We start from the raw sequence: 72089 nt of genomic DNA, 5'->3' as shown, positions 1-72089 counted from the left end.
GATATATGAGAGGTTTAAGCTGGGGAGGCGTCCGGGTGAGGAGTTATGTTTCATCGCTGTGTACGATATGTTATCGTTCATTCATTTTTGATCTCGCTGACATTGTGCGTTTATTTTGTAGCGGATATGCCTAACAAGCCCGCTAGCAAGAGTGAAGCTCTATATGCTGAAGTTGATACTGATGTCATTATCAGGGAGTTGTTACAAGAGTCGGAGACGGCGATGCGATGTAACATCAAGCTGCCCGACAAGAATGTGCATGTGACCGATCATAGGGTGAACATGCAGCTGCCCGATGAAGTATACTTGAGGTTCCCTGATAGCGTGCTGGAGTACCTCAACCAGCGAGCCGAGGAGGAGGGCATGTGTCTCAAGGTCACCAAGGCCAGGGTGTCGACGAGGTAGTGCCTTCGCGGGAGTAGGAGGATGAGCCGGGTCGACATTCCCAAGTACTCACTGGTGAGCACCAGTCCCCTGAGATCCAGGATGGTGCACGGCAGTCCCCCCGAGTCTCGACGGGAGGGGTGGCACGTGCTGCCTCGAATGTACAATCACAGCCGGAGGTCGAAGTGGAGATTTCTGTTGAGGAGTTGTTGGAGGAAGCTAAACGTCATCAGAGCGATACCAGTGCTAGGGCTCGCTTGGTAAAAGATGTTGTGTTGGAGCAGTTGGAGGCTATTTTTGGTGACGACGTTCGTGGTCCAGTGTCGCGAGAAGTGATTACTATTGACAGCAGGGAAGCTGAGGTGACTAGCCAAGCCATTAGTAGGGTGATTGGTTCCTGAAGCTCAACAGGAGGTTGGAGAAGGCGATGCCAGGGTACTCAAGTTGCCGAGACGGAGACCCAGGTCCAGGCTGGTGAGGTGGATGGGACCTGAGTAAGGAGACTTCCGCTCGGTCTGACAAAGCTGGGTCGAGGAAGAGGGCTGCTTCGCAGCTTCATCTTAGGAGTCCCCCGGTGGGTGTTAGTGTCGATACTTGCGGAGGCAAGAAGTCTCAGATTGATGGTGTAGGGCGATCGAGATCTACAAGTGGGGGCTCTTGGGGTTCTCGCGACAAGGTTGCTGGGGGTCTTGCGCGCACTCTTGGGGAGATTGGGATCACAGATGGTGCCGTTCTACACATGGTTGTTGATTTGCGCAATTGCCATCGTGATCGCAACCATGTGAATACTAAGGATCCTCGCCTTGGGTATCGGGAGGCCCAAGAGAGATTGATGAGGGTACGTGTTACGTTTTGCCTGCATTCTGTTTCATGTGTTACTGTTCAAATTTTTTTTTTTTTGAATGTTCTGATTGTTTGGCGTGCGATGTTGGCTATAAACATGAATTATCAAGCCTCCGTTGAGTTGCTTGCACATTTTGATCGGGAGATCGCCCGACTGCAGGGGGAGCTGAATGCCGAGAGGGAGCAGGCATGCGAGCTTCAGGATGCGTTGGATCGGGCCAAGTAGAGCGCGAGGAGATGAGGCAGGCAATTGACGATGGGATTGTGAGTAGGATGGAATTGGAGCGATCGCTCGCAGTGGAGGAGTCTCGTTGTCGGGAGGCTGAGGTTGTCGTTGCCTACAGAGGGAGTCAAATATGGACCTGACAGGTAAGTTGTAGTGGGACGAAGTTGGTTTGAAGGTCTTGGAGGAGGTCAGGACTCTGGTTGGCGTTGCTGAGGAGCGTCTGCTAGAGTTGGAGAGGCAGGTCCAGGAGCGCGATGCAGAATTGGAACTTCTTGGTGTAGCTTTGGAGAGTTTGTCTCCTTATCCTGATCACGTTGTGGAATTGGAGGGCTAGGTTGGTACTTTGCAAGGAGAAGTTAACCGCCTGAAGGTCATTGAGCGCCAAGCTAGCAAGAGGGAGGCAGAGCTGGAATGATTGAGGAAGGAGTTGGGTGAGCAGTAGAATCGGGCTAGTGCCTTTGCTAATGAGTGCGTTCGACTGCGTGCTGCTACTGAGACACATTTTGACAAGCTCAAGAAGGCCAAGAGAGATGGTGCGGCAAAGGCGGTGGATCACTATCTTCTCATTGTACTTTTTGCTTTGCTAGTGATAGGCTAATTGACGTGTAAATGCTTTGGATTTTGTTGAGACATTGACAGATTGGCCTTCCTTTTGGAATGTCCGTTTTGCTTTGGAAATATGAAAAGTTTATTGGGAACAAACATTTCTTTGGGCGATAGTCCCCCGTGCGTTGAATGTATTTATTGCTTTGTCGATTTGGTGCGTTGTCATTATTGCAGGTCATTAAGGCAGTGTCACTGTTGGTCATCTGGGGGCGGTTTATGGTGGTGGCCTTCCTCTATAAATAGGTAGAGTAAGGGAGGGGTTGGATCACATTTTCAACATGGCATTCTCCTTGTTTTTCATTATGCTTCTGCTCATGAAATCCTTTCTTCCATTTGTCAGTTTGCTTTTCCAGAATTCTGGGCTTTATAGCTTAATCTCATACCTAGGTTATAGCTTTATAGCCTAATCTCAGGCGGTCTTGGAGGCGTCACCACTTGGGAAATTGAGCAGTCAGCGCTCCTACGGAACTGAGTCTCTGTCCAAGTGAGAGACCTAAGGGCACCAATTGCTGGTGGTGAGGCGGGGTACAACGACGGAGATCAGGTGGCTATAGGGCAAAGAGTGGCACTGCCCCCAGTGTCAGTGATCTTCTTCTAGAGCTTCTCATATTCCAAAGAATCAGACTTGGTCGGAGGGGTAATGAAGAAAGGCGCATGTATCGCATTCTTTTTACTGGGATGTATATCGCGTTTGTATGCTAGGATGAATATCACATTTGTAAGATAGTATGTGTATCGCATTTTTATGGAGTGTATATGACAAGACCCACCCCAAATTCCACCCTGGAATCCGAAGTGGCCCTGCAGGATCCACCTTTAAAGGAGATTTACCAAAAATTTCGGCATAACCTCCCTTAAAAATGGTTAACCCAAAAACCTGCGGAAAATCACAATTCACTTCTAATTATCCAACCACAACTCCTGGAGCCACCCTGCTCCCAAATTCGAACAATCCATCCCAAAGCTAATAACATCATACATAATCTCCAAAAGGTACAAGTTACTACAATCACCAAAGTTAGGCCATAGGCCTCAAATATAATCATACAAGTTTGGGTCACATATCCCTTAGTAATCAGAGAATTCTAGGAATATAAATAGACAAGGAATACAGTAGGTTAACCAGGTAACCTACAGGATGTGATGGCGGAAGCAGGTGCGGTCACTATGGCTCACACTCGTACACCGAGCAGCAATATTGCAATATGGGCATTTGAAACCGAAGGGCCCAGGGAAAAGTATATAAAAACGTTAGCATGAGTGGACAAAAATAAATAATTGAAAGGAAAAAAAGATTTTATACTTTTCCACATTTATATCAATAAAACTCATGATGCATGCAATACTTAAGAAAACCACGAGAAACCCGCTCAAGAAAAACCGACTAGCCCCGCTAGTCAAGAACAACAACAAAAGGATATGGGAAAAAGAGTTCACCATACGGGAATGGAGCCCCTCAGGCTCAACCTACCCTCAACTGCCACTCACACATAGATTGTGCGAGGAGGAGAACTAATAACCTCAACTACCACTCACACATAGTTTATGTGAGGAGGAGAACATTACCTCGACTACCACCCACGTGAGGAGGAGAAAGCTACCTCAACTGCCACTCACAAACACAAAGTAAGTGAGGAGGAGACTTAACCGCATGACCCGCGTATGGTGAGGAAGAAGATCGTCGAAAGCCAATAAATCTGTATAGTTTCCCCCCCCCATATCTCACGAAATAAGAATCCAAGTATATAAAGACGTGACCCCGCACGCCAAGATCATCTCCAGTTCCAATATAAATAGGGTATAAATAAGTATAAGGTTTTGCTTCCTCGAATTCTTATTTCGTAAATCTCATAATAAGCTCAATTAGCCGAATATAAATATAAAATAAATAGTATAAATTCTGAATCCGCATAAATCAAAATCCTCAAATCGAGCATAATGAAACTTAATTCAAAAGTTCAAACCAATAAATCAATCAATAAACCAAACCAAAATAAAATGCTCGATAATTAAGTTGATAAATCAATAAACTCAAAACTTGTGGAATTTAATTTGCATGCATCATTTAAAATCAAAGGTCCACTCACAATATGCGGTCAATCCTGACGTCGCTCGTGATTTTCCTCGTATGGAGACTCCTCTCGTCCTGTACGAATAACATTCATAAATATATATAATCCACAGGACGGAATTTTAACTTTACGATACTTATAATTGGAAATTCAAAACATCCCCCTTCCTAAAATCCGACTCCTCAACTCTCTACAACATCCATCCTTAATACTCCAACATTAATCTTTCATTGATGTAATATCTAAAGTGAATCCGGAAGGAATTCGGCGATCGAATTCGCGAAAATCAATAATTAAACAATTAAACTCAATTTGTAATTCCTCCGATTTCCACCAAACTTCATGCATTACATTCTACAATCATTATAGGGTATATGGGATTAAAACTACACTTAAATCTCAGCTCTACGCGCCACCACGCGCCGGCGACCACTACCTCCGATGACCACCAAATTCCGGCACTAGCATCTACACAACAGGCCTAACAATTTTCCCAACTACAACATAATCCAATTTTACCTCGAAGTGGTCGAATCAAACCGGTGAAGGAAAGCCCCGAAGCCTCAAGAACCCTAGAAATGAGAAATCATCAATTCATCCTCTACAATGCAAATTGGAACGAACTACCTTAGGGGAAATGATCTCCATCAAAAACCGAACCTTCGATGCTAACCTGGTGGCCGGAGGTGGCCAGAATGGCCGGAAATTGGCTTAATCCCAAAACTGCAACCGGAGCAAACCTTGCTTCGATCCGGACTTTCACGGCCAAAACTCCAAAATCCTAGGTCACTAGTGTCAAAAGCGGGTTGAGGCGCTCCTGAGGTGACCGGTTGCACGCCGGTGGGTGGCCGGAAAGTGAAGAATCGAAGGGGAAGAGGAGAACCCGAAGGGAAAGGGAGAAGAATCGGGGGAGAGGAGAGAGAAAGAGGGGTGGGTTTCCGGTTTTGGAAACCTACCCGGGTAACTTTCTATATTTATTCAAATTTTACCATGAACAGTAACTTTTGTATTTCACTCATAACTTTTGCATACGAACTCCGATTTTTACGTACCACATATGCACACGCTCGGTTTAACGTCCTCTACAACTTTCATGATGGAAATTTTCTCAACTTCTTAACTCATAAAAAGTAAATTTTTAACCACCCCCCTAAACGTTAAAATTATAACCGCGAACGGTAACCATAAAGAATTTCATGTAACTCAGTAAAAAGGGTATATCAGATGTGGGGTGTAACAGTATATTGCCTTTGTATGGAGTAAAAATTGGTGTATCGCTATTGGCTGCAAAGCCCTTGTAATAAATTTCCCTTGTAAACCATTCTGGAGTAATGCATGCATCGCCTTTCATTTATGTACTCGCCTTTTCATTATGATACTTTCCTTTCATTATGTATCGCCCCTCGTGGTGTTGGAGTATTTGTAAGCGTTGGCGTTACTTTTAGTTGTTGACGTGTAACGTTTGCATTCCTTGTAGCAACATTATATCGCTAACATTTGGTATGGTATCGGGGCCTATGGCGAGAGCGTGTTGTGGGCTTCTGCCATTCCTTCATTTGGCCTTGGACATTATTTTGTTGGTATCGTATTTATTCTTGATTCCTTCTTCACATTACTTCGCATTCGTTGATATTGGACATCATTGATAATAGCATTCATTCTTTACCTATTCACCGCGATTATCACGTATCATTGACAATATTGTTGAAAAACATTCATTTGCTTACGGCGATGTATTGCGTATCGTTCATATTTATTATCTTTGACGATTGCATTCATTCATTTTACCGCGACGTATCGCGGATCGTTCACATTTATTATCGTTGGTGATTGCATTTGGCAGCGCAAGGGTTTGCGAGGGATAGCATCTTGCTATATTAGTGGAACCGGTCGTAAGCGATATCACATTGATATTAGTGGTAACGCCGAGGTAGTGAATTGGGATTGCTATACAGCGTACCCTTGCCTATTGCGTGTTGAATCATTGTAGTGGCCTGTTTGTTGGGTTGCACACGGATTGGGTTGGATCGGTTTTGACTCCAAACCATCTCTATGCCAAAGTGAGCGGTTTAGGCATTTTAGAAAACCGGTCATCAAAAAAAAAAAAGCTCAATCCGACCCAATCCAATCCAATTAAAGATGGTTTGGTTTGGTCGGTTAGGCGGTTTTCACCTATATAATATTAACATGCTATTTATAAAAAAATTCATAGTAAAAATTCGGTCCTAAGAATTGAAATTGTGTTAAATTATCCAAATTTAAAATTCAATAATTAAAATCCAAAACATATAGTCCAAAACTAAAACCTAAATTAGATTCAAAGTGATTCACTTATTTAACGACTTAGCCATCAATACTAGCTTAATGTTAATGTCTAAAAGTCTAGCGGTAGCTGGACTTTAGTTAACGCTGATCCGGCGGGCGGATTGATACCTCTGTTGTTAGTGGTTCCCGTTACCTGTCAAGTAAAATACAATGGGCGTCAGAGGGAGACCGCGCTGGGCGGTCTTCGACTCTCCGATGCCTAAGTTAGTCAATGTATTTATGTTGACAAAGTAACAGTAGGTAAGTATTGAATGCGTAATAAATGAGGAGAGAGGAGAGGACCTTTTATAGGTGAGGAAGAGGATGATCTTCTCCTTGTTTTCGATGTGGGACTGATGTGCTTCAGTTCCCAGTTTCAGTAGCTTCTGATGCTACCTTGACACGGCGCGTGGCGGCGCGTCGGCGGTGCTTTGGGGTTGATCCGGGGCTCAGGCGGTAACCTGGCTAGCTGTCTTTACGCCAGTCACTCATGAGGTGGGCGTTGGTACCCCTGGCGGTACCATGAGCATGGCTCATTATAGCTAATTATGCTTGCAAATGCACATGTATGTACAAGTCCCCCAAATCCCCAGTCAAGGAGGGCAATCTTGGTTGGGGAGTTGATCGGCGGTTTGAAGCGTTTCTCCCGCTAGACTTTGCAGAAGCATAATTAGCGTCAGTGCGTTGTCAACCATGGATTTACTGAGCAAACGCTTTGTGCCCTTTCGGGTGGGCCCCTGCTAGGCCCCCCAGGGAGTCCCCTACTCCCCGGCTAAGATGGACCTCCGGAAGGTCGCTGTTATTGTTTGTTGAGGGGGAGCTGCACGGAGCAGCGCTGCACGGAGCAGAGGGTGTTGGGTTGCGAGCCCAATCTTAGCACCCAGGTGACGGGGGTCAACGTACCTGATCAGGGCTGTCGTAGACTATTGACTAGTCCCCGTGTCCCGTAGGGACATTCTGACCGTAACTCCGCGTGGCGGTGTTGTCAGAGAGGCGTGGCCTCGGGATCCGCCGCTGGCGGAAGTCCCCCCGCTAGATGTAGCAGGAAGCAGCGTCAGGTAGATGCGTTTGGTGGTATTTTATTGAGCGGTATTGCGCTGAATAAAGTACGCAGCTTGTCAGATGAGAAAGGGGGTCCGCTAGCGGTGTGCTGTGTAGCGGAGGACGCCCCGTTTACCGAATGACGAGGGAAGTTCCGGTGGAGACTTCGATGGTGACAAGAGAAGTTCCGCTGGCGGGGTTTCGCTCAGTGGAAACTCCGTCAGCTGGAGAACGGCAAGTGAAGGTCCGCTGGCGGGGTTTCGCTCAGCGGAGACTCCGTCACTTGGAGAATGACAAGTGAAGGTCCGCTGGCGGAGTTTCGCTCAGCGGAGACTCCGTCACTTGGAGAATGACAAGTGAAGGTCCGCTGGCGGAGTTTCGCTCAGCGGAGACTCCGTCACTAGGAGAATGACAAGTGAAGATCCGCTGGCGGAGTTTCGCTCAGCGGAGACTCCGTCACTAGGAGAATGACAAGTGAAGATCCGCTGGCGGAGTTTCGCTCAGCGGAGACTCCGTCACTAGGAGAATGATAAGTGAAGATCCGCTGGCGGAGTTTCGCTCAGCGGAGACTCCGTCACTAGGAGAATGACAAGTGAAGGTCCACTGGCGGAGTTTCGCTCAGCGGAGACTCCGTCACTTGGAGAATGATAAGTGAAGATCCGCTGGCGGAGTTTCGCTCAGCGGAGACTCCGTCACTAGGAGAATGACAAGTGAAGGTCCGCTGGCGGAGTTTCGCTCAGCGGAGACTCCGTCACTTGGTTGGGGGGGTTTTCTTCTCAAGTGGTGACTTCCCTTGGAAGCTAAAGAAGACGACGGTTGACACGTGGCCAACTCCTAGAGGGTTAGCGTGTGGAGGTTTGTCTGCTAAGCCTAGCCGTCTTCTCGTCATTAATGCGAGTAATGATGGATTTCGTAACCGAGGCGTCGCCTCGGTTAATCCAGGGAGTTAGTGAAGAAGTGGGACACGTGTACGGTTGCTACGTGATGTCGTTTTGTAGAGGACGGCTCAGGATTGTTTGATGTTGACATAATAGGGGGGGAACTCAGCGAGTTTTGACACTTCTGGAAAATCTCCAAATCTGAGTCGCCTCCCTCGAGCCTTGTTCGTCTGTGAATTGCGAAGAAGATCCCCAGGTTTGCGTGGAGCTGTCGTACTCGAGAGGACGAAATATCTGTCAGTGAAGACGGGTTGCACGCAACAGCTTCGACGTGAGGTTGGTATTTCGAATCCTTCTCCTGTTTCATTGAATCTGCACTGGTGGTTTCTGGGTTTTGTTACTTCTGTTAATGGTGTGATATTGCTTCTGTGGTATTCTCGGAGGGTGTAGAGAGAGATTTGAGGGAGGTTATGGTGTTTGACAGAGTTGGGGTTTTGGGTTTTGCTAGACGGTCCAATCTGGGTTGAGTGTGCGTTTGTTCTTGTTTTGGTATTTTTTTGGGTAAATGTTCTTGATACCTTTGGCTATATCTGATGTGAGAGTAGGTTAGATCTGTATTTGTGCTAACTGATGTGGGTTTTAGGGTTTGGGATGGCTAATGTCATAGAGATTTCGAGCAGTGAGGATTCCGGGTCTGACGTGTCGTTCAGCGTGGCGGATACAACTTTTATTGATTCGTTTCGTCCGTCTGCCCCTGCAGGAACCTCACTGCCAGAACCGCTTGAAGTTGAGCCACTTCAGACCATCCCCTGGGAAGTAGCTATGGGTCGCGGTTCGCGTCCAGAGAGCTCTAGGGCGGGTGAGATTGCTGCTGCCAAAGCTAGGCGCGACGAGCGCTTGGCGAGCAATAGTGCTGCTAGCGGCTCCGCTGGCGAAGGGGAAGTACCGGGCCAAAATGCCGAATAGGCGTGGTACCTCTCAGACGGCACCGCCGTTGACGAGGCAGGTGGGCGGATGGATGCCGCCGCCGTTAACCGGATGAAGCAGACGTTCCGGTTGCCGGGCTCGGTGAAGCTGCGCCCGCCGACAGCGGATGAGAAGGCCTCGATGCTCCCAGCGGGATGTGCCGCCATTCACGAGGCGATATTCCGCCAAGGAGTAACACTCCCGCTGGTGCCGAATCTGCAAATCTTGGTGTGCGAATTTGGCCTTGCCTTTGGTCAGATTTGCCCCAATATGTGGCGGTTGATGTTGGCCATGAACTCCCTTTGGCGGTTATCCGGGTGCGAGGGTCCGACCGTGGCGGAAGTGCTTCATTTCTATGAGTTGGTGTATGTGAGGCGCCGAGGCTGCAAAGGGCAAGTGAACTTGAGCCGCCGGCAGGGAGCTCCCAAGCTGATCGAGAATCTAAGGGACTCAATGGCCTACTGGCGGGGGACCTTCTACGTTGCTACCGACGGTTGGGAGTACCACGCCAGATCGAATGAGGAAGGGCCGACATTTAGGATTACGTCTGAGTTCCAACCTATTCGAGGTTGGTGTCCGGTTTCCGTTGACGGTACACGGCGTGCCCACGTGGTTGCACCTGTATTCCTACTAACGGCGTGTTGTTTTTTTTTTTTTTTTTTTTTTGTGCAGCGGGACTTCGGTACACGCTAACGCGCGAAGAAGAGTGTCGCGTGGCGAGGATCAGGGGTTGCTGGCGGAACCGAAACTTGCTTGATTTCCGCCTGCTGACTGGTTGGGAGTTGCTGGTCGACCTGCGACTAACGCGCTCCATTGGTGAGGAGTCCACTCTGTCGTATCGTACTTATTTTTTGACTGATGGGTGTCGCTCTTATTTTATTTTTTTTTAGAAACTCCGCCGGGCAACAAATCGAGTCGCGACGCATTTGAGAAGGCGATGGATCGGGCGGAGATAGAAAATTTTTTGGAGGCCATGTACGCCGAGGGGCTAACGGCCCAGCAGACTGTAGTGAACCCCGAGACGTTGGCGCTGAGCCAGTCCGAGGTTCCGGTGGTGATGCCGATGCCGCACCAGTCATCTTGGTGAGGATGGTCTCCCTACAGTGCAGGCGGGGACCCAGACGGCCGGCGGGGATCAGAGGGGAAGCGCTACGGCCGGGCCACAGAAGGAGCGGATGCCTGCCCAGAGGCGTGGCCCTCAAAAGGTGGTTCAACCGACTGAAGAAGTTATTGTGACCAGGGAGGAGTCGCCAGTAAGGACGACGAGGGCCGCCGCTGGGAGCCAGAGGGCGCTGGAGAGGAAGCGCCGGACGGCTGAGTCTCCTGACGAGGAAGAGGGAGATGATTTGGAGGTGGTCGGGGCCCGCCGACAGAAGAAGGCCCGACAGGCTCCTTCGAAAACTGCGGCGGTGGAGGGAGAGGCGCCCGCCGTCAGTGATCTGGACTCCTTCGCCGAGTATGCGGCATTTATGACAGATGGGGAGCGGGAGTTCCTCTTCCATCTGTGCGAGCGGCTGGGGTTCGGCGGTCTAGCGGGCATATCGCGCCCGACGGCAATTGACCAATCGCCCTTCAGCTCGGCGTTTGGTCAAATATCGGCGGGATTACACGATATGTTCGTGGCGGCGTCGAAGCAGCCCTGGATTGAGGAAGAGCTCAAGGGAGAAATTGGAGGTCTCCAGAGGGAGTTGGCGGAGGCAAAGGAGAGACTGGCGGAGGTCGAGCGGGGGCTGGCCAAGGCAGAGTGTGATTATACGGACGCCCGCGGCAAGCTTAATGTGGCCATCCGGCGGGACCTGGAGAGGAATGAACACGTCTCCAAATTGGAGCGTGAGATCGCGCTGCTGCAGGAGCGGATAGCCGCTAAAGATAAGAAGCTCATTGTAGTGCAGCGGGAGTCCGCCGACAGGATGGCCGAAATGAAGCGGCTGGGGGGTGAGGTTGCCCGCCTGAGAGCTGAGGGGAGTACCGCTGCGGCCGCTGCTGTTGAAGCGTTCAAGCAGTCGGCGGAGTTTAAGAAGACATTGACCGAAGCGGCGAAGTCTGGGGCCCGAGCCAATATAGACATGTTGAAGCGGAAGGGCGCCATTGACTTTGTAAAGGCGTCACAGCCTGACGTGCCGCCGGCCGAGAGTGTCCCGGCGGAGACAGAAGTCGTGCCTGCCCCAGCTGTAGGTACTCACTCGGGCAGCGGGGAAAGTGGCCCCCATCCGACGGAAGGGTCCCAGCAGACTCCCCAGCAGACCCCGTCGGAGGTGTCACGTGCCGGATTTCTGGAGGCACACACCCGGGCGGACGGCACGATGGAGACCCCCAGTCCGACAGCTCGAGGGTCCGATCAAGCGAGCCGATCGGTCGCACCGCCGGCTGTTGCAGCAGCAGAGGCCGAAGCCAACCGCTGAAGCTATTTGAGACCCTAGTTTTTTTTTTTTTTTTTTTTTTTTTTTTTTTTTTTTCTGCTTTCCCCTTTTTGTTTGTAGCCGCCGAGGCACATTAGTTTGTAAAGACTTTTGGGGAGTAAAATAAATTTCTGACTTGGTTTGCCATGATGTTAGTGTAGTGTTTTTGAGTTATATTTTTCTTTTGTCGATCAATGAAACATTAAAGGAATTAAGATTGGTCCAAGTGCACCTCGTAGCGGACGAGGTCCGCCAACGATTGCTGGCGTTGCCAGTTGCCCTCGGTGCTAGACTTGGTAACAATGGTTTGAATAATTCCTCGTTTCATTGATAGCTGACTGATCAGCGTTTACAAAAGAGGGGTAGTACCCGTTGGGTAGCTTCCCTTAGCTAAATATTGAACAAAAATTTAGCTAAGTCAAGATGCCTTTGGGTAGCGGCATGACTACTTGTAATAATATCGAAGGTGTTCGGTATTCCAAGGGTGGGTCGATGTGACGCCGTCCTTGTCCATTAAGTAGAAGGTGCTTGGGCTAACGACTTCCACAATTTTGTACGGGCCTTCCCAAGTTGGGCGGAGTTTTGTCGGCGGCGGAATGACTTCCTTCATGACCGAGTCCCCCAGCTGGAGGTTCCGGGCCTTGACTCTGGCGTTGTAGAAACGTGATACCCGTTGTTTGTTTTGTAGATTGTGTAAGTGGGCCTTGTGTCGCTTTTCCTCCAGGAGGTCCTTGTCTAGGTTGATGCCGTCAGTGTTGGTTTCTGGGCGGTAGCCCTCGACTCTGGCGGTAGGTTGAGTAAACTCAATAGGCAGGACAGCCTTCGTTCCGAACATCATGCAAAAAGGAGTTTCACCAGTTGCGGAAGTTGGGGTTGTTCTGATGGCCCATAGAACTTCCGGGAGTTTCTCCGCCCATAGACCCTTTGCTTTGTCGAGTTTTTTCTTCAGCAGCTTTTTGATTATCTTGTTTGCTGCTTCGACCTGACCGTTGGTCTGGGGGTGGGCGACAGATGCAAAGCTCATCTTGGTACCCAAGTTGGCGGTGAAGGAGATGAGCTCGTCATTGTTGAACTGTGTGCCATTGTCTGTAATGATTGCGTGTGGGACACCGTAGCGGCAGTAGATATTCTTCCAAAGGAAGCGAATTACCTTGGCGGTAGTTATTGCCATCAGTGGCTCTGCCTCTATCCACTTGCTGTTGTAATCGATGGCAACAATGATGTATTTGAGCTGACCCTTGGCAGTTTGGAATTTTCCCATCAGATCAAGGCCCCATGTGGAATGAATCCATGGGCCCACGATGATTGACAGTGGTTCCGCTGGTGCGTGTGGGAGATCTGCAAACTGTTGGCATTTGTGGCAAGACCTCGAAATCCGTCGGGCGTCATCACCAAGTGTGGGCCAGAAGTACCCTTGTCGCATTGTGCGGTTGGCCAGGGATTTGGCGCCCGAGTGGTTTCCGCATTCCCCGCCATGGATTTCTGCTAGGACAACCCTTCCTTCCTCTGGGGTTAGACAGCGGAGGTTAGGATGGGTGAACCCCTGGCGGTAGAGCTTGCCGTGCTGGATGTTGTAGCGGGTTGCTCTTCGCTGGAGCTGTCTTGCCTGTACCTTATCTTCTGGCAACGTTCCGTTGCGTTTATATGTAATGATCTCGTCCATCCAGCTGGGGTTGACCTGAACGTTGAAGATTTCCGCCAGGGTCTTTGTGATACTTGGCTTGTCAAGATACTCCACCCTTGTGTCCGCTGGACTCTGATGCGGTTGGGCGGTTGCCAGCCTCGCCAGTGAATCAGCCTTGGCGTTCTTTTCCCTGGGGATTTGTGTGATTGTGTGAAATTTGAACTTCTTTAGCAACGTCTTTACGTACCCCAAATATGCCGCTAGCTGCCGGTCCTTGGCTTGGAAGCTGTCGTTGACCTGATTGACGACTAGTTGGGAGTCGCTGAATATGTTGACGTTGTCAGCTCCGGAGTCAATGGCGAGGAGTAGACCGGCAATGAGCGCCTCGTACTCCGCCATATTGTTTGAAGCTTTGAAGTTGAATTTCAACGCGTACTCTGCGTTCAGTCCCCCGGGTCCGGTTAAGATGACTCCAGCGCCGCTGGCCTTGGCACAGGCGGATCCGTCCACGTGGAGGTTCCAATCGGATTGTGGGGGAGTTGCCTCTGCACTGGCTACTATTTCTGTTGCGGATTTTGTTTGAGTACTGGGTTCCGGCTGACGCTCAGTAAGTTCAGCGATGAAGTCCGCTACCGCCTGGCCCTTCATGGCGGTTCTTGGCTTGTAATCTATGTCAAATTCACTGAGCTCGATGGCCCACTTGCTGAGGCGCCCTGAATGTTCAGGGTTCTGCATCACCTGCCTCAGCGGTTGATTGGTTAACACATGGATCGTGTGAGCCTGGAAATATTGGCGGAGGCGTTTGGCGGCAACGATAAGTGCGAGAGCCAGCTGTTCCAACGGTGGATATCTTGTTTCCGCTCCGTTCATACCTCTGCCGGCGTAGAATACTGGGAGTTCACCCTGGCCTTCCCGCCGGACTATGGCGCAGCTTACTGCCGTTGCCGAGACCGCCAGATATATGAATAGTGTCTCTCCTTGGACAGGGACAGAAAGGAGAGGGACTGCCGCCAGATATTCCTTCAGGCGCCGGAACGCCGCCTGACATTCTGGGTTCCAGTCGATGACCTTCTTGTGAGTTGTTTTGAGGAGTTTGAAGAATGGGGCACACTTATCAGTGAGTCGAGAGATGAATCGAGAAAGGGCGGTTAACTTGCCCTGGAGGCATTGGACGTCCACCTTATACTCGGGGTCCGACAGGTTAAGGATGGCCTGTACCTTATCTGGGTTAGCCTCGATACCTCGCTCGCTGACGATGTAACCCAGAAATTTGCTAGCGGTGACCGCAAAGAAACATTTTTCTGGGTTGAGGCGCATACCGTAGGTCAGGAGGATGGTTACTATGATCCTGAGGTTTGCCACATGTCCACTGGCCTTTATGCTCTTAACTAGCATGTCGTCCACATAGACTTCGATGATTTTTCCCAGATGCTCAGCGAACATGGCGTTCATTAATCGCTGATAAGTTGCACCGGCGTTCTTTAGACCAAAAGGCATGACATTGTAGCAGTAGAGGCCTTTGTCGGTGGTGAAGGTGGTGCATTCCTGGTCGCTGGGGTGCATCTTGATCTGATTGTATCCGGAGAAGGCGTCCATCATGCTGAGGAGTTCGTGTCCGGCGGTTGCATCGACCAGCTGATCGATACGGGGTAGCGGGAAACTATCTTTTGGGCATGCCTTGTTGAGATTTTTGAAGTCGACGCACATCCGCCACTTGCCGCTGGGCTTTTTTACCATTACCAGATTTGAGATCCATTGAGGGTAGATGACTTGGCGGATGAATCCAATGTCCCGTAGTTTGGTGACCTCCTGTCCGATTGCCTGATACTTTTCCTCATCAAAAGCCCTCCGCTTCTGCTTGATGGGAAAAAAGGAAGGTTTGATGGTCAGCTTATGAGTGATTATTTCAGTAGAGATGCCTGGCATGTCCGCATAGGACCATGCAAAGACGGCTGCGTTATCACGTAGGAATTGAGTGAGTTCTGCCTCCACTTCTGGGTCTAGTTGGGCGCCTATGCGGACCGTCCTCTCAGGATGCTCGTCTGAGATGCAGACAACCTTCAGTGACGTGTCCGGGTTGACCGGCTCCTTCTTTACATATTTCTCCTCCTCATCTCTGGGATCCTCAAAGATATTCGGTGGTGGTGGGTCATTACCCACTGTGAGGATTTCGTGGCGGCGCGTTGACCGTGCCATAGTCGTTGAATAACATTCTCGTGCCAGCTGTTGGCTTCCCCTCACACAGCCTGTGCCATTGGGCGTGGGGAACTTCATGAGAAGCATGTATCCGGCAATGATGCACTTGAGCTTATTAAGCGCTGGTCGACCAATGATAGCGTTGTACGAACTGAAACAGTCGACAATAATGAACTCCGTGTGCACTTCCGCCATACAGGGACTAGTGCCGATAACTAGTCGCATGTAATCCGATCCTAGTGGTTGTGTGACGTCACCAGAGAAGCTGAGCAGTGGCTCGTGATCCTGGAGTAGTTTCTTGTTCCGCTTGAGATGGTCGTAGCAACCGCTGAAGATGACGTTGACAGCGGACCCGCTATCCACCAAGATTCTCCCCACCGAGAATTTGCCAAGAATGGCATCGACTAAGAATGGGTCGTCATGGGGTAAATGTACTCCGCGCTCCTCCTCCTCTGAAAAGGTAATAGGCTCCCAACCTGATCTCGGGAGTTTGGCGGATCTCTCGTAGCGGATGTTACAGACTTCCTTTGGGTGATTGGCGCGTGCGTAACGCTTTCTTGCCCTGTGAGACATGTTGGTGATTGGAGCCCCGCCATCGATGGTGTTGATGCGGCCTAGTGGCTCAATGTTGGCAATCACAGGTGGCGGTTGGCGCACTTTGAACTGATCCATCTTGCCGTCACGGTACAGGGTCTCAATGGCCGTTTTGAGAGCGTTGCAACTGTTGGTATTGTGACCGCTGTCCTCGTGGTACTTGCACCATATGCCGGTGTTTCTTGGCTTGCCCTTTTTGGGGAATTTCGGTGAGGGTGGCGGTGGTATCTGATCCTTACACTGATTGTAAATTTCCTCGTACGAGGCTGTGAGGACGGTAAATACCGCATACCGCTGAGAGGACTCCGTCTGCTTGTTGCGATTGTCCCCATGGGATGGGCGGTTGCCCTTGTAGTGGTTGTCTTTCTGCCTCTTGCTTTGATAACTGCCCTATTGCCACTCCCTCTTCTTGTCAGCTGGTTGTGCGGTGGGGGCCTTGCTGGCGGTCTCCTGATGGCTGGAGGAGGGTTGAGATGATTTTGTTGGTGTTGCTGGTGGCGGTGGGGTTTCTCCATATGTGATAAACTCTGCCTGGGCATGAATGACCGCCTCACTCATAAGGTGATCATACGCCGCGTTTGGATGATTGTAGTTGAGGTGATAGAGGAATGGTCCCTTGAGGAGTCCCTGCTTGAAAGCCGCCGAAGCCATTGTTTTGTCGAGATCGCGGCACTGAGATGCTACCGCCCGCCATCTTGTGACGAATGCCTTCAATGATTCGTCCTCTCCCTGCCGGACGCCAAACAACTGGCTCGTGTTGTGATGACCGGCGGACAACAAGATGAATCGAGAGAGGAAAGCATGAGATAACGCCTGGAATGAGCCGATGGACCCTGGCGGACACTCGAAAAACCAACTCATTGCCTCACTATCCAGCGTTTCGCTGAACAAGTGGCACAGGGTGGCGTCATCAAATCCCTTGTTGTTGGTGACCTTCTTGAACGTGTCCATGTGGACGAAGGGATCGGTCTTACCGCTATAATGTGACATTTTTGGGGTCTTTGCAAACGCTGGTTTGACGGCTTGCAAAATTGTAGCGGTGAATGGTCCTGGCCTGGACGCGAAGAGTGGGTTTGGGGCTGGCGCCGGGGTGCCTGCCTCTGCCAGGATTAGCCTCTGTTCTAACTGCTGTATCCTCTCCAAAATTTGGGCGGTTGTGTTGCCAGCGGGGCCTGCTCGGGCGCTCCGCGGAACTGACCCCCGCCCGGGAATGGGTAGATTGCCCTCAGTGCTTGCTCTAGTCCTCGAGGGGTGGGTGCGCAGCGATGACTCTGCCTCCTGCTCCAACAGTTGGGGGACAGGGGTGGTCCCATTTCTGCCAGCTCAGGTGGGTTTAGCGGTACCTGCATTTGCACAATGGGTCCCATACCAGCGGTAGGCCGGCTGTGTCTGGTGCTGTGTGACTGCTCACTTCGTGCTGGGTTGGCGTTTGCGTCCAGCGCCCGCTTTAGCTCGTCGAAACGTGTCACCAGCGTGGCCACTTGCTTTTGGGCCTCAGCCTTTTCCTTGCGTTCCTGCTCGCGCTCCCTGTTTGCTTTGTGGAGGTCCGCCAGCGCCAGCTCATACAAGGCGGTGAGGTCCTGACCTGGGGGGCGGCTGCTGCTTGGATTTGTTTCACGGCCCGGGTTGACCGGGGTTGTGAATAGTGCGCGGTGAACGCCGACCGCGGGGTCGGAGGGTTGGGGAATGGTGGGGAGCTCTGCCTGCTCTTCAGCGTTTCCCCCGCTACCGTTAGTCATGGTGATTGTAGTGGGATGACCTTTAGTTCAAGAGTTCCCACAGACGGCGCCAATGTTAATGTCTAAAAGTCTAGCGGTAGCTGGACTTTAGTTAACGCTGATCCGGCGGGCGGATCGATACCTCTGTTGTTAGTGGTTCCCGTTACCTGTCAAGTAAAATACAATGGGCGTCAGAGGGAGACCGCGCTGGGCGGTCTTCGACTCTCCGATGCCTAAGTTAGTCAATGTATTTATGTTGACAAAGTAACAGTAGGTAAGTATTGAATGCGTAATAAATGAGGAGAGAGGAGAGGACCTTTTATAGGTGAGGAAGAGGATGATCTTCTCCTTGTTTTCGATGTGGGACTGATGTGCTTCAGTTCCCAGTTTCAGTAGCTTCTGATGCTACCTTGACACGGCGCGTGGCGGCGCGTCGGCGGTGCTTTGGGGTTGATCCGGGGCTCAGGCGGTAACCTGGCTAGCTGTCTTTACGCCAGTCACTCATGAGGTGGGCGTTGGTACCCCTGGCGGTACCATGAGCGTGGCTCATTATAGCTAATTATGCTTGCAAATGCACATGTATGTACACTTAATATGATAGTATTAAAAAGAATGAGAGATTGAGAGATCAGAGATGTGATATGAAATGATCAAAAAAATTGTAGCGATTATGTACTAAGGTTTTAGGCATTTGAGCCTTGAATTCAATACGATAGTATATCATTTGAGAATAAAGTTATAACTGGAGATTTAGAACTTACTTAGAACAAACCGGACAAATGAATATATATTTATTATGTGTGTGTGTGTGTGTGTGTGTGTGTATATAAAACTTTTTCTCTTATGTTTCAAACATACCGGTCGGTTCGGGTTTCGCTGTTTAAGTACAAGAGAAACCAAACCAACCCAGTTTATAAATGGTTTGGTTCGGTATTGAACCGATTTTCAATTTTTAAAGTTAAAAAACCTTAACCAAACCATATTTATCGGTCGGTTTTGCCGGTTTAGCCGGTTTATACCATGTTTTGCACACCCCTACCTGTTTGGGGCCCGATATTGACCCTTTAAGGGTCACATGGAGATAGTCGTTAGCATTCCTTAGTGTGATTGATAGAAGGTTTGGTAATTATAAAAGCATTTCTTTCGTTGCCAAAAGCATTTCATTCTTTCCTGCACTGAGGCAGTTACAAAGTACATTTGATTAAAATGATAAGGGGGGGGGGTGATGGTGCTCACGTTGTCATGGAGGAAACCGATTGCGAGAGGCGCACGCATGGCCTGGGTGTCTGTCTCTACTTGGGGTAATAACCGAGGTGTTGGGTGTTCCATAGGTGTGGGAGAGTGACGCCGTCTACTCCCCTCAAGTAGAAGGAAGTGGGTCCGATGGCCTCGGTGATTTTGTACGGCCCTTCCCATGTGGCTTTCAACCCTATTGGGGTTGGCATCTTCTCCTTCATCACCTAATCTCCGACAGATAAGGGGCGAGGCATGACCTTTGCATTATAGTATCGGGTGATACGCTGCTTGTTGTTGATATTGTGGAGGTGGGCTCGCTCTCGGTGCTCTTCCAAGAGGTCAGAGTTGAGGTTTAGTTCCTCAGTGTTAGTGAGTGCGTCGAAGCTTGCCACCATATCCCTTTGAACCTCCTGCTCGACAAGGATCACCGCCTTGGTACCGAATGACATGCAGAAGGGATACTCGCCATTGGCCTCTGTTGGGGTCGTCCTGATCGCTCAGAGCACCTCGAGTATCTTCTTGGCCCACAAGCCCTTAGTGTTATCCAACCTTTTTTTCAGGTTCTGTTTAATGATTTTGTTGACTACTTCGACTTGGCCATTTATCTGCAGTGTGCGGGGGAGGTATATCAGATCCTGGAGCCGTATTGGCCGACGAATTCCCTGAGTGTGTCATTGTGAAACTATGCCCCGTTATCTGTGATGATTGTTTCAGGGATTCTGAATCGGCAATAGATGTTCTTCCGTAGGAAGTTGATGACTTTGGTAACTGTGATCGTTGCTAGAACCTCGGCCTCGACCCATTTGGTGTTGTAGTCCACGGTGACAATGGCAAATTTGAACTGTCTTGGTGCTGTTGGGAATTTGCTAATGAAATCAAGCCCTCACTGGCATTATGCCCAAGGAGCGATGATGACTGAGAGAGGTACTGATGGTGTAAGAGGGGAGTTAGCGAATTGATGGCACTTGAGGCAGGCACTAGCGATACGCTTTGCGTCTTGCTCGATTGTGGGCCAGTAGTATCCTATGCGCAGTGGCTTCAATGCCAGGTTCATTGCCCCTGCATGGTTGCCACAGACCCCACTATATAGTGATAGCAGAACTCGCTATCCCTCCTCGAGGGAGATGCATTTCAGTAGGGGGAATGATTGTCTCTTCTTGTATAGCTTACCTTCTCAGGCTGTGTATAGTGTTGCCCTTCTGCAAAGTCTGGTGGCGATGGTCCTGTCCGCTGGTTCAATACCCTTGGAGAGATAATCAATGAATGGGTCCATCCACGAGGGTAGGCGTTGGCTCTCTGTATGGAATATCTCCGAGAATGGCCTGTCGATGTTTGGCTTTTCCAGGTCTTCCAGGTTGAGGTTTCTGATATCGGAGTTTGGTGGCGATGTCGCCAACCGGACGATAACGTCTGCCTTGATGTTATGTGCTCCGGGGATCAGAGTGATGGTATGGCTGAAGAGGCATTGCTGGAGTAGAGCTTTGGTGAGTGATTGGTAATGAGATAAATGTGGTTCCTTGGCCTGGAAATAGCCACTGACCTAGTTTACTACAAGTTGTGAATCGCTAAAGATCTCTAGGCTCGTGACTTATAATTTTTTTGCTAACTGTACGCCAGCTATGAGTGCTTTGTACTCAGTTGCATTGTTTGAGGCTTTGAACTTGAATTGTAGCTCGCACTCGTATGTGTGCCCCTCTGGGTCAGTCAATACCACTCCGGCTCCACTGAGTTTATTGTTGGAGGATCCGTCGACGTGGAGAGTCCATGTCGGAGTGGTGCTTGGTCCCGATACGGTCTCATTTGGGGCTTGTCGTCCTCTCGAGGTATGAATTCTGCGATGAAATCTGCTGCAACCTGTCCTTTGATGGTAGTACGTGGTATATAGTGAATGTCGAACTCTCCGAGCTCGAAGACCACTTTACCAACCTGCCTGAGGATTCTGGTTTTTGGAGGACCTGCTTCAACGGCTGATTGGTTAAGACATGTACGGTGTGTGCCTAGAAGTATTGTCGTAGTCGCCGGGCAGTTGTGAGGAGTGCGAGGGAGAACTTTTCGATATCAGAATATCTGGACTCGGCATCGTTAAACCCTTTGCGAATATAATAGACTGGAAGCTCATTACTGTTCTCACGTCTGACCAGGGTAGCGTTGATTGTTGTGACTGACACGGCTAGATAGATATATAGGACTTCCCCAGGGATGGGTTGGGAAAGAGTGGGCACGGATGCCAGGTAATCTCGGAGTCCTTGGAAAGCCTTGTCGTGCTCGGGTCTCCAATTGATATTCTCGGTATGGTGGGTGTTGAGGAGCTTGAAGAAGGGAGGGCTTTTGTCGGTTAAGTGCGATATGAACCTGGCGAGGGCGACAACCTTTCCCGTGGAGGATTGTACCTCTTTCCTAGTTTTTGCGGTGCCATGTCGAGGATGGCATGAACTTTCTCATGATTTGCTTCAATGCCTCTCTCGCTGACTACAAAGCCCAGGAATTTTCCACCAAGTACTCCAAACACGCACTTCTCCAGGTTGAGTCGCATACAGTATTGGAGTAAGATGTCAAAGATGATTCCCAAATTTTTGATGTGGTCTTCGATGGTGATGCTCTTGACAAGCATATTGTCCACACATACTTCCATTATCTTCCCGATATGATCTGCGAACATGGCGTTGACTAAGCACTGGTATGTGGTCCCGGCATTCTTCAGGCCGAATGGCATTACCTTGTAGCAATATAAACCCTTATCGGTAATGAAGGAGGTGTGTTCTTGATTGGAAGGTTCCATAGCGATCTAGTTGTAACTTGAGAAGGCGTCCATGGAGCTGAGGAGCTTGTGGCCGGCAGTAGAGTCAACCAGTTAATCAATTCTGGGTAGGGGAAAACTGTCTTTTGGGCAAGCCTTGTTTAGATTGGTGTAGTCGACACACATGTGCCATTTGCCATTGGGTTTCTTGACCATGACAACATTGGATAGCCATGTCGGGTAGGAGACTTCCTTGACGAACCCGATATCCTGGAGTTTCTTAACTTCGGTTTGGATGGCTTTGTATTTTTCTTCCTTGAAGGCTCTTCTTTTCTGTCTGATTGGGGGAACATTTGGTGAGATGGTGAGTTTGTGGGTCAGCAATTCAGGTGATATCTCTGGCAAGTCGATGTATGACCATGCGAACACTTCTTGTCTGGTCTTGAGGAAGGCGATTAACTCTGCTGGAAGAGTGGGTCCGTCTTGGAGCCGATCTTAACTTTTCTTTCTGGTTGTGTATCGAATATTGAGACCGATATCAAGTCCTCCAAATCATCTGGTCTCGGGTGCTTGAGTTTCCGTTTGTCTTACTTCTTTTTACTGCATGTATCGCAAGCATCTAGGGTCTTCCCTTGGTTCGTCAGGTTTGTCGAATGGAGAGGGAAAATTTGTGATTAGGAGTACCTCTCTCCTGCCATGTCCCCTTGCGACAGCAAGGGAGTTGCATTGCCTCGCTAGCTCCTGATAGCCTCGGATGCCCCCCGGGGTAGGTATCTTCATCATTAACATGTGCCCTGACAAAGTTGAAGTCCCCAGATAGCGTCTCGCCCTAGGATGATGTTGTAGGAAGAGGGACAATCGACAACGATAAAGTGCGCCGTCATGGTGGCGATAGTGTTGCCTCCACCCAATGTTATCCCCAAATTGTAGGATCCCAAGGGCTGTGTGATTTCTCCTGCAAAGCTAATTAGGGGCTCGTGATCCTCGGTGAGTTTCTTCTTGTCTAGGTTCAAACCTTCGTAACAACTGCCGAACATGACACTGACCGCCGTGCCGCTATCGACCAGGACTCGGTGGCATTAATAGTGGTTGATGACCGCAGTCATTAGGAAGGGGTCGTTATGATGTTTCCGTATTGTGTCCTCGCTGCGATGAAAAGAAATTGAGTCCCATTCCACCTGCGGAGTGGCAGCCGTGACTGAGTCCCAACACTTCCTGCCCCCGAGGGTACTGTCGCTTATGTGCGTGAAGGGTTTCGGGTGCTCTTGGGGCGCCTCCATGTATCGTTAGAATCTGTCCGTCGACTTCAATGGAGTTGGCTCCCGTTGTGGGAGTACGATATGGTGAAAGCTAGCCACTTTGAATGAGGTGCTCAATAAAATTTTTCAGTGCCCAACAAATGTTGGTGGGGTGGCTGGCTTCCTTATTGTATGTATAATATTTGCCATTGTCTCACGGTTTGGCCTGACCAGGTTTACGTTGCGGTGGGCGTGAGATGATATCTTTGTGACTATTACAAATTTCCTCATATGAAGCGATAAGTATGGTGTAAATCTCGTATCGGGGTGCCTCGTATCTCTGGTTTTCCCTGTATCGGGTACTGCTATATGGAGTATTGTGATACCGACTTCCCGATGAGTTGTGCTTTGACTTCTCGGGGCTCTTCCCGTACTGTTTGTACAGTTTATCGTTATAACTTGGGCGCTCCCATGGGTTCCTGTCATTTTGTTGGATAGGCTTTTCCTTGTTGGTGTCTTTGTTCCTGTTGTCAGTGTGCCCGACAAGGTTGTTGAATAGAGGTGCATTGACTGGGTGTGTATTGGTGTTGGTATCGCGACCAAATGTGTCATACTCGACCTGCGTGAAGGCGGTGACGGCGTCGAGTAGATCATCATATGTCGCGGGAGGGTCATGTTGATTTGCAATAGGAAATATCCCGGCTGGATGGCTTGTTTGAATGCTAATGTCGCTAGGACCGGGTCAAGGGAGCGGCATTGTGTGGCTTGCTTTTCCCATTGGCGAACAAAGTCTCGCAATCACTCATTTGGTCATTGCTTGAGCCTGAACAGGTCAGGCGTTGTGCGATGGCCACTGCCGCACAGAATGAACCGAAGGAGGAATTTGTCCCCGAGCTCCTAGAAGCTATTGATAGAGTTAGCGGGGAGGTTAAGGAACCAGCGCAAGGCCTCGTCCGTCAGGGTTTTCTCGAACGCGTGACATGCCATTGCGTCTGTGTATCGGGTTCCATGCAGGAAGGATTGGAAGACTTCCAAATGATGGTATAGGTCTCGGGTTCTATTGTATTTCTCAATCTTGAAGGGTTTTGCCTCCTGTGGGCGTTTCTCGGCCTGTATCCGGGGAGTGAATGGTCCCATCTTTCCCTGAAATCCTGCCGTGATTGGTTGCCAACCGGTCTTGGTTTTTGCACTCTCTATTCGCACCTACAAGGCAGTGATGGTCTCACTCATTTGGAGTAGCACTTGGGTGTTGGGATCGGGTGGAGGTATAGTTGCAGTTGCTATTGTGTTTGTGCCGGACGTTCCTGCTATATCGAGTGTTGGCTGAGGTGGCGGCGTTGGGCCGAGTTGATAAGGGAAAAGAGGGGAGTTCAAATAGATCACTTGTGGTCCTGTGCTAGCGCTACCTGGAATGAGGCATGCGGGGCTTCCAGAAGCTTCTGATGTTGGCGATACAAATGTGCCAATGAGGCTAGTGCTTGGATCCGTGGTGAGGACGGCTCCAGGTGTCGGGACACTGCCAATGGTTGGCATCGGGGTATCCTGCTGATGGCCCCTGTCCAGTGCCTCATTGTTCTCTACTCGCCGTTGGAGTGCCTCTCAGAGGATGCGATTCTAGTTTGTCATATTTTCAACCTCTCGGCGAGCCGTCGCGGCCGCCACAGGCTCGGTTTCAGATTGTGCGCTTGTCTCCATGAGGTCACGCATTGCTATCTGAAGTGTGGTAGTTGCATCTGTTGTCATGATTGAAAGCGGCTCGGTATTTGGGCGAGCGAACTCAAGCATGCGTTGGACCACTCGAGCCGTTGCCTCGTGGGTCTGATTGTCATCGTTGGTATCGGGATTGCTGCTAGCCATTAGCAATGTGTTGTTCCGCTAGCAAGGAGCGAGGGGACTCCTTCTAGCGCCAAATGTTTCAGCTGTCTCAAGAAGGGTCTGATCCAGCTAAATCACGGGATATCTTGGTCTGCTACTATCTCTATCAGTCTCGCTTATCTATAAAACAAACAAAGGTCAGAGGGAAGACTGGGTGTGCCGGCCTTCAATGCTCTGATGCCTAAGTCAGTATTGTTATAAGATAATGATAATGGAAAGCGATAGTAAATAGTTACCTCTTTGGGTTGTTGGAGATGTCCCCAATGTAACAGATTTGTGGGAGTTTGGTTCCGTTTCTTTCAGTGTGGGACGTTTGAGGTTCCCGATATCTCTCCGAGGGGTATCGGGACCCTCAGTTGGGAGCTTTCCTTACTTCTGCATTGGCGATACGAGTCTTGTGCTTCCGATACTTGTGCCTGGGAGGTATATGCATACCCACACAGCACATGAAGTTACCACTCTGCCATGTTTGTTAGATAAACTGAATAAGTGTGGGAACCTCGTTCATTATGATTTTGCACTAACCAAGATCCACCCCAGAGACAACACTCCCCAATACCACTGCCAACCTGCAAGATTGGAAATAGTCCTCATTCCATCAAGTATGTGGTTTAAGTGCGGTTTGGGAAATGTGGTGTATTCTGAGAAAAGGACAATGTTAAATAGACCGCATTTTTGTGTTCCATATTTAGGGTTTTGGGTCTGTTCATTTTTCTTATGATATTTTCTGCTCACTGCGTTCTTACAATTATGTAAACTCTGTTAGTTTCACAAATGGATTTTATATCTAACAGCACCAGCTGATTCTAGGCTAAGATGATCAATCATTGTTGTTGATTTTCAGAAGGCAACTTTTGCCAATTGAATCCTTGGTGCTGTTGATTTTTCTACTAGTTGTTGTTTCCCCTCTTCCCAAGGGTTAGGATTAGTTCAAACTTTAATCCATTTGATGAAACTAAACTAAGACTAGTTCATCTTCAGCAGAATTAAGCTTGAACTTAAAGGTGATTCGGTGGTACACCATGAGTTCTAACAGCTGATGACCTGTAGATTTGACCATATATATATAGTATAGTTTGCTTCCAACATGAAGAACCACCCCTTGAGTATCCAACCCCATTTACAATAAAATACACCCTAATTCACCTTCTTACCTCTACACTTTAAGCTGCCAATGTATGCATAATAACTCACCTTCTTACCTCTACCTTTTAGCTAGGATTTTTATTTTATTTTATTATTATATATTTTTTAGAATATTTGCTTTTGCTTAGCTAAGATGTGACAAACATCATAATTGATGCAACGAACCTTACCATCATAAGATAGCAAATAATATGATTTTTACAACTTAAATGACACTGCCAAAAAGAATGGTAGTCTATTTCAAAATTACCGAGAAGTTGAAGGCCAAGTCATTTATAGATGTTGTGCCTCCCAAGTGCCCAGATTCGGTGGTTAGGTTGCTATTGGTGGACCATGTGAGTATCTCCAATGTCTGCATGCTAAGCATTTCTCCAACTTCACACTGTTTTCCAAAGTGCAGAATTTACATGACCAGATTTTGTAACTTGTACAAACATCTTTTGGTTTCTATGTGCTACAAAGCTCGCATGCTGGAGGTAATAGTTGCAGTATTCCCATCATCATATGCACAACAATTATATTTGTAAAGTTTGGAACATTAAAAGAGTAGATGAGAGATTGTTAACATTTAAGGAAGAAAAATTTCAAAAATATCATGCATTACACAAAAAGTATATACAAAAGGAAGTAAAGTCCTTGCAAATGTACTTCATATAAATAGAAGTCCACTATAGTAGCAATATAAGGAGTCCGGTAGAAGTAGATACACTTATCGGATTCCACGAAGTGCATGTTCCACACTGCCATATGGCAGATTCTTCAAGATTATGTGTTCCATCATTATTAGGTCGGGACCTAGAGGTTGAAATACCCAATAAATCCACAAAACTAGATTCTAGATGACCATTGGATAGACTACTAACTGGTTTCTGATTGACGACTTCTTTTTTGAGATCTCATGTCAGAATTTATCATCGACCCAAATACTGAGTAATCGTTGGATAAATCTACAAACTTGGATCCTAAATGGACTTTGGATGATTGAGAAGTGTTCTTATTAGATATGCGACTTCTTTTTTGTAGTAATGTACCTGAGGATTGTGCTTTTGCACCATTGTGAAGCCTTGAACTTCCTGCACTTGCGCCTATGTTTTCACAGTCATCTGGTGTACTGGAGTTGCATTATCCATACTTAGAAGCTCCAGCAAATGATGAACCACACCAGATATTGTCCTGTAATCTTCTCTCAGCATCTATTGCAGCAGCTTGCACCAGACTAAGTGCAGCCATCATAAAGCTATCACCACCAAGACGCTTAGGTCTAGATGGCATCAAAGATCCCAAAACCGCTCTCTTTTTTGCAGCAGAAAGTGCAGTTTTGTGAGAGAAGAAAGAGGGGGTTGACGTGTAACACTTCTCAAACGTCTCCCTAGAAGATCAAACCCCTTTGATGTGACAGTTACACCCTTACCCATCAGCTCCTCACATTCCTGTTAAACAATGAAACTTAAATAAATCCAACACTCCAATGTAAACACTAAACACTAAAGCTAATGAAGAGTAGTGAACTCAAAGTCCCTTCCTAAGTTCATCCTATAGCTTGTAGAATTTGCCATCGTGAGCACCATGAACATTGTGGCAAAGCTCGTGAAGCATAGTATCAAGAACTTGATCAAAGGGATAGAAATCCAAATTTTCGGCCTACACAGCCTCAACTTCAGATGCACACCACAGGTTCACATTCAACCCGAGAAGAAAAGGATTGATTGGGCTGCAATATCATCAAACGGGTTTCATGTCTTATAGCCAAAGCAAAGAAGAGAACATTCCCAAATAGTCCTTGACATGCATAAGAAAAGCATTCCCACAACGAAGAATAAGTAAGCACTCTGCCCAATATCACCTATAAAAGAGGGAAATCCTTCCTAATCAAGTAAGTTCACTATTAAATTATATCTTTCCCTTCTCTATCTCAAAAGCAGATTCTGACCTATTTTTGTGCTGGCAGGTATCGATATAAATCATCCAACCCATAACCTCTATAGATAGCGGCTCCTAACACCACATCAACAATTGGTGCTAGAAGGAGCTCTTCCGGTTGTACCATAAGCTCACCAACATGGCTGATGACAGTAACCCTCAGGACACAACAACTTGAACTCTGGACTTGTCCCCATGAAACACAAGCTTCGCTATCACCGACAGCTCCGGTAGACTAATCTCGAACCCAACCTCAACCTACGAACTCATGTGCTAGGATGTCAACGACTTAAGAGAGTAACTGGCCCAATAGCACATATAGCATCTCGTCACTCAAAATCGACTCACTGAGTTAGAAGCTGAGAACCGATTGTTGCAGGCCACTTTACAACAGTGAATTGATCAGAACTCAGCCCTCAAAAGAATGACACTAAAAACCCCTTTCCCCACATTATTCGGCGTTAGCACCCCAGCTGTCACACTAACGGCACCCGCCACTTCGAGGTTGCCCAACATGGAAGGAGCCACGACCACCCTCTCCGGGTCCTCCATAGTTGCCACCGATAGGCAGGCACTCCACTTGGTGTACTTGAATGTGCCCTTGTTCCCTGACAACATGCAACACCTCTCGCCACCACCGATGCCCTAACCAGTCATTGACGACACTTCCTTGGTCACTAACTAGACCCCGACACCCTATTTAAACACCAGATTGCTTTGCAAATGCATGAGACAATACAAGGACTGCAATCACTACTCGAGTTGGCTGAACAGCGGACCTCCTAGTTGCCAATATCGGCAGGCTTTGACTAGTAACCAAGACCTTTCACTCCCCGGATCCAGGCAGAGAAACGTCTATCAGGATCCAAAACATTCAAAATGGATCGATATAAGGGAAAGAATGACCCATACCACCATTTAGAAATCTTCCGATCCCTACTCAACGGCACCCACTACACTGACGCCATGGCTTGCCACACCTTTGAGGAGACGCTGTCCGACGAAGCCCTAAGTTGGTTCTTAAATCTCCCCGCTTACCCGGGAACTGCTAGAACCTTGACCCCTAGCACGAGCAAGCAACACAGTCAGACTTCTAGGAGCGGTACCCTGAGAGGGAGGCGATTGTATCCTGCCACCTCGTGGCACTTGTCCTCAAGAAGACCTCGAGGACCCCAGAGACTGCAACCTCCCCGCCGGATAGGGTAAACCACCCTTACCTGAGGCATCACCCCTCAGCTAGGTCGAACCACCATTACCACCACTGGCGGCTTTCTCCCCTGGTGATCAGATAACAGGCCCCTCGGAGCCAGGCGCCCTTGGTGGAGAAGTCTGAAAGCTTGTCCCGCCAGAAGCTTGACCCCTTCTGAGAGGAGACGATAGTCCAACCCTAGTCGCTAAAGGAGACTGCAGGCTAGACACAACCTGCAGCTGCAGGGGCCCAAGAGGCCAATGCTCTCCTGGCACAAACTGCTCCGGTGCTAATTCTGGCTGACCACGAGCCAACCTCTCAGCATTTTCCCTACCTCGCCTTTCATGAAGATCCTTCTTCATACGGTCAATGTTTATCCACTTTCCATCAATGACGTCCTTGAACCATTGCTTTGCCCTAACGTCAAACACCTTAGCAAATTTCTTCTTATAGTGCGGAGACCGATCGTCGGAATTCTGCATATTGCTCGCCCCAGCCCACTAAGCACGAGCAATTTGGTTAGGAATGCTATCGACAACCTCTTGCAACTCCTTAACACTACCCTATAGGGGCTGCAGCTCCTCGACCACAGCTACCCACTCATCCAACAATGCATGCACCCTGTCCACCTCATCCTCCTTCTCACGAAGCAAGTCATCCAAGGACTGGAGCTGACCAATCTCTAGATCGTTTTCTTCCAACTGCCGGTCCTGCTCACGAATAACAGCTTCTAAATGAGAAATATTTTGCTCCATCCCTTCAAACCAAAATCGGAAGGCCCGAGCATCGCTTGCAGCATCCTTAACATCCTTAATCTTTTGTTCTAAGCCCTCGACCCCCCGTTGCAAATTCTCCCGCAACACTCTTTTCGTTGCCAAGTCACCCTCAGCCTTATCACTAAGCACTTGGAGGTGGCTCTTCAGCGCATCCCTGGTGCTATACACCATTCTCACAAACTGCAAATAACAATTACCAATTATGAGCACAACAACAAATGAAAAACAACCAGAGTAACAAAACAACAACAAAGCCACTCACCAGCATTGTAGTGCCCCAGAAATTCGTTATTATTTTTTGAGGATTTTTCATAATTTAATTAGAGGTTATTAGATGAGTTCGTGGCTCGTGGATGGAGCGGAAGCATTTAGGACGAATTGTTATTCTAAAAACTATGGTTTTAGGGGGGGGGGGTGCGAAGGTTGACTTTTTATACGTTAGGATTCTCCTAAAACTTCCTTCACGGATATGTGAAATACGGATATCAGAGTTTGTATGAAGAAGTTATGGCTGTCGGAAAAAGTTCCCATTTTGGTATATATGGGATTTTTCCTAAAAAATATCAGAAAATTGGAAAATTTCCAAAAAGGGAAACTTTTCTCTCTCTTCAGTCCCGAGCTCGTTTTGCCCAACCACCTTCGCCGGCTTTATTCTTCACCATCTGGCCACCAATCAACGAACCGTTTGATCCATTATCTTCGCCTCGGTCCCATCTCCAAGTCTGGGAAGTTTTACGGTGTGGGTTGGCCTGTGTACGACGCAGCAACGCTGAGAAGTGGCAGAGACGCTGCCACATTTCGCCTTCGTCGGAACTGGAGATTCCGGCCACCTTTGCTGGTGATTCTTGAGGGCTTTTGAAGCCCAGAGGGCATAGAAGCTTTCTCCTAAGGTGACTTGCAATGATTCAACTTGTGGAGATCGAATTTTGGAATTTGGGATTCTCGGGTTCATCGAAATTCAAAGCTTTCAAGGTAAATTCTGGCCATACGGCTTTGATTCAGACTTCACAAAGTTGTAATTAGAGTTGAGATGAAGAACTTTTGTGTTGCGAGTTTTGTCAAATTCCAAATTTGGGCTGGCGGCCCTACCACTGTGGTTGTGTTTTCTGGGAGTTTCTGGCCACCTCAGAGATTGTTTCTGTTCCTGATTTTGATCTACTCGTCGATACGAGCATTTCGATATATTGTTTGTAATTTTTGGAGATCGTATGAGCATGTTAGGGTTTTTCTGATTTCGATAATTTCGGTTATCGATCCGTGAGGATCCAACTATCCGATGGACTTGTGGTTTTGACATATCGATCGTAGAAGTATTCTGGTGACTTTGGGTGGTCTCGGATGTGGTTTCACCTCGATTGTGATCACTTTTGTGGTTTTAGTTCAAAACGGTGGTTCGGACTTTAATCACTTTGTGATTCGTGCACTGAATCGAGACTGTATGTGTTTTGGTACTTGACAGGCTTGTGTTGAACTGATTGCGGTGATTTTTGCTTGTCTTGGTTAGCATGTGAAGACGTAGCAGGATTCAGAGGTGAGTAAATCTCACGATATTTGTTATGAGCATAGTTACCATATTGTCTTGGAGTTATTAGTTTAACCATGACTATAGTTGGTATTAGTGGCATTCCTGAGTGGATGATTACGTGTGTGTGTATATATATATATATATGTATTGGTGGCTTCGTTGTGATGTGAACAATATGTGAAATGAGTTCATTATTGCTCGAGAATGGTAAAATTGTGTATTGAGTTGTGATTGTAGAATATCATGTGTTAAGATACCATGGGTGTATTATGACCATCTTAATTGAGATTTAAGATATGGTAAAGCTTGTATAGGAATATCTATGTGATGAATCGATGACATCAGTGTGATGAATCTTTGTGATGATTGTCATGTAAAGCTTGTGTAGGAATATCTGTGTGATGAATCGATGACATCAGTGTGTTGAATCTTTGTGATGATTGTCATGTAAAGCTTGTGTAGGAAAATCTGTGTAATGAATCGATGAAATCTGTGTGATGACGGGTGAAATCTGTGTAATGATCGCTATCTGTGTGATGACCGGCAAATTCTGTGTGATGATCAGTTGGATGATCGCTATCTGTGTGATGATCGGCGAATCTGTATGATGATCAGTAGGACGATGGCTATCTGTGTGATGACCGGCGAAATCTGTGTGATGATCGGTGTGATGACTGCTCTGTAGTGGAGTTGAATTGTTATTAAGTTAACAACGATCGAGAGGACTGCTGTGATGGTCGGAGCTACCTATGGATGTCAGAGTGTGGGGTTATGATGATTACTATGACTTGAATTTCTTGTCTTCCTGAACTAAAACTGTGCGCAAGGGTTTCTATGACTTGTTTTGCTTATTCTGGATTGTGATTGCCTTGTTTCTTCTTCATTTTATTGATGGATGGTTTGATTTATCTTAAGGGCCATAGTGGTGACGATTGTGCTCTGTGTGAGGATAGGAAGGTGATTCATTGTTTTCACCTTTGATGTCATGTTGATGACAAAGGCTTCCGGTGAGAAGGAAATGAGTGTGATCTTTGTGACTCACCGTTGTGCGTCAATGGATTTCCAAACATTACTTGAGGAGGTTTTGTTTGACTGTAATTTGTGTAATTGGATGCTAGGTTGAGAATCTGAGCATGTGGTTTTAGTCACGAGTTGACCTACATAAGCATGTTATGGAAGGTTATGCAACAAATGGTTGTAGTTGTGAGTTATGTGCTTATCTTGTTAGGTTGAGGTGACTTAAGAATGTGTGTCTGCTTTGTGGTTTTGAGTTTACTCATACGAGCTTTCATAAGCTTACCGAGTTTGTTGTGTGGCAACCCAGTGCATTATTCAATGGTATAGGGGTTAATCCTGCAGGTTAGGATAATCGTGGCTGAAGCTGAAATTGCGTGCTTACAGCTATACGGTAGGAAGCCAATTTTGTGACTTTACCGTTGAAAAGACTTCTGTTCTAGTAGCTCTGAGGAGCATTTACTTATTATTTTGTTGTGATAATTTAACTCGTAAACTTGTGTAATAGTTGACTCTACGGAGTGAGTTTGTATTGACATAGTGGGTTCAGGGCATCATTTGTACTTGGTTTAAAAGGAAAAAGTTTTTCAGGTATTCTGTATTGATGGCTGAACCATCACGCATATATAATTATGGGGTTATATATCGATTTTCATTTGTGTTTAAAAATCGGGGTGTGACACTTTGGTATCAGAGCGTAAGGTACATATTTGGTGACAATCAGTACTCCTCGAGTGATGGCCCATCTGCAACGGATCCCCGTCAGATGCTCTTCGATATTGATATAGTCATTGAGTATGTAGTGAGGGTTAGAGTGTTGAGACGTCAGAGGGTGTCAGCTCAGTGATGTAAGTGTAGGAGCTTTGGATAGCTTCTATGAGTTAAAGACTTTTGAGGAAAATGACCTTTAGTTTTAACTCGAGGATGGAATTGTATCCTCGCATGTGGTGTTAAGGTTGATTGAGTCATAGCATTGACTTATACTTGTGTTTGAGAGTTATACAGGTATTAACACATGTTGCTATGCTCCTTAGGTGATGGATTCGCAAGGAGGCAGAGCTAGGGGTCGTGGTAGACCTAGAGGCTGGGGTAGAGCCCGAGGTAGTGGCAGGATTCCTCCTGTTGAGGAGATATTCGAGAATGATATCAAGGCATCTAATTTTGAGCTACCTGTTCCACCTGCTGTGGATGTTGTGGATGCCACTCTTTTGTCGAAGTTGGCAAAGGAGATTTCGAGGCTGGAAGCAGTCTTTTTCAAGAGAGGAACAGATCACATGTTGGCAGATCAATGGATCGAGAACATGAAGAAATACTTCGAGATGGTTGTCTGTGACGATATAGTGGGTTCAGGGCATCATTTGTACTTGGTTTAAAAGGAAAACGTTTTCCAGGTATTCTGTATTGATGGCTGAACCATCATGCATATATAATTATGGGGTTATATATTGATTTTATTTGTGTTTAAAAATCGGGGTGTGACACGCATCATACTCTCATAGCATTATGCTTGTCTGCTATCACGTCCCCGATATTGACAAGTTGGCTGTCGCGGGAGGCATGTCGGAGGTCATGAACCATCTCATGCATGATTAGGTCAACATCAGCAACCTACCCAAATGCTTACACTACAGCGGTATGAGCTTCACCCTAAGTTGGGTGGGCTCGGCACTCCCGCGAGGGAGAACCACTGACCCTCATTCTCTTGGGCTCTCCAGAACGCTCACTAGACTGACTCCCGGAGCTGTGCGCCCTCTTCCGCTCAAGTAGGTCCTCATCTCTCTCACCATCACCAATGAGGACCATCTCTTCATACATCAGACCCATCGCCTCTAGCATGGGAGCCCCCCAACTCAAGTTCATTCTCCAATCGCACAGACACGGTGCCCGGACGCTCATCCGACGGCGTCTCTGGTACAACAGAGCCCTCTCTGACCTCGACACCTCGGTTTAGCTCCTTCAACACGAAGGAACTGTTTAGCAAAGATGGCATGTCGGAAAGGTCCATACTCTCCCTACCGCCAATCTCAATAACATCCTCGGTACTGGCACCAGCTTCTAACCTAGTGGGATCACTACCTTCAACTTCAGCAGCCTCCCCATTGGTACCTTTAACTTCCTCAGTTTCCTCCACCGGGCGAAGCTGGGGACTTATCCTAAGATGAGCAGCCACATTCTTCGGATATGAGGAATAATCACACAGCTGAAGATCAATCACCTTCTTCGTAAGGATCAGCTCGATCTTCTCTAAGTCAACATCAGCCTCCAGAGACAAACAACCCTGCTACCACAACCCCTCGATGACGTCAGCATCGGACATGTCATGTTATCAAAGAGGCTCGGGTTCTTCCTCCCAATATTCTCTGACGGTGTCGTTTCTGCAGGCACAAGAGCATCAATACAAAAAAAGAAAAAGAAAAAAGAAAAGTATATCACACGAACTCAGCACAACACTTACGAGGACAAATGGCCAACTTCCACTGTGCGGACACAGCTAGCCTACACAACCGATATGTTCGAAATTTCCCCCGAATGACTTCAGCACCCGCCAGATCATCTTCATATTCAACTCGGTCAGATGATACTATCCTTTCAATATACAGCCACATCAAGCGTTAAACAAAGAAGAATCTTAAAAACACAAAGAAACGCAAAGACCAAACATTCACCTATCGGTTGAAACGCATTCAGGACCTGATGAAACATGTCGGGATTCTACCACCGACCACCAACAAGGAAAACCCTGTCCCGCCAGTGCTTATAGATGGATGTAGGCAGATCGTCTCAGAAACCTCCCTATAGGCTTCAATTAGATACACCAGGAGCTCCCAGTCTCTTGCGAATACTCCAAACGATAGCACGAGTTGAACTCATCATAAGTAGGAAATTTTTGGCCTCATATCCTCCATAGAACTAACGTCTCCATGATTTGCCTCATAGTGTTTGGCGAGATCTGCCCCACCGCCACATTCAAGAAGGCCAACAAATACTGCAACGCCTCCTTCAACGGAAACGACAACCCGTAATGGAATTGATACTCATGCATGGCAGTCCAACCGGCAGGGGGAGTCGCTTGCCAACTCCCCCTCGTGCAACGGCCTAAACTCAACATTAGGGCATACACCCCAGTTAACTCTAAACTCTTCAAGTTTAGTTTTGGTCATGGAACGACCGGGAGGGTGACCCGCGCCACCAGTACTCGCTGCCACATTAGAGGGCCTACCTGCATCAGCCCTAACAGCGGGAGGTCCAGTCTCACCCTCTTCTCGGCCAGCCATCTGCAACTCCCACAACAGATTCTAGATATCGATAGCCTTGAAAGCTTTGCTAGAAGAACTAGACAACTGAAAGCGAACCAAATCCAGAGAATCAGTAGAACTACCAGTAGAACCACTCAATTCTGAACTCACCTCGTCACTAGAGATAAGTATCGATTCTTTGCCAAAACAAGGACCAGGCTCTGACATGATAACACTACACCACAGTCATCACAAATAATAACCCGGCAAAAGGTGATATTTCAAAGAATAACACCATAAACCCACAGACTTATAAACCCACATTCTGCAAATAGAAACATGCAAAAGAAAAGGCAAAAACCCAGAAATAGCGACCCCCCCCAGGCATCTGTTACAACTCCAATACACCACACTTCAATGACATAACAAGCACACTACCTACCATTGGAGCCCGATCCAAACATGCATCAAGCAACAAGCACAAGCAAGAACAAAAATACAGAACACGACAATGAACATGATCTAAGAAAGTACAGCCATACGTACCTCAAAAACAAAACCCCGCCAAATCATATATCTCAGGTAGAGAGTAAAAAACCAGATCACCAAAGCAACACGAGAACACAGAATAGATCTGAACACTTCAGAAATATCAACAATCGCAAGAGCTCTTAAAACAAAAAGGCAAGGAGAGGATATATGTGATGGAGACTTCTCATACACACCAACCCTTTTATAGAAAGACGATCCCAACGAACCATCGCAGCCGTTCACCAGCGAAGGGACATGACCACTAGGATCCGGCCACGTGTCCAAAAGGTAACCCTTTGTACACCTTTGCATGCAAGCCGTCACCTCGGTTACACAAATCATGCAAGGTTACAAAAAGGGAAGAGACACCTCCTTTCGCACGACTAGCAAACCCCAGCGGAACACGTGTCTCGCACTGTTCTCTGTCACGTAATACACCACTGACAACATACGAGGACAAAACAATGGACACATAATATAAACACCAAGTATACTCCATAGTACCAGCAATATGCACTCGCCGAGACCCGATCATCGACTCCTCTTACCCGGGGACTTAAGGGACTGGGCAACCGGGAGTAGGGCGGTAGGCCCCACGAAAAAAGACTCCTGGTGACCATCTCTCCATACACTCCTGATGTTTTCCAGAAAATAAATAAAGTTCCCACCCAAGAGGACTCTTAACCGAGGACTTGGGGGGACTTGTTGATGCCACACTGGCAGAAAGATACAAATAGCAGGAGTGTACAACTCAATAGTCACCAAAAGCAACGACAAGTCCTCCAAAACCTAAAAAACATGCGCCATGCACCAGTCAAATAGTCTTTGATATGCATAAGGAAAACATTCCCACATCGAAGAATGAGTCAGCACTCCGCACAATATCACCTATAAAAGGGGGAAATCATTCCCAATCAAGTAAGTTCACTATTACACTATATTTTTCCCTGTCTCTATCTCAAAAGCAGATACTGACTTAGGCATCGGAGGGTTATAGATCGGCGACCCCAGTTTCCTCCTGACCTATATCTGTGCTGGCAGGTATCAATATAGAGCATCCAACCCCATAACCTTTGTAGATAGTGGCTCCCGACACCGCATCAACATAAACTGTACCTACATGTGCTAGAACGAGCATAATTAGCTATAATGAGCCACGCTCATTGTACCGTCGGAGGTACCGAATCTCACCAAGGGGATGACCTGCAAAGTCACGGCCAGGCGGGCTACCGCTCGAGCCCCGGACCGGCCCCAGATCACCGCTGACGCGCCGCCACGCTCCGCGACAAGATAGCATCAGAAGCCCCTGACGCTGGGAATCGAAGCACATCAGTCCCACATCGGAAACAAGAAGAAGATCAACCCCTTCCTCGCCTATAAAAGGTTCTCTCCTCTCTCCTCATTAATTACGCAATTACTACTCATTTATTGTTATGCTGCGCATATACAGTGACTGACTTAGGCATCGGAGAAGTGAAGACCGCCCAACGCGGTCTCCCTCTGACGCCTTGTCTATCATGTTGTAGTAACAGGAATCACCTAACCCTAGCAGTAGCGGTCCGCCCACCGGACCCGCGTTAAGCAAGGAATCGGCTACCGTCGGACTTGAGCATTAACATTGGCGCCGTCTGTGGGAACCCTTGAACAAAAGGTCATCCCGCCACAATCACCATGACTAATGACAGCGGGGGAAACGCTGAAGAGCAGGCAGATCAATCCGCCATTCCCCAACCCACCAACCCAGCGGTAGGCGTCAACGGCGCGTTATTCACCACCCCGGTCAACCCCGGCGCTGAGACAAACCCAGGTAGCAGCCGCCCGCCAGGCCAAGACCTCGCCTCCTTGTACGACCTAGCACTGGCGGATCTTCACAAGGCAAACAGAGAGCGTGAACAAGAGTGCAAGGAAAAGGCCGAAGCCCAGAGGCAGGTGGCCACGTTGGTGTCCCGCTTCGACGAGCTAAAGAAAGCGCTGGAGGCAACCGCCAACCCAGCACGAAGTGAACAGTCATGAAGCACCAGGCATAGCCGACCCGGCACGGGAGCATTGATGCCAGCACCGGTCGTACACATGCAAGTCCTGCTACACCCACCAGAGCTAGCGGCAATGGGACCACCCCCTGCACCCCAGCCAATGTTGGAACAGGAGGCGGAGTCATCACTGCGCACCCACCGCTTGAGACCTAGGGCGAGAACAGAGGGATACCCGCCCGCTCCCGGGCGAGGATCAGTTCAGCGGAGTACCCGCTTAGACCCCGCCGGCGACGCAACCGCTCAAATACTGGAGAGGATGCAGCAGTTGGAACAAAGGTTAATCTGGGCGGAATCGGGCACCCCGGCACCAGCTTCAAACCCGCTTTTCGCGGCCAGGCCATGACCATTTACCGCTGCAATTTTGCTAGCCGTCAGACCGGCGTATGCAAAGACCCCTAAAATGTCACATTACAGCGGTAAGACTGATCCCTTCGTCCATATGGACACCTTCAAGAAGGTCACCAACAACAAGGGATTCGATGACGCCACCCTGTGCCACTTGTTCAGTGAAACGCTGGACAATGAGGCAATGAATTGGTTCTTCGAGTGCCCGCCGGGATCCATTGACTCATTTTAGGCATTATCGCATGCTTTCCTTTCTCGGTTCATCCTACTGTCCGCCGGGCACCACAACATAAGCCAACTGTTCAACGTCAAGTAGGGTGCGGAGGAGACACTGAAGGCATTCGTCACAAGATGGCGAGTGGCAGCATCTCAGTGCCGTGATCTCGATAAAACAATGGCTTCGGCAGCTTTTAAGCAGAGACTCCTCAAAGGGCCATTTCTCTATCACCTCAACTACAATCATCCAAATGCGGTATACGACCACCTCATGAGTGAGGCGGTCATTCATGCCCAAGCAGAATTCATCACATATAGGGAGGCCCCACCGCCATCTGCGGCATTGGCAAAGTCGACACAACCCTCCTCCAGTCAGTAAGGGACCGCTAATAAAACCTCCACACCGCCAACTGACAAGAAGAGGGAGTGGCAGCAGGGTCAGTACCAAAACAAGTGGCAAAAGGATCAGCACTACAAGGGAAACCACCCATCCCATGGGGACAGCCGCAACAAACATGTGGAGTCTTCCCAGCGGTATGCGGTATTTACAGTCCTCACGGCTTCACATGAAGAAATATACAATCAGTGCAAGGATCAGATCCCACCGCCGCCCCAGGGAAAATACCCAAAAACAGGAAAGCCAAGGAACACCGGCAGGTGGTGCAAATACCACGAGGACAGCGGTCATAATACCAACAGCTGCAACGCCCTCAAAACGGCCATCGAGACCTTGTACCTGGACGGCAAGCTTGAGCAGTTCAAGGTACTCCAGCCGCCACCTGTGATTGCCGATATTGAGCCCATGGGCCGCATCAACACAATCGACGGAGGTGCTCCAATCACCAGCATGTCTCACAGAGCTAGAAAGCGTTATGCTCGAGCTAATCACCCAAAGGAAGTCTGCAACATCCGCTACGAAAGATCCGCCAAACTCCCAAGGTCTGGTTGGGAACCCATTACCTTCTCTGAGGAGGAGGAACGCAGAGTACATCTGCCCCACGACGATCCTTTCTTGATTGACGCTATTCTGGGCAAAATGTCAATGGGAAGAATCCTGGTTGATAGCGGCTCCGCTGTCAACGTTATATTCGGCGGTTGTTACAACAACCTTAAGAGGAATAGAAAATTGCTCCAAGACCATGAACCACTGCTCAACTTCTCCGGCGACGTCACACAACCGCTGGGTTCTGACTATATGCGGCTCGTTATGGGCACTAGTCCATGTATGGCTGAGATACATACGGAGTTCATAATTGTCGATTGTTCGAGTTCATACAACGCCATCATCAGTCGGCCAGCGCTCAACAAACTCAAGTGCATCATCTCCGGGTACATGCTGCTCATGAAATTCCCCATACCCAACGGCACAGGATGTGTCAAGGGAAGTCAACAATTGGCACGCGAGTGTTATTCTACTACCATTGCACAATCGGCCCGCCGCCACGAGATCCTAGCAGTAGGCAGTCGGGCACCGCCACCAAACATTTTTGAGGACCTCAGGGAGGATGAAAAAAAGTACGTAAGGAAGGAGCCGGTCAACCCAGAAACATCACTGAGGGTTGTCAGCATCTCGGACGAGCACCCTGAGCGGACGGTCCGCATAGGGGTTCAATTGGACCCAGAGCTGGCGGCGGAGCTCACCCAGTTCCTACATGACAACGCTACGGTCTTTGCCTGGTCATATGCAGATATGCCAGGTATCTCCCTGAAATCATCTCACACAAGTTGAGCATCAAACCATCCTTCTACCCTATCAAACAGAAACGCAGAGCCTTCGATGAAGAAAAGTACCGCGCTATCAGAGAGGAGGTTGCCAAGCTCCAGGGCATTGGGTTCATTCGCCAGGTCATCTATCCCCAGTGGATTTCCAACCTGGTTATGGTCAAAAAGGCTAGCGGTAAGTGGAGGATGTGCGACGACTTCAAAAACCTTGACAAGGCATGCCCTAAAGATAGCTTCCCGTTACCTCGCATCGATCCACTTGTCGACGCAACCGCTGGACACGAGCTTCTCAGCATGATGGATGCTTTTTCCGGTTATAACCAGATCAAGATGCATCCCGACGACCAAGAATGCACCACCTTCACCACCGACAAAGGCCTGTATTGCTACAATGTGATGCCTTTCGGTTTGAAGAACGCGGGGGCAACTTATCAGCGGCTGATGAACGCCATGTTCGCCGAACATCTGGGCAAGATAATCGAGGTCTACGTAGACGACATGTTGGTCAAAAGTATAAAGGCCAGCGGACATGTGGCAAATCTGAAAATCATAATAACCATTCTCTTGGCCTACGGCATGCGCCTCAACCCGGAGAAATGTTTCTTTGGCGTCACCGCCAGCAAATTTCTGGGATATATTGTCAGTGAACGGGGCATCGAGGCCAACCCTGACAAGGTACAGGCCATCCTCAACCTGAAGGACCCAGAATGGAAGGTGCACGTCCAGTGCCTCCAGGGCAAGCTAACCGCCCTGTCTCGATTCATCTCCAGACTGACCGACAGGTGTGCCCCATTTTTCAAAGTCCTCAAAACAACCCATAAGAAGGTCATCGACTGGAACCCAGAGTGCCAGGCGGCGTTCCAAGGCCTGAAAGAATACCTGGCGGCAGTTCCGCTCCTCTCCATTCCTGTCCAAGGAGAAACATTGTACATCTACCTAGCGGTATCTCAGTCAGCGGTCAGCTGCGCCATTGTCCGGCGGGAGGGCCAGGACGAGCTCCCAGTTTTCTATGCCGGAAGGGGCATGAATGGAGCAGAAGCACGATATCCTCCATTGGAGCAGCTTGCTCTCGCACTCATCGTTGCCGCCAGACGCCTCCGCCAGTACTTCCAAGCCCATACAATACATGTGCTAACCAATCAACCGCTGAGACAAGTTATGCAGAACCCTGAACATTTGGGCCGCCTCAGCAAGTGGGCCATTGAGCTCAGCGAGTTTGACATTGATTACAAACCACGTACCGCCATGAAGGGTCAAGCGGTGGCAGACTTCATTGATGAGCTCACCGAGCGTCAGCCCGAAACCAAGATCGATATACCGCTAGGAACGGAAATTGCTACGGCCGTGAAGCCGGCACCCCAGCAATCAGACTGGAACCTACACGTCGTTGGTTCCACTTCCGCCAAGGCCAGCGGAGCCGGAATTATCTTGACAGGACTAGGGGGCTTAGCGTCGAGTATGCGTTGAAATTCAACTTCAAAGCTTCTAACAACATGGCGGAATATGAGGCACTCATTGCCGGCCTACTCCTCGCCATTGATTCAGGAGCCGACAGTGTCAACATCTTCAGCGACTCTCAGTTGGTCCTTAACCAGGTCAACGACAGCTTCCAGGCCAAGGATCAGCAGTTAGCGGCATACTTAGGGTACACCAAAACGCTGCTCAAGAAATTCAAGTTCCACACCATCACACAAATCCCCAGGGAAAAGAACGCCAGGGCTGACTCACTGGCAAGACTGGCAACCGCCCAACCACACCAGAGCCCAGCAGACACAAGGGTAGAGTCTCTAGACAGGCCAAGTATCACCAAAACCCTGGCGGAGATCTTTAGCATTGAGGCCAATCCTAGTTGGATGGACGAGATTATCCAATACAAGCGCAATGGGACATTGCCGGAAGACAAAATCAAGGCGCGACAGCTCCAGCGGAGAGCAACCCGTTACAACATGCAGAGCGGCAAACTTTACCGCCAGGGATTCACTCACCCCAGAAGAGGGACAGGTCATGCTGGCAATAATACATGGCGGGGAATGCGGAAATCACTCAGGCGCCAGATCCTTGGCTAATCGCACAATGCGACAAGGCTACTTTTGGCCTACGCTTGGTGATGACGCCCGGCGGATATCAAGATCCTGTCACAAATGCCAACAATTTGCTGATCTTCCACACGCTCCAGCGGAACCTCTGTCGGTTATCGTCAGCCCCTGGATTCACTCAATGTGGGGCTTGGATTTGATGGGAAAGTTCCAAACCGCCAAAGGTCAATTCAAATACATCATTATCGCCATTGACTACAGCAGCAAATGGATAGAGGCAGAGCCACCGACGGTAATAACTACCGCCAAGGTAATCCACTTCCTCTGGAAGAACATCTACTGCCGCTATGGTGTCCCGCACGCAATCATCACAGACAACGGCACACAGTTCAACAATAAGGAACTCATCTTTTTCACCGCCAATCTGGGCACCAAGATGCATTTTGCATCGGTCGCCCATCCCCAAACCAACGGCCAGGTCGAGGCGGCAAACAAGATAATCAAGAAACTGTTGCAGAAGCGGCTCGATGAGGCAAAGGTTCTATAGGCCATCAGAACAACCCCAACCTCAGCCACAGGTGAAACCCCCTTTTGTATGATGTTCGGAACTGAGGCTGTCCTGCCTATCAAGGTAACCCAACCAACCGCTAGGGTCGAAGGCTACTGCCCCGAGACCAATAGTGATGATGTTAACCTCGACAGGGATCTACTAGAGGAAAAGCGAGACGCAGCCCATCTGCGCAATCTCCAGAATAAGTGGCGGGTATCACATTTCTACAACGCCAGGGTCAAAGCCCGCAACCTCCAACTGGGGGACTGGGTAATGAAAGAAGTCATACCACCGCCAACAAAACTCCGCCCAACTTGGGAAGGTCCATACAAAATTGTAGAGGTCGTTAGCCCAGGCACCTTCTACTTAATGGACAAGGATGACGTCACAACGACCCACCCTTGGAATACCGAACACCTTCTGTACGTACATGTGCATTTGCAAGCATAATTAGCTATAATGAGCCACGCTCATTGTACCGCCAGGGGTACCAACGCCCACCATATAAGTGACTGGCGTAAAGACAGCTAGCCAAGTTACCGCCTGAGCCCCGGAGCAACCCCAAAGCACCGCAGACGCGCCGCCACGCGCCGTGTCAAGTTAGCATCAGAAGCTACTGAAACTGGGAACTGAAGCACATCAGTCCCACATCGAAAACAAGGAGAAGATCATCCTCTTCCTCACCTATAAAAGGTCCTCTCCTCTCTCCTCATTTATTATGCATTTAATACTTGCTTACGGTTACTTTGTCAACATAAATACATCGACTAACTTAGGCATCGGAGAGCTGAAGACCGCCCAGCGCGGTCTCCCTCTGACGCCCCTTTGTATTTCACTTGACAGGTAACGGGAACCACAACAACACAAGTATCGATCCGCCCATCGGATCAACGTTAGCTAAAGTCCTGCTACCGCTAGACTTTTAGACATTAACATTGGCGCCGTCTGTGGGAAACCTTGAACAAAAAGTCATCCCATCACAATTACCATGACTAACGATAGCGGGGGAAATGTCGAGGAGCAGGCAGACCAGTCCGCCGTTCCCCAACCCGCCCACCCAGCGGTAAACATCAACCGCGCACTATTCAACACCCCGGTCAACCCAGGCGGTGAAACAAATCCAAGCAGCAGCCGTCCCCCAGGTCAGGACCTCACCGCCTTGTATGAGCTGGCGCTCGCGGACCTCCACAAAGCAAACAGGGAACGCGAGCAGGAACGCAAGGAGAAGGCGGAAGCCCAACACCAGGTGGCCACACTGATGACACGTTTCGACGAGCTAAAGCGGGCGCTGGACGCAAACGCCAACCCAGCACGAAGTGACCAGTCACACAGCACCAGACACAGCCGGCCTACCGCTGGTATGGGACCCATTGTGCAAATGCAGGTACCGCTAAACCCACCTGAGCTGGCAGGAACGGGACCACCCCCTGTCCCCCAACTGTTGGAGCAGGAGGCGGAGTCATCGCTGCGCACCCACCCCTCGAGGACTAGAGCAAGCACTAAGGGCAATCTACCCATTCCCGGGCGGGGGTCAGTTCCGCGGAGCGCCCGAGCAGGCCCCGCTGGCAGCACAACCGCCCAAATTTTGGAAAGGATACAACAGTTAGAAGAGAGGCTAATCCTGGCGGAGGCGGGCACCCCGGCGCCAGTCCCAAACCCACTCTTCGCGTCCAGGCCAGGACCATTCACCGCTACAATTTTGCAAGCCGTCAGACCAGCGTTTGCAAAGACCCCAAAAATGTCACATTATAGCGGTAAGACCGATCCCTTCGTCCACATGGACACGTTCAAGAAGGTCACCAACAACAAGGGATTTGATGACGCCACCCTGTGCCACTTGTTCAGCGAAACGCTGGATAGTGAGGCAATGAGTTGGTTTTTCGAGTGTCCGCCAGGGTCCATCGGCTCATTCCAGGCATTATCTCATGCTTTCCTCTCTCGATTCATCTTGTTGTCTGCCGGTCATCACAATACGAGCCAGTTGTTTGGAGTCCGGTAGGGAGAGGACGAATCGTTGAAGGCATTCGTCACAAGATGGCGGGCGGCAGCATCTCGGTGCCGCGATCTCGACAAAACGATGGCTTCGGCGGCTTTCAGGCAGGGACTCCTCAAGGGACCATTCCTCTATCACCTCAACTACAATCATCCCAATGCGGCGTATGATCACCTTATGAGTGAGGCGGTCATTCATGCCCAGGCGGAATTTATCACATATGGAGAAACCCCACCGCCACCAGCAACACCAACAAAGTCATCTCAACCCTCCTCCAGCCATCAGGAGACCGCCAGCAAAGCCCCCACTGCACCGCCAGCTGACAAGAAGAGGGAATGGCAGCAGGGCAGTTATCAAAGCAAGAGGCAGAAAGACAACCACTACAAGGGCAACCGCCCATCCCATGGGGACAATCGCAACAAGCAGACGGAATCCTCTCAGCGGTATGCAGTATTCACCGTCCTCACAGCCTCGTACGAGGAAATTTACAATCAGTGTAAGGATCAGATACCGCCGCCACCCTCACCGAAATTCCCCAAAAAGGGCAAGCCAAGAAACACCGGCATGTGGTGCAAGTACCACGAGGACAGCGGTCACAATACCAACAGTTGCAACGCTCTCAAAACGGCCATTGAGACCCTGTACCGTGACGGCAAGATGGATCAGTTCAAAGTGCGCCAACCGCCACCTGTGATTGCCAACATTGAGCCACTGGGCCGCATCAACACCATCGATGGCGGGGCTCCAATCACCAACATGTCTCACAGGGCAAGAAAGCGTTACGCACGCGCCAATCACCCAAAGGAAGTCTGTAACATCCGCTACGAGAGATCCGCCAAACTCCCAAAGTCTGGTTGGGAGCCCATCACCTTCTCAGAGGAGGAGGAGCGCGGAGTACATCTACCCCATGACGACCCATTTCTGATCGATGCCATTCTCGACAGATGGTCAGTAGGAAGAATCCTGGTGGATGGCGGATCCGCTGTCAATGTCATATTCAGCGGTTGTTACAACAACCTTAAGCGGAACAAGAAACTACTACAAGACCATGAGCAATTGCTTAGCTTCTCCGGCGATATCACTCAACCGCTGGGTTCTGATTACATGCGGTTAACCATCGGCTCCAGTCCCTGTATGGCGGAGGTACATACTAAATTTATAATTGTGGATTGTTTCAGTTCGTACAACGCCATCATAGGACGGCCGGCACTCAACAAGTTCAAATGCATCATCGCCGGATACATGCTTCTCATGAAGTTCCCCACACCCAACGGCACGGGCTGTGTCAGGGGAAGTCAGCAATTGGCACGAGAGTGCTATTCAACCACCATTGCGCGGTCAACCCGCCGCCACGAAATCCTAACGGTAGGAAATCAGGCACCGCCACCAGATATCTTCGAAGATCCTAGGGATGAGGAGAAGAAATATGTGAAGAAGGAACCGGTCAATCCGGAAACATCGTTGAAGGTTATCAGCATCTCTGACGAGCACCCAGAGCGGACAGTCCGCATAGGAGCTCAGCTAGACCCAGAGGTGGCGGCAGAACTCACTCAATTCCTACGGGACAACGCCGCCGTCTTCGCATGGTCATATGCAGACATGCCAGGTATCTCTCCTGAAATCATCACACACAAGCTAACCATCAAGCCATCCTTCTATCCCATCAAGCAGAAGCGAAGGCCTTTGACGAGGAGAAGTACCGCGCCATAGGAGAGGAGGTCGCCAAGCTCCAGGGCATTGGATTCATCCGCCAGGTAGTTTATCCCCAGTGGATCTCCAACCTGGTCATGGTCAAGAAACCTAGCGGCAAATGGCGGATGTGTGTCGACTTCAAAAATCTCAACAAGGCGTGCCCAAAGGACAGTTTCCCTCTGCCACGCATTGATCAGCTGGTTGACGCAACCGCCGGGCATGAACTCCTCAGCATGATGGACGCTTTCTCCGGCTACAATCAGATTCAGATGCATCCCAGCGATCAGGAGTGTACCACCTTCACCACCGACAAAGGCCTGTACTGCTACAATGTTATGCCTTTCGGTCTGAAGAACGCCGGTGCAACTTATCAGCGGTTGATGAATGCTATGTTCGCTGAACATTTGGGCAAGATAATCGAGGTCTACGTGGACGACATGTTGGTCAAGAGTATAAAGGCCAGGGAACACGTGGCAAACCTCAAGATCATAGTTACCATCCTCCTGGCCTATGGCATGCGCCTCAACCCAGAAAAATGCTTCTTTGGCGTCACCGCCAGCAAATTTCTGGGTTATATCGTCAGTGAACGAGGAATCGAGGCTAACCCGGACAAGGTACAGGCCATACTCGACTTGGCGGACCCTGAGTATAAGGTACACGTCCAGTGCCTCCAAGGCAAGTTAACCGCCCTTTCTCGATTCATCTCCAGGCTCACTGACAGGTGTGCCCCATTTTTCAAGCTCCTCAAAACGACTCACAAGAAAGTCATCAACTGGAACCCAGAGTGTCAGACGGCGTTTCAGGGCTTGAAGGATTACCTAGCGGCAGTCCCACTACTCTCTATCCCTGTGCAAGGAGAGACACTGTTCATATACCTAGCGGTATCGGTATCAGCGGTGAGTTGCGCCATTGTCCGGCGGGAGGGACAGGACGAGCTCCCAGTTTTCTACGCCGGCAGAGGCATGAACGGGGCAGAAACAAGATATCCACCCTTGGAGCAGCTAGCTCTCGCACTCATTGTTGCCGCCAGGCGCCTCCGCCAATATTTTCAAGCACACACAATCAATGTGCTAACTAACCAACCACTAAAACAGGTGATGCAGAACCCTGAACATTCAGGGCGCCTCAGCAAGTGGGCCATCGAGCTCAGTGAATTTGACATAGATTACAAGCCAAGAACCGCCATGAAGGGCCAGGCGGTAGCGGACTTCATCGCCGAGCTCACTGAGCGTCAGCCCAATCCCAGCACGGAGAATGAGCCCGGGACGGAAATAGTCACCGCTAAGGAGCCAGCTCCCCTACAATCAGATTGGAACCTGCATGTGGACGGCTCCGCCAGCGCCAAGGCCAGCGGCGCCGGAGTCATCCTCACAGGACCTGGGGACTGAATGTGGAATACGCGCTAAAATTCAACTTCAAAGCCTCCAACAATATGGCGGAGTACGAAGCACTCGTTGCCGGCTTACTCCTTGCCATCGATTCAGGGGCTGACAGTGTCAACATCTTCAGTGATTCCCAGTTGGTCGTTAACCAGGTCAATGACAGCTTCCAGGCCAAGGACCAACAGTTAGCGGCATACTTGGGGTACGTCAAGACACTCCTCAAGAAATTCAAATTTCATATCACACAAATCCCCAGGGAAAAGAACACCAAGGCCGATTCACTGGCAAGACTGGCAACCGCCCAGCCACATCAGAGTCCAGCGGACACAAGAGTGGAGTGTCTTGACAAGCCAAGTATCACAAAAACCCTGGCGGAGATCTTCAACATTGAGGTCAATACCAGCTGGATGGACGAAGTCATTGAGTACAAGCGCAACGGCACATTGCCGGAAGACAAAGTTAAGGCGCGACAACTCCAGCGGAGGGCAACCCGCTACAACATCCAGAACGGCAAGCTGTATCGCCAGGGATTCACCCATCCCAACCTCCGCTGCCTAACCCCAGAGGAGGGAAAGGTCGTTCTGGCAGCAATTCATAGCGGAGAATGCGGAAACCACTCAGGCGCCAGATCCTTAGCCAATCGCACAATGCGACAAGGCTATTTTTGGCCTACTCTCGGCGACGATGCCCGCCAGGTATCAAGATCATGCCACAAGTGCCAACAATTTGCTGACATCCCGCATGCACCGGCGGAGCCACTATCAGTCATCGTCGCTCCATGGATCCACTCAACTTGGGGCCTGGATCTGATGGGAAAATTTCAAACCGCCAAGGGCCAGTTCAAGTACATCATAGTGGCTATCGACTACGACAGCAAGTGGATAGAGGCGGAACCACTAACAGCAATAACTACCGCCAAGGTAATTCACTTCCTCTGGAAGAACATCTACTGCCGTTACGGTGTCCCACACACGATAATCACCGACAATGGCACACAATTCAACAACAAGGAGCTCATCTCTTTCACCGCCAACTTGGGTACTAAGATGAGTTTTGCATCTGTCGCCCACCCCCAGACCAACGGTCAGGTCGAAGCAGCAAACAAGATAATCAAAAAGCTGCTGAAGAAAAAACTCGACAAAGCAAAGGGTCTGTGGGCGGAGAAACTCCCGGAAGTTCTTTGGGCCATCAGAACAACCCCAACTTCCGCAACTGGTGAAACTCCTTTTTGCATGATGTTCGGAACGGAGGCTGTCCTGCCTATTGAGGTCTCTCAACCTACCGCCAGAGTCGAGGGCTACCGCCCAGAGACCAACACTGACGGCATCAACCTGGACAAGGACCTCCTGGAGGAAAAGCGACACAAGGCCCACCTATGCAACCTGCAAAACAAGCAGCGGGTATCGCGTTTCTACAACGCCAGAGTCAAGGCCCGGAACCTCCAACTGGGGGACTGGGTAATGAAGGAAGTCATTCCACCGCCAACAAAGCTTCGCCCAACTTGGGAAGGTCCATACAAAATTGTGGAAGTCGTTAGCCCAGGCACCTTCTACTTAATGGACAAGGATGGCGTCACAACGACCCACCCTTGGAATACCGAACACCTTCGGTATTATTACAAATAGTCATGCCGCTACCCAAGAGCATCTTGACTTAGCTAAATTTTTGTTCAATATTTAGCTAAGGGAAGCTACCCAACGGGTACTACCCCTCTTTTGTAAACGCTGATCAGTCAGCTATCAATGAAACGAGGAATTATTCAAACCATTGTTACCAAGTCTAGCACTGAGGGCAACTGGCAACGCCAGGAATCGTCAGCGGACCACGTCCGCTACGTGGTGCACTTGGACCAATTTTAATTCCTTTAATGTTTCATTGCTTGGCAAAAGAAAAATCTCTACGTCAAAACTCTAGCGGTACAAGCACATCATGACAAACTCTGAAATTTCATTTCAGGGCTGGGACTCCCCACCCAAAGTAGTTCATTATTACAAAGTGTCAAAAAAAAAAAAAAAAAAAAAAAACTATGGAAGTCTCAGCTAGCTTCAGCGGTTGTCTTCAGCTTCTACGGCTTCAACAGGCGGCGGCACGACCGATCGGCTCGCCTGATCGGACCCTCGAGCTGTCGGACTGGGAGTCTCTATAGTACCATCCGCCCGGGTGTGTGCCTCCAGAAATCCGGCACGTGACACCTCCGACGGGGTCTGCTGGGGAGTCTGCCGGGACCTTTCCGGCGGATGGGAGCCACTTTCCCCGCTGCCCGAATGAGTACCCGCCGCAGGGTCAGGCACGACTTCTGTCTCCGGCGGGACACTCTCGACCACCGGCACGTCGGGCTGTGACGCCTTTGCAAAGTTAATGGCGCCCTTCCGCGTCAACATGTCTATATTGGCCCGGGCCCCAGACTTCGCCGCTTCGGTCAATGTCTTTTATACTCCGCCGACAGCTTGAACGCTTCAACGGCGGCGGCCGCAGAGGAACGCTGTTCATTTTTCAGGCGGTTAACCTCCCCGTCCAGCCGCTGCACCTCATCCAGTCTGGCGGCAGACTCCCGCTGCACAATAATGAGCTTCTTATCTTTAGCGGCTATCCGCTCCTGCAGCAGCGCGATCTCCTGCTCCAACTTGGAGACGCGCTCATTCCTCTCTAGATCCCGCCGGATAGCCGCATTAAGCTTGCCACGAGCGTCCGCATAATCACACTCCGCCTTGACCAGTCCCCGCTCGACCTCCGCCAGTCTCTCCTTGGCCTCCGCCAACTCCCTCTGGAGACCTCCGATTTCTCCCCTGAGCTCTTCCTCAATCCGGGGCTGCTTAGACGCCGCCTCGAACATACCATGTAATCCCGCAGATATTTGACCAAACGCCGAGCTGAAGGGCGATTGGTCAATTGCCGTCGGGCGCGATAGGCCCGCCAGACCCCCGAACCCCAGCCGCTCGCACAAATGGAAAAGGAACGCCCGCTCCCCTTCTGTCATGAATGGCGCATACTCGGCGAAGGAGTCCAGATCACTGGCGGCTGCCGCCTCTCCCTCCGCCACTGCAACCTTCGACGCAGCTTGCCGGGCCTTCTTTTGTTGGCGGACTCCGATCACCACCCCTTCTTCCTCTTCCTCGACGGGGGAGTCAGGCTGCCGGCGTTTTTTCTCCAGCGCCCTTTGTGTCCCAGCAGCGGTCCTCGTCACCCGCACCGGCGGCTCACCCCTGGACTCGGTGGCAGTCTCCGTCGGCTGCACCGTCTTCTTTTGAGGACCGCGCCGGGTGGTAGGCATCCGCTCCCGCGGCCCGGTAGCAACAATCCCCCTATCCCCACCGCCCGCTTGAGTATCTGCCTGTACTACCGGCAGACCATCCTCACCCAGATGGGAGTGGTGCGGCATCGGCAGCTCCACCGCAACCTCGGACTGGCTCAGCACCAGCGTCTCCGGGTTCACCACCGTCTGCTGGGCCGCCAGCCCCTCGGCATACATAGCCTCCAGAAAATTTTCTATCTCGGCACGATCCATTGCTTTTTCGAAAGCGTCGCGACTAGATTTGTTACCGGGCGGGGTTTCTGCAAAGAAAAACACAAACACCCGTCAGTCCGGATCACTTACAAAAAAAAGAGAGGTGTGGCGGAAATGTTCTCACCAATAGAACGAGTTAGCCGCAGGTCGACCAGCAATTCCCAACCGGTCAGAAGACGGAAGTCAAGCAAATTGCGGTTCCGCCAGCAGCCACGGATCCTCGCCACGCGACACTCCTCTTCGCGCGTCAAAATGTACCTCAGTCCCGCTGCACAAACACAATAGTCATTAACAAAAAGCGCAGGTTTGCAAAAGTTTGAACCCGCCAGTTATTTTTAGCGGAAACCAGTTGCCAACCTCGGATGGGCTGGAATTCCGACTTAGTCTTAAACGTCGGCCCCTCCACATTCGACCTGGTGTGGTATTCCCAGCCATCTGTGGCGACGCAGAAGGTCCCCCGCCAGTAGGACATTGAGTCCCTTAGATTCTCAATCAACTTGGGCGCTCCCTGGCGGCGGCTCAGGTTCACACACCCTCTGCAACCTCAGCGCTTCACATACACTAGCTCGTAGAAATGAAGCACTTCCGCCACGGTAGGCCCCTCGCACCCCGACAAGCGCCACAAGGAGTTCATCGCCAACATCAACCGCCACATGTTGGGACAGATCTGACCAAAGGCAAGGCCAAACTCGCACACAAGAATTTGGAGATTGGGCACCAGCGGGAATGTCACTCCTTGGCGGAATATAGCCTCGTGCACGGCAGCACATCCCGCTGAGAGCATCGAGGCCTTCTCATCCGCTGTCGGCGGGCGCAGCTTCACCGAGCCCGGCAACCGGAACGTCCGCTTCATCCGATTAACAGCGGCGGCATCCATCCGCCCACCTGCCTCGTCGACGGCGGTGCCGTCTGAGAGGTACCACGCCGACTCGACATTTTGGCCCGGCACTTCCCCTTCGCCAGCGGAGCCGCTAGCAGCACTATTGCTCGCCAAACGCTCGTCGCGCCCAGCAACCTCACCCGCCCTAGAGCTCTCTGGACGCGAACCACGATCCATAGCTACTTCCCAGGGGATGGTCTGAAGTGGCTCAACTTCAAGCGGTTCTGGCAGTGAGGTTCCTGCATGGGCAGACGGACGCAACGAGTCAATAAAAGTCATATCCGCCACGCTGAACGACACGTCAGACCCGGAATCCTCACTGCTCGAAATCTCTATGACGTTGGCCATCCCAAACCCTAAAACCCACATCAGTCAGCACAAATACAGATCTAACCTACTCTCACATCAGATATAGCCAAAGATGTCAAGAACAATTACCCACAAAAATACCAAAACAAAAACAACCACACACTCAACCCAGATTGGACCGTCTAGCAAAGCCCAAAACCCCAACTTTCTGTCAAACACCGTAACCTCCCTCAAATCTCTCCCTACACCCTCCGAGAATAACACAGAAGCAATATCATACCATTAACAGAAATACCAAAACCCAGAAACCACCATTGCAGATTCAATGAAACAGGAAAAGGATCCGAAATACCAACCTCACGTCGAAGACTTTGGAGTGCAGCTCGTCCTCACTGACAGATTTCGTCCTCTCCAGTCCGACTACTCCACGCAAACCCGGGGATCTCCTTCGCAATTCGCAGACGAACAAGGCTCGAAGGAGGCAACTCAGATTTGAAGATTTTCCAGAAGTGTCGAAACTCGCTCAGTTCCCCCCTTTTTATGTCAACATCAAGTAATCCTGAGCTGTCCGCTACAAAACGACATCACGTAGCAACCGTACACGTGTCCCACGTCTTCACTAACTCCCTGGATTAGCCGAGGCGTCGCCTCGGTTACGGAATCCATCATTACTCACATTAATGACGAGAAGACGGCTAGGCTTAGCAGACAAACCTCCACACGCTAACCCTCTAGGAGTTGGCCACGTGTCAACCGTCGTCTTCTTCAGCTTCCAAGGGAAGTCACCACTTGAGAAGAAAACCCAAGTGACGGAGTCTCCGCTGAGCGAAACCCCGCCAGCGGACCTTCACTTGCCATTCTCCAAGTGACGGAGTCTCCGCTGAGCGAAACCCCGCCAGCGGACCTTCACTTGCCATTCTCCAAGTGACGGAGTCTCCGCTGAGCGAAACCCCGCCAGAGGATTTTCTCACTTGTCGTCTCAGGTGACAGTCCACTGAGCGACACCCCGCCAGCGGAACTTTTCTTATCACCATCGAAGTCTCCACCGGAACTTCCTTCGTCATTCGGTAAACGGGGCGTCCTCCGCTACACAGCACACCGCTAGCGGACCCCCTTTCTCATCTGACAAGCTGCGTACTTTATTCAGCGCAATACCGCTCAATAAAATACCACCAAGCACGTCTACTTGACGCTGCTTCCTGCTACATCTAGCAGGGGGACTTCCGCCAGCGGCGGATCCCGAGGCCACGCCTCTCTGACAACGCCGCCACGCGGAGTTACAGTCAGAATGTCCCTACGGGACACGGGGACTAGTCAACAGTCTACGACAGCCCTGATCAGGTACGTTGACCCCCGTCACTTGGGTGCTAAGATTGGGCTCGCAACCCAACACCCTCTGCTCCGTGCAGCGCTGCTCCATGCAGCTCCCCCTCAACAAACAATAATAGCGACCGTCCGGAGGTCCATCTTAGCCGGGGAGTGGGGGACTCCCTGGGGGCCTAGCAGGGGCCCACCCGAAAGGGCACAAAGCGTTTGCTCAGTAAATCCATGGTTGACGACGCACTGACGCTAATTATGCTTCTGCAAAGTCTAGCGGGAGAAACGATTCAAACCGTCGATCAACTCCCCAACCAAGATTGCCCTCCTTGACTGGGGATTTGGGGGACTTGTACGTACATGTGCATTTGCAAGCATAATTAGCTATAATGAGCCACGCTCATTGTACCGCCAGGGGTACCAACGCCCACCATATAAGTGACTGGCGTAAAGACAGCTAGCCAGGTTACCGCCTGAGCCCCGGAGCAACCCCAAAGCACCGCAGACGCGCCGCCACGCGCCGTGTCAAGTTAGCATCAGAAGCTACTGAAACTGGGAACTGAAGCACATCAGTCCCACATCGAAAACAAGGAGAAGATCATCCTCTTCCTCACCTATAAAAGGTCCTCTCCTCTCTCCTCATTTATTACGCATTTAATACTTGCTTACGGTTACTTTGTCAACATAAATACATCGACTAACTTAGGCATCGGAGAGCTGAAGACCGCCCAGCGCGGTCTCCCTCTGACGCCCCTTTGTATTTCACTTGACAGGTAACGGGAACCACAACAACACAAGTATCGATCCGCCCATCGGATCAACGTTAGCTAAAGTCCTGCTACCGCTAGACTTTTAGACATTAACACCTTCGGTATTACTACAAATAGTCATACCGCTACCCAAGAGCATCTTGACTTAGCTAAATTTTTGTTCAATATTTAGCTAAGGGAAGCTACCCAACGGGTACGACCCCGCTTTTGTAAACGCTGTTCAGACAGCTATCAATGAAACGAGGAATTATTCAAACCATTGTTACCAAGTCTAGCACTGAGGGCAACTGGCAACGCCAGTCAGCGGACTACGTCGGCTACATTGTGCACTTGGACCAATTTTAATTCCTTTAATGTTTCATTCATGACCAAAAGCAAGTATCAAGACCTCTAGCGGCACACACATTATCACACAAAAAGAAACATTTGGAATTTGGGTGCCAACAAATTTCATTCATCTCAAAACAGAATTACATCATTATGCCTCAGCGGCTATACAAAAAAAACTTTCCTACTATTTAGGGGTTGACGGGGTTGGCGGGATCAGCAGGGTTGGTTGGATCGACCCCGCTACCTTCAGCAGTTCCACCGGCGGCCTGCGGAGGATGGGAGCGGCTCGTCTGGTTGGACCCTCGGGCTGTGGGACTGGGAGTCTCTATCGTGCCATCCGCCCGGGTGTGGGCCACCAAGAACCCAACACGGGACGCCTCCGACTGCGTAGGCGTCCGCTGGGAGTCACCTTCTGGAGGCTCGCCACTCTCCCCGCTACCCGAGAGGACTCCGGGACCAGGTGCGACAGTGGGAGCGGTACTTGTTGTCGGCGGCGCTTCCTTACTTGGCTGCACGACTGGCATTGCCGCTTTCGCCCAGTCAATGGCGCCCTTCTGCCGCAACATCTCCACATTGGCCAGGGCACCAGCCTTGGCTGCGTCGTTCAGCACCTTCTTGTGCTCCGCCGACTACTTATACGATTCTACAGCGGCAGCCACAGCACGGCTTCCCTCAGCCTCCAGGCGAGCGACCTCACCCTCTAGCCGCTTGATTTCAGCTTGTTTAGCGGTGGACTCCCGCTGAAGGATCTCAATTTTCTTCTCCTTCGATGTCACCCGGTCCCGCACCAGAGACATATCCTGCTCCAGCTTGGCGTACAGCTCATTCTGGTCCAGGTGCCGCTCAATGGCAACGTTCAGATTGCCCCTGGCATCCGCCGCATCGCAGTCGACCTTTGTCAGACGTTGCTCGACGTCAGCCAACTTCTCCTGGGTCTTCCCTAAGTCCCTCTGGAGGCCCGCCACTTCCTCCTTCAGCTCCCGCTCAACCCGGGGCTGCTTGGACACCGCCTGGAACATCTCGTGAAGCCCAACGGTAAAATGCCCAAAGGCTGTGCTGAAGGACGACTCGCTGACGGCGGTCGACCGAACAATTCCCTCCACACCGCCGAACCCCAGCCGCTCGCAGAGGTGATCTAGGAAGTCGGCGTAGGCAGCGAATGAGTCCAGGCCGCTCGCACCCACCTCTTTCGCCAGTTCCGCAACAGCCCCGGGCGAAGCCTGCCTCGACTTCTTGGGCTGCTCTCGGGCCCCCGTTACCTCCACTTCCTCCTCTTCCCTACCGGAGTCCGGCTGGCGGCGTTTTCGTTGGAGCATCCGCGTGCTCCCAGCAACAGTTGGCCTCGAACCCCTCGCCAGCGGCGCCAACCCCGCTATGGTGACACCCTCGGTGGGGCGCACCGCTTTCTTCGCCACGCCGCGCCGAAGGGCCGGCGCCCTCTCTTTCCTCAGCGCCGCTTCACTCGCCCCGCCGGTCCCCGCCCGGACGGCGGGCAGCCCATCACCACCAAGATGGGAGTGGTGTGGCATTGGCAGCACCACGGCAACCTCTGACTGGCTCAGCGCCAGTGTCTCTGGATCCACCACCGTCTTTTGTGCCGCCATCCCGGAAGCATACATGGCTTCAAGGAAGTTGTCGATTTCAGCGCGGTCCATGGCTTTTGAAAAGGCGTCGCGGCTAGCCTTATTTCCCGGCGGAGTCTCTGCAAAAGTTAGTGGCAGGCCAGTTAGCATGGGACAACCTCACCAAAGGTACGGTACAGCTAAGATTACTTACCAACGGTGCGCGTCAATTGTTGATCTACCAGTAACTCCCACCCGCTAAGTAGACGGAAGTCCAGCAAGTTGCGGTTCCGCCAGCAACCTCTGATGCGTGCTACCCGGCACTCTTCCTCACGAGTTAAGTTGTACCGGAAACCCCACTGCACAAACAGGTCATCATCAGTAGAGTACAAAAAAAAAAAAAAAAAAAAATACAGAAACCACGCTAGTCGTGTTCAGCGGAAACAACAAACAACCTCGGATGGGCTGAAGTTCTGACTTAATTCTAAATGACGGCTCCCCCTCGTTAGCCCCCGCCTGGTACTCCCATCCCGCTGTGGCAACGCAAAACGAGCCTCGCCAGTACGACATTGAGTCCCGCAGGTTTTCGATCAGCTTTGGTGCTCCTTGCCGACGGCTGAGGTTTACTTGCCCTCTACAACCCTGGCGCTTCACGTACACTAGTTCATAGAAATGCAACACCTCCGCCACGGTCGGTCCTTCGCAACCAGACAACTGCCACAACGAGTTCAGCGACAGCAGCAATCGCCACATGTTGGGGCACACTTGCCCAAAGGCGATGCCGAACTCGCACAGCAGAATCTGAAGGTTGGGCACCAGCGGGAGGGTCAACCCCTCCTGGAATATAGCCTCGTGCACCGCGGCATGGCCCACCGGCTCAATCGAAGCTTTCTCCTCTACCGACGGTGGACGTAGCTTCACTACCCCGGGCAACCGGAACACCCGCTTCAGTCGGTTGACGGCAACCGCTGTCATCCTACCTCCCGCCTCGTCAACGGGAGTGCCGTCCTCGAACACCCACGCAGACTCGGTATCCTCCCCCGTGTCACCTCCCCCGCCAGCGGAACCGCTGGCGGCACTATTACTTTCTAGCCGCTCTTCATGCAAAGTATGCGCAGCGGCAGGCTCCCCCGCCCTAGAACTCTCCGGACGCGACACACGACCCATATCTACGTCCCACGGAATGGTCTGTAGCGGCTCGACTTCTAGCGGTTCTGGCAGTGAGGTTCCTGTACGGGCAGACGGACGCAACGAGTCAATAAAATTTCTATCCGCCGCGCTGAACGACACTTCAGATTCGGAATCCTCACTGATCGAGATCTCTATGACGTCGGCCATCCCAAAAACCCTAAAACCCAAATCAGTTAGCTCACACAAGATCTAACCTATCCCTATAACAGTTAGTGCCCAAGAACATCAACAACACTCAACCCAGAAAATGCCAAAACAAGAACAAACCGACTAAAACCAAGATTCGACCATCTAGAAAAGCCCTAACAACCCCAATTGTCAATCACAACCACCCTTCCCCAACGACCACCCTTCCCGAGGCAACCCCTCATTTCTGCCAACGACCGCCACGCGGCGTTGCGGTCAGACCGTCCCTACGGGACACGGGGACTTGTCAATAGTCTACGACGACCCTGATCAGGTACGTTGACCCCCGCCACTCGGGTACTAAGATTGGGCTCCCTACCCAACACCTTCTGCTCCGCGCAGCTTCCCCTCATCAAACAATTTGCCGACCATCCGGAGGTCCGTCTTGGCTAGGGAGTGGGGGACTCCCTGGCGGGCCTGGCAGGGGCCCACCTGAAAGGGTATAAAGAGTTTGCTCAGTAAATCCATGGTTGACAACTCACTGATGCTAATTATGCTGTTGCAAGTCTAGCGGAAGTAACGCTTCACACCGCCGATCAACTCCTCAACCAAGATTGCCCTCCTTGATTGGGGACTTGGGGGACTTGTACCTACATGTGCTAGAACGAGCATAATTAGCTATAATGAGCCACGCTCATTGTACCGTCGGAGGTACCGAATCTCACCAAGGGGATGACCTGCGAAGTCACGGCCAGGCGGGCTACCGCTCCAGCCCCGGACCTCCCCCAGATCACCACTGACGCGCCGCCACGCGCCGGGTCAAGATAGCATCAGAAGCCCCTGACGCTGGGAATCGAAGCACATCAGTCCCACATCGGAAACAAGAAGAAGATCAACCCCTTCCTCGCCTATAAAAGGTTCTCTCCTCTCTCCTCATTAATTACGCAATTACTACTCATTTATTGTTATGCTGCGCATATACAGTGACTGACTTAGGCATCGGAGAAGTGAAGACCGCCCAACGCGGTCTCTCTCTGACGCCCTGTCTATCGTGTTGCAGTAACAGGAATCACCTAACCCTAGGAGTAGCGGTCCGCCCACCGAACCCGCGTTAAGCAAGGAATCGGCTACCGCCGGACTTGAGCATTAACATAAACTATTAGTGAAAAATTCATACAAAGTTAAGTTGATGTTCCATATCATTATCTGGCAAATAAACAAATTGCAGTAATTTAAAGAAATAATATTTCTGAAGACAGCAGACAACAATAGCAGTAGAAATTTACATTTCCTCTTAAAAAAAAAGACATTACTAGCATAAGTTTCTGATGGCTGATCAAATTAAACACAACTAAATAACTACATACAAATTAAGTTATTAAAAAAACAACTCCAAAATAAGTTGAATCAAATTAAGACCAACGTGAGCAATTAACATGGTCGATTGTATTCCATCATTTCAATCATGCTTAGAATACCACGAATCCAAGTCCAAGAAGAGAAGGATTGCTTGGATTGCAATATGAACAACCAATTTCCAGCCTAAGGAGCTAAAAAGAAAGAACATTACCAAAAACAGAAGACATTATTGATGACACATTCATATACAGTTTCATATCATTCTCTCCAAAATAAAAAATTGTAGCAATCTAGAAGGATTTGTTTGATGACGATACTGTTGCTGAAATTACTAAAATCCCTACTGGTATGGCTGGTAGTGGGAGCGATCAGATGATCTGGGTTGGTCATGCTAATTGGGAGATTCTTATGAATATGGAGAGAGTGAAATGCAGCCTCTTCTGTGGTGATTTTTGCTTTGTTTGCAGGCAACATCAAGAACCTATATTGCATATACTACTAAGAGATTGTCATAGAGCCTTGCTTATTTGGAAGCAAGTATTTGCTCCAACTCCAATCTTACATCCCTTACTCTTCATTGGGCTCGTTGGATGAATTCCAATGCTCACTGCATGGAGAGCTGTTATGGAGGCTTAAAGTGGAGTTCCATCTTAGTATTCACATGTTGGTACTCATGGAAATGGATAAATAATACTGTTTTTGATGATAGCTTTCAGTTCCCCTTTTAGCCTGTTAGAATGATCATTGATAATGTAACAGCTTGGCATGTTGCTAAGAGTTCTGGAATGTAACATCCTGTATCTTCACTTACCCGTTTACTAGTCATTTGGACGGTAAACGACAACTACTTTAACTTTTACCGTCGTTTCGATACTTTTAGTGGCCCTAAAATATGACTTTTTGTTCGGGTCAAAATTTGAGAAAATGTTCTTCATGAAAGTTGTAGAGGACGTTAAACCGAGCGCGTGCATATGTGGTACGTAAAAATCGGAGTTCATATACGAAAGTTATGGCCAAAATACTAAAATTACTGTTCATGGTAATTTTCTATAAATAGCCGAGTTACTGTGGTAAGTTTCCATTTTCGGAAACTTACCGAGCCCTCTCCCCGATTCTCTCTTCCTCTCCGACCTCTTCACCTTCTTCCGGCCATAACTTCTCCATCCGGCGACGGATTTTGACATATAAGATGTCGTTGGAAGCTCTCTTCCTTCTCTTCATTTCTGGGTTCGTTTCGTAGCTTGATATGAACTGTGGAAGGTGCAGCAACGAGAAGAAGAGGACGGTCACTGTAGCAGTTTTGAGTCAACGCCGATATTTTTCAATTCCGGAGTCTCCGGCCACCAAATTGGCGTCGAAGGTTCGGTTTTTCACATAGATCATTTCCCCTAAGGTCTTTCATTTCAATTTCCAGTGTATAGGTCGAATTAACAATTTCAATTTCTAGGGTTCTTGGAATTTTTGGAAATTTTTCACCGGCCAAATTGGAGCTCTTCCAGGTAAAATTGGAACTTGTTGTATTTGAGAAAGAGGTTGGGTTTGTTGAGTAGATGGTACTGCCAAATTTTGGTGGCCATTGGATGTGGTTGTCGGTGGCGTGTAGAGCCCACACCCTGCCACTGTTGGTGGCGCGTGGAGGCGTGTAGGACAGTGTTTTAATTCCGGTTTTTAGCCCATTAAATCCTATAAATTGTGTAGAGCTTGTATGTGAAGTTTGGTGATTTTTGGAGAAACTTGGAATTAATTATGAATTTCTGAAGTTTAGGGTTTCGATTACCGAATTACGAGAATCCGACCGTCGAATATCTCACGGTTCTGCCTTGGAACCTTTAAATTAACGAATTGGTATTAGTGGTATAATTTGGGCTAAATCCGAGGAGAATTGGGAGGTGAAATTATGAGGAATTGATTTTAGGAATTGTATTAAATTATTGAAGAATTATTCACGGAATATAATTGTGTACAGGACGACGTACCGAGCTATTGCTCGATGACGGAACACGAATGCGTGATCGTCGGAATAGTACTGTGAGTGGACTTTTGTTTTAAATAGCGATGCATGCATTTATTTTCTTAAATAATGCTCTAGTGATTATTCATATTACTTTTTGAGGAAATGAATTAATTTTCGGAAATTGATTTCGAATTATATCATGGATTTGCTTTCAATAATGAGTTTCAAAGGTTGGTTTTGATTTATAATATTATTTGATGAATTCCTTATTTCCGAGGTAAATTTCTGGAATTAAGCATATCCCTAATCACCGAGTTAAGCTCCTGGAAGATTTTTAAGATGAGTTTCAATGGAGTTGGATATTCTCAATTGTTTATTGACTTTCAATTTTGGCATCGGGAATGCCTAATTAAGGATTTTGGATTTGGTTGGCTTCTTGGAGATTTTGAGAGATTTTTGGAAATGGGATTTACCTAAACTAATTTCCGGTTTTGGTTACGGATTTGAGAATATCTGGACGTGTGGGACACGCCGTCGATTTATTCCTATTTCTCACTTATCCATTTTGAGATTGAGAGTAATCTTGGCGTGCGGGGTCACGTCGTTGAATACATGGTTTCTATCTCGTGAGAAATGTGGGGAAGCTACATGGATTTACTGGTTTTCGATGATTTTTCCTCACCATACGCGGGTTATGTTATTAGGTCTCCTCCTCACTGACTTTGTGTTGGTGAGTGGCAGTTGAGGTAGCTTGTTCTCCTCCTCACCTATTTTGTGTTGGTGAGTGGCAGTAGAGGTGATTTATTCTCCTCCTCACGTGGGTGGCAGTCGAGGTTATTTGGTCTCCTCCTCGCACAATCTATGTGTGAGTGGAAGTTGAGGTTATTAGTTCTCCTCCTCGCACAATCTATGTGTGAGTGGCAGTCGAGGGTAGGTAGAGCCTGGGAGGCTCCGTTTCCCATATGGTGATATCTCTTCCCCATATCCTATCATTTCTCGACTTACGGGGCCTAGTCTGATTTCCGTGTAACCAGCGGGGCTGGTCTTATCCTGTTGAGTATCGGAGTTTCGATCTTTCCTCTCAGTTGTTTGTGACTAGCTAGTGGGGCTAGTCGGTTTTTCTTGAGCAGAGCTTCTCGTGATTTGTTTTCTAAATCGTTGCATGCATCGAGAGTTTTTAAGGAAATAAATGTGGGAAAATATAAAATCCATTTAGTTTAAAAATTATTTATTTTTGTCCACTCACGCTAACGTATTTTATGTACTTTCCCCTGGGCCCATCGGTTTCAAATGCCCAGTTTGCAGGCGAATTGGTTGAGGTCGGGCGTACACGGGTTGAGGCATAGGCAACAGCATGGCTTCCGCATCTGCCTTTGAATTAGGTTTTCCTCTTATACCTTTCTGTTAGAATTGCTCTGATTACCTATGGGATTTATGCTATTCGAGTTGAGATGTGTGTTTTGGGAATTGGAGACTGATGTTGATTTGGCGAGCAGGGTGGCTCCAGGAGCATAAGGATGAATTGATTAAGTGTAAATGTTTTGTACAGGTTTGGGTAGCCCATTTTAGGGGAAGTTCCGCTAAATTTTTGGTAGAATTTCTTCTAAGGTGGGCCCTGCAGGGTCACTTCAGATTTCAGGGTGAAATCTAGGGCTGGTCCTGTCAGTTGGTATCAGAGCATTAGGTTGTCAGGTTCTGTAGTCTTGTTTCTATTCTGTTACCTTACGCACTTGATGTTACACAGTACCTCCCGAGTGATGGCCCGACTACAGCGGTTCTCCATCGTTTACTCTTTCGGTGCTGATGTATTCATTAAGTATGTAAGGTACATGTCTAGATGGTGTTCCTTTAGGTGCTATGCCTCTTGCACGCCGACCTCCTAGGGTTTTCGTTGCGTAGCGGATTGTCTGCATGTTTTGCACATTTTCCCTACTGATGGTAAAGTAAGACTACTCTACAATTTCGAGTTGTGCTATGAGGTGATTTGAGGAAACGTTGTGGTTATTTCTTCCTCGATGCTAGTAAGTTTGTTGGGCAAGGTTTAAGGTGCGAGAACGGAGTTTGATTTCATGTTTGAGTATCTAAGACGAGCCATTATAGCTTTGGGCTGTCTCTGAATACTTGGAATCAGAATTGTGGTTTGATGTGAGACTAATAGTAATATTGGTTCTAACCTTGAACCGAGTTACGGGGGATGTGTCATGTAGACGTGGTTGGTGTTGTGAGAGTCATTTTGGAATGATACTTTGCAATTCACAAAGAAAACCGGATTGGAAATTTCCTTAATTGGACACCTGGGTCTGTTGACCTGACCATGACTTGTGGACATAGTTTTGTCCAAGTGAAGGATATTGTCCGAGATTGAATGTTATTGGTTATTGATTACAGTGAAATGGTTTAATACAACTTCGGGGATTAACGGTAGTGACACTGTTGGGTATCCATAGTGGTTCAAACGAATTACTATGTGATACGAAGTTTGATTTGAATTCTGAATCTTGGGGTCATAGATTGACCAGAGCTCTAGTTATATTTTTGAGTCAAACCTCTTACGGGTTGAACTTGGAATTTGATTGGAAGAGTGATGGGACCACCTTCGGATCTTGGTATCTCTGAGAGCGATACATAATGTTGGACGGGTATCCATCTTATGATGGGTGATGTTGCCAGGGAAGGATGACCGTTACAGCAAAATTTAGGAATTTGCAATCAATTAAAAGCAAAAGTGAGAATTGAGGATTCAAAAGGTTTCAGAAATCAAAAACATTCGAATCGTCTTCGACGGTTTTGATCACTTTTATTGTGTATGAAGGTACTACTTGGTATCATTGGATATCCGTGTGGGTGAAATCATTGAACTTGGGATCAAGAATGGGTCGTAATAACCCCACGGAGTGTCCGTACTAATGCAAGTGGAATTCCTACGTGATGTGGTAATGATCAAAGTTTTGAATCTTAGAGTAACGAAGAAGGTTTAGTGATAGTTTTCCTTGCGGGGCGATGCTAGTCAACAAGTTTTGGGATTCTGCCAGCATTCAATGATGGTTTCTCGATGAGTCCTTTGGGGACTATTAAAGAATTTCTTTCCTGCTTGTGGATTTCATTATCGCTTCGATATCTTTTTCCTTAATTCACGAGTCGATTTTCTTCTTGGCAGTATTTGAGGTGCTTTACGCTCACATAATACGATGCACTTTTTCTTACCTATCGAACCATTTACCGGTTGCTTTGCACATGGGGTTTTTCAGTCACGAATGGAGGTAAACTTTTCTTTTGGTATGTTGAGTTCGGCGGGGTTGCTATGAAATCGATCAAATTATAATGTCTAGCAAGGTTTCAGTTTGAGAATTGTTCATTTCTTTTATAGTTGGTTAACTCTTGGATCAGATTTGGAACATTTATAAGTGTTGTTGGATACAGTGTAGTCCAGTAAAGGAGTTGGTACATATAGGGTTAGGAAAAATTTCCACAATGTTGTATCTGTAATAAAATTGTCATGAGGTTTTGTCAGCTAGTTTGAGATGTTGCTATTTGGGCTGGTGAAGTAGTTATAAGAGAGAGTTTTCCTAACTAATTAAGAAAGCTATTTTATTTTAGATTGATCGAAATTCGAGTCTAGCATCTAGTAATTCAGATTGTGGTGCTCTCGGTAGTGAGAATTACCTGGGTATGAATTAAGATTATCATTTGAGGCAATAGAGATCAACGAGAACGATATGGATTCAACCAGATTTCAGATATATGACTATTAAAAAATTATAGCCTCGGCTAAGAACAACTTGAGTGTGATGCATCTTCTTTCGGACTTGAGTCCTCGAGCTGGAGTAGAGTTAGTAGTTATGGTTTTTGCTTGCTCGAGATTTCTGAAGGCATGGTACATGGCATGGTAGTTAAGCGAGTACTAACTTGTGAGAAATAGTAGCAGTTTGATTGGAGACATTGGTAATTAGTAAATCTCTTGAGACACATTTAATTTAGAAAAGTTTTTCACATTTTCGTATTTATAAAAATTTTCGAGTGAGGTGATGTATGTGTGGCCAGTAAGGTAACTATCAAATGAGTTTTCCTCGTTGACTTAGAACGTCTCTTCAAGGCTGGACCAATGATTTTGGTCATGTATCAGAGTAGCGCAACGGAAGTGTAGTGGCCCCATAACCTACTTGGTTAAAAATGTATGGGTCCGTTTCGAGGTTGACCTTCGTATGTTTGACAACAATGGGACCTTTACGTGAACGACCTTCGATTAGGAATTTTATGCACAAACAAACAAGGAAGGAAATGCTGTAAGTTATTTGTTTTGGAATTGTTGATTAGCAATGACCATCTTGTGGTTGTCATACTATTGATGGTGAATGGGTTGGATCTTCACTAAGCAACTTTTATGAGAAAGTTATGATGCTACATGGTTCAACAAGACAAGTGATTCGACTTTGAACGTTGATAATTTTGGATTATAAGTATGTCTTCATTGCTTTTGTAGTGGGGATCTACATTGCTTCTGTTAGTTGTTGATTTGAGGTTGTGAAAAAGAAAGCTTAATTTAAGGGAAGAGTGATAAGTTTCGAGATTGTGGTATTTTTGAATTAAATGGTGTGCCTTTTCTGTTCTAACCGGCATGAAATTTTGAGGGCGAAAATTTTATAAGGAGGGGAGAATGTAACATCCCGTATCTTCACTTACCCGTTTACTAGTCATTTAGACGGTAAACGACAACTACTTTCACTTTTACCGTCGTTTCGATACTTTTAGTGGCCCTAAAATATGACTTTTTGTTCGGGTCAAAATTTGAGAAAATGTTCTTTATGAAAGTTGTAGAGGACGTTAAACCGAGCGCGTGCATATGTGGTACGTAAAAATCGGAGTTCATATGCGAAAGTTATGGCCAAAATACTAAAGTTACTGTTCATGATAATTTTCTATAAATAGCCGAGTTACTGTGGTAAGTTTCCATTTTCGGAAACTTATCGAGCCCTCTCCCCGATTCTCTCTTCCTCTCCGACCTCTTCACCTTATTCCGGCCATAACTCCTCCATCCGGCGACGGATTTTGACGTATAAGATGTCGTTTGAAAGCTCTCTTCCTTCTCTTCATTTCTGGGTTCGTTTCGTAGCTTGATATGAACTGTGGAAGGTGCAGCAACGAGAAGAAGAGGACGGTCACTGTAGCAGTTTTGAGTCAACGCCGATATTTTCCAATTCCGGCAGTCTCCGGCCACCAAATTGGCGTCGAAGGTTCGGTTTTTGACATAGATCATTTCCTCTAAGGTCTTTCATTTCAATTTGCAGTGTAGAGGTCGAATTAACAATTTCAATTTCTAGGGTTCTTGGAATTTCTGGAAATTTTTCACCAGCCAAATTGGAGCTCTTCCAGGTAAAATTGGAACATGTTGTAGTTGAGAAAGAGGTTGGGTTTGTTGAGTAGATGGTACTGCCAAATTTTGGTGGCCATCGGAGGTGGTTGCCGCTGGCGTGTGGGGCCCACGCGCTGCCACTGTTGGTGGTGCGTGGAGGCGTGTAGGACAGTGTTTTAATTCTGGGTTTTAGCCCATTAAATCCTATAAATTGTGTAGAGCTTGTATGTGAAGTTTGGTGATTTTTGGAGAAACTTGGAATTAATTATAAATTTCTGAAGTTTAGGGTTTCGAGTACCGAATTACGAGAATCCGACCGTTGGATATCTCACGGTTCTGCCTTGGAACCTTTAAATTAACGAATTGGTATTAGTGGTATAATTTGGGCTAAATCCGAGGAGAATTGGGAGGTGAAATTATGAGGAATTGATTTTAGGAATTGTATTAAATTATTGAAGAATTATTCACGGAATATAATTGTGTACGGGATGACGTACCGAGCTATTGCTCGATGACGGAACACGAATGCGTGATCGTCGGAATAGTACTGTGAGTGGACTTTTGTTTTAAATAGCGATGCATGCATTTATTTTCTTAAATAATGCTCTAGTGATTATTCATATTACTTTTTGAAGAAATGAATTAATTTTCGGAAATTGATTTCGAATTATATCATGGATTTGCTTTCAATAATGAGTTTCAAAGGTTGGTTTTGATTTATAATATTATTTGATGAATTCCTTATTTCCGAGGTAAATTTCTGGAATTAAGCATATCCCTAATCACCGAGTTAAGCTCCTGGAAGATTTTTAAGATGAGTTTCAATGGAGTTGGATATTCTCAATTGTTTATTGACTTTCAATTTTGGCATCGGGAATGCCTAATTAAGGATTTTGGATTTGGTTGGCTTCTTGGAGATTTTGAGAGATTTTTGGAAATGGGATTTACCTAAACTAATTTCCGGTTTTGGTTACGGATTTGAGAATATCTGGACGTGTGGGACACGCCGTCGATTTATTCCTATTTCTCACTTATCCATTTTGAGATTGAGAGTAATCTTGGCGTGCGGGGTCACGTCGTTGAATACATGGTTTCTATCTCGTGAGAAATGTGGGGAAGCTACATGGATTTACTGGTTTTCGATGATTTTTCCTCACCATACGCGGGTTATGTTATTAGGTCTCCTCCTCACTGACTTTGTGTTGGTGAGTGGCAGTTGAGGTAGCTTGTTCTCCTCCTCACCTATTTTGTGTTGGTGAGTGGCAGTAGAGGTGATTTATTCTCCTCCTCACGTGGGTGGCAGTCGAGGTTATTTGGTCTCCTCCTCGCACAATCTATGTGTGAGTGGAAGTTGAGGTTATTAGTTCTCCTCCTCGCACAATCTATGTGTGAGTGGCAGTCGAGGGTAGGTAGAGCCTGGGAGGCTCCGTTTCCCATATGGTGATATCTCTTCCCCATATCCTATCATTTCTCGACTTGCGGGGCCTAGTCTGATTTCCGTGTAACCAGCGGGGCTGGTCTTATCCTGTTGAGTATCGGAGTTTCGATCTTTCCTCTCAGTTGTTTGTGACTAGCTAGTGGGGCTAGTCGGTTTTTCTTGAGCAGAGCTTCTCGTGATTTGTTTTCTAAATCGTTGCATGCATCGAGAGTTTTTAAGGAAATAAATGTGGGAAAATATAAAATCCATTTAGTTTAAAAATTATTTATTTTTGTCCACTCACGCTAACGTATTTTATGTACTTTCCCCTGGGCCCATCGGTTTCAAATGCCCAGTTTGCAGGCGAATTGGTTGAGGTCGGGCGTACACGGGTTGAGGCATAGTCAACAGCATGGCTTCCGCATCTGCCTTTGAATTAGGTTTTCCTCTTATACCTTTCTGTTAGAATTGCTCTGATTACCTATGGGATTTATGCTATTCGAGTTGAGATGTGTGTTTTGGGAATTGGAGACTGATGTTGATTTGGGGAGCAAGGTGGTTCCAGGAGCATAAGGATGAATTGATTAAGTGTAAATGTTTTGTACAGGTTTGGGTAGCCCATTTTAGGGGAAGTTCCGCCAAATTTTTGGTAGAATTTCTTCTAAGGTGGGCCCCGCAGGGTCACTTTAGATTTCAGGGTGAAATCTGGGGCTGGTCCTGTCATGGAAGGTTGATGTGCGGTGGTTCAACCTACATGTGGATGGGGCCAGGAATTAGCAAAATGGCAAAATCGGAGTCAGGAATTGATTAGAGACTATTCTGGTGTGTGGATTGAGGAATTTTCTATCTACATTGGCATTGGGGAAATGGTTAAAGAAACTACACCTCAAGATTAAGCTACTATGTAAACAAACAAACAAACAAGCAATGGAGATAGTTGATTGATTGTAAATCATTTAAATGTGGTATTCAACTCCAAAATCTGATAAGACAAACCTGCAACATGGGCACCCAACTAAAGCAAGAAAACAATTACCATATCTCAGAGAGAAGTTTGACATGCCATTTGTGTTGTCGCATAATGGGCTGCACCTGTTTGGCAATTTTGTCCATCATCTTGCTGGCTTACTCTTGCCAATCCTTTCTTTTCAGCGCTCTGATTCCCACACCTTGTTCAGGTCCCCCTAAATTTTCCTTTTCTCTACAAACAATCGACTCCTTCTTTGAATCAAAGCCTTAATTTCAGTTTTCCAAGATTTTGGGAGATTTTGATCGAGAATTTGAATTCAAAGAAGGGTCTATGACCACTAGCACCAAAATGGGTTAATTTTAGCCCATTTACACCACCAACAGAATTCTATTCCCACTAACCCAACTACAGATTCAAAAGACGATTCTACCCTCAAAAAATTAAAAAACTACAAATGGCACACCAACTCTATCTCGCTCTCTCTCTCTCTCTGCACATTAAAAACGTGAACCTAAACCCGCCTGACTGCTGGTGCCTTCTTCTACAGGCGGACGACAGGGAGCAACGGAGGACTGCCGGAGAAGACCAAAGATAGGCACGCGACGGTAGAGATCAGGACGTCGTCACCTGGATCTAAAGCCATCGTCGCGTATCACGGTCAAATCTTTTGTGCCGGTTTGAATTGGTACCAGTCACCGGAGGCGTCATCGCTATCGAGGATGCGGAGCTTGCCGGCTAGTTTGGGGAAGGGGTTGATCGGATCTGACGGCAATCCCGAACGGCAGACTCGATATGAGGCCACCGTCGCCGGAGTTTTCCACAGGTGGACCAATTACGACATTCAATTTTGGTAACCGTCTCCCTCCATGAACACTCTCTGGCGCATCGGCGGCTTCCTCACCAATAGTCACAGCCCTAAGAAGTTCAGGTCTCACCGGAAGAAGATCGTCTTCGGACCGACTCAGCCGCCGGACTGCCTCATGGTTTTCGATTCCGAGAGGAAGTCGTCGGTGATTCTCGAGGCGCATAGGTTGCAGGTTCCGATTGTTTCGCTTGTGGACTCGGACATGCCTATTGTGTACCTGTTCTGCAATTTGATCACCAAGACGTTCATACTTCAGCAGAAGAAAAGTGGCGTCGATTCTGCTGAAATTGAGACTAGGTGTGTTGGTGTTTTTGGTGCGCACCAGGTGTTTAATGTTTTGATTGAGTGAGATTGATGTGTGTGTTTTTGTTGCAGTGAGCGAGTGGGGGTTATAGAGGAGGCTAAGAGCGCAAAGAAGGATGAGGTGCTTATGGTTCAATCAATTAAAGGATGAGATCCTTTAATTTAGTCATGTCTTAATTCAATCAATCTTGTCCTATAGGTCTATTGGGGGGCAATAGACGTCTATTGGGGGGCAATAGACGTCTATTGGGAGGCAATAGACGTTTTGAATTAATGTAATCTCCTCTTTTTTTTCTTTAATCAAAGTTATATTTGTGTAATTTTAGAAAAATTAGTTTTCATTTCAGTAATCGAAACGTCTATTGGGGGCCAATAGACGTCTATTGGGGGGCAATAGATGTTTTGAATTGATGTAATCTGCTCGTTTTTTTCTTTAATCAAAGTTTTATTTGTGTAGTTTTAGGAAGATTAATTACCATTTCGGTAATCTAAACGTCTATTGCCCCTAATAGACGTCTATTAGGGGGCAATAGACGTCTACTGAGGGGCAATACATGGCTGATAGTTGTCTATTGGGGGCAAAAAAAACTTTCCGGTGAGATTTTCAGCAAGTTCCGGTGGGCGGCAGCCGGTGACCGGATTCCGGCAAAAGTTGGCCGGATTCCGGCGGCCGGTGACCAGATTCCGGCAGCCGGTGACCAGATTAGGGCGGCTGGTGACCAGCTCCGGCGAAGTCTCCTATGGTTTCTCTCTCTTCCACTTTCTCTATCTCTCTCTCTAAGTAACAAAGGGGTGAGGGGTAAAATGGTATTAAAAAAAAATAAAAACAAAAAAAAAATATTAATGGGGTATTAGGGAAGACTCCCTTAGAGTGTATTGGGTAAGAGAGAATTAAAAAAACTTAATGGGGTAAGTGGGAAAAAAATCCCTAGAAATGGGGTAAATGGACAAAACCCCTTCAAAGAAAACTTAGGAAAGGGTTTTGGGTTTGGATTGGCGGGCTTTTGCACGTAGGGGGCTGAATGGCTGATGCTCTGGTCGGAAACCCTATGTGATTAACGAATTATTATGTAAGTAGATAATTAAAATCCTTTTTTTTTTCCTAGAACATCTATAACAATGCTAGCCATTTTTTAATCAAATTTTAGTCAAAGTAGTTAAAAAGTCATTTTAGCAAATCACTTTAAAAATACGTATGCATCAGTGCTCTCTATTTGACCTAGTTTTGAATTTATATTATTTTTAAATAAAGATTAAATAGTTTAAATGTATTTATAGATTACATAAAATAACTTAAAAGGAATGTTTATGAGCGAGATAGCTAAAAGTTATAATTGAGAACCATTTACGAGTTTGGTGCAGCTGCTAAAATAAATAAAAAGCTAAACATGTTCTTCAAAAGAGTTAAGCTGCCAAAATAGAGAGCTTGCTAAAGATGTTCTTAGAGAAATAATTTGGATAAAAAATCAATCATCATGACGCACCTTCAAAGGGCTAATGTGTATGTTTGGATTTGTAATATACATATAACCCAAGTCATAATGGAAACCCTACTCGAACCTGAATCCAAAACTTATCTTTTTGGTGTGAGAAAGTCCAAATCCGTGCCAATCCGGTAATGTACATGTTGATACCCAC

The 72089-nt window shown here is 48.4% G+C and overlaps 1 protein-coding gene and 1 pseudogene across 1 annotated transcript; one reads left to right on the top strand and one right to left on the bottom strand.

Annotated features, from left to right (window-relative positions):
* Positions 1–27205: 27205 nt before the first annotated feature.
* LOC112163716 lies at positions 27206–69926 on the bottom strand (annotated as a pseudogene).
* Positions 69927–70149: 223 nt separating this feature from the next.
* On the top strand, positions 70150–70602 carry LOC112163715 (ribosomal protein S2, mitochondrial). The gene is made up of 2 exons (XM_024299994.1): positions 70150–70445; positions 70524–70602. Exons 1-2 carry the CDS (start codon positions 70150–70152, stop codon positions 70600–70602), a joined length of 375 nt encoding a protein of 124 aa, XP_024155762.1.
* Positions 70603–72089: the final 1487 nt, after the last annotated feature.

Source organism: Rosa chinensis, chromosome 5 (genome assembly GCF_002994745.2).
Source record: "Rosa chinensis cultivar Old Blush chromosome 5, RchiOBHm-V2, whole genome shotgun sequence".
Lineage (NCBI taxonomy): Eukaryota > Viridiplantae > Streptophyta > Magnoliopsida > Rosales > Rosaceae > Rosa > Rosa chinensis.
The sequence above is the reverse complement of the archived record's forward strand: the minus strand, read 5'-3'. Positions and strand labels throughout refer to the sequence as shown.

What these genes read in the sequence shown, in the direction of transcription:
- LOC112163715 (XM_024299994.1), top strand. Translation starts at nt 70,150, where the DNA reads ATGAACACTCTCTGGCGCATCGGCGGCTTCCTCACCAATAGTCACAGC. An exon ending in TCTGCTGAAATTGAGACTAG is followed by an intron (nt 70,446 to 70,523) that starts GTGTGTTGGTGT and finishes TTTTTGTTGCAG; the next exon opens with TGAGCGAGTGGGGGTTATAG.